This window comes from Trifolium pratense, linkage group LG1, assembly GCF_020283565.1.
Source record: "Trifolium pratense cultivar HEN17-A07 linkage group LG1, ARS_RC_1.1, whole genome shotgun sequence".
Classification (NCBI taxonomy): domain Eukaryota; kingdom Viridiplantae; phylum Streptophyta; class Magnoliopsida; order Fabales; family Fabaceae; genus Trifolium; species Trifolium pratense.
The window spans coordinates 21,605,220-21,667,598 of record NC_060059.1 but is presented as its reverse complement, the minus strand read 5'-3'; the positions used below and the strand labels follow the sequence as shown (position 1 = coordinate 21,667,598).

Here is a 62,379-nt window from a genome sequence, read left to right as displayed (position 1 = left end):
AACTCTTCACAATTTTGTTGTTTCTTCTTGTTTCATTCCAATTCGAATCAACTTTTGGGTCATGGGTCGGGTTTAACTTTTCCTCTATTTTGGGGATTTTCGGTTTCTTCATTATTTGCTTTTTTATTTGACTTGGGTTGCTTTTAAGTAGGATTTTTCCAAAGGATCTAAGATTAAAGTTTCTATTTCTCCACGAATTTCTTTTCTGGGTATGTAAAAAATACTTGAGCTTCAATTCAATATATTCATTCATCACAGATGAAGTTTTTTGTTGCTATTATTTTAATAGAAAGAAGAAAAAAAATATTTACTTTAGGGTTAAATATATATATTTGTGTGGCTGGAAATTTTTTTTTGGACTGAATTGGTTTGGTGGTGTTGTGTTTCACTGATAGTTTGATTTGTGCAACCAATTATTTGATCTTAATTGCTTGATTGACTTCCTTTTGAAGAAGGAAGATGTGATATTGATGATTGAGTTCTTGTTATTTATTTTAAGAATTTTGTTTGAAGAATTTTGATTGAGGTCTTGTGATAATTTTGTTTAAAGTTATGAGTTTTATTGATGAAATGTATGAAAAAGATGAAGAAGAATGAGAGGAAGAAGATGAAGAAATAAAAAAATAAATTGTCATTTTGGTCCCTGGACATATCATCATGCCACTTATCCAACTAAAGCCTACTCAGCGTGTCACGTGTCCCCAAAAACTGCCACATCAATTTTTTTGTAAAGTTAACGGCTATTTTTAACGTTAGGGACCAAAGTGAATAACAGATTGCAGAATCAGAGACTATTTTGTAGTTTTTCTTCAATCAGGGACTAGAATGACAGCAAGTTGCACAGTCAGGGACTAAAATGACTGTTTCCCATAATTTTAATTACAATTGGTATACTTATCATAGTGGTCGAAAGTATTGTCATACACTGAAGGGTTGTGGGTTCGAATCCTAATCAAGATAAAACAGTATTATTTTTTAATAAAAATAAAGAGAAAACAAATTAGGTTCATATAGAAGCTTATAATATAAGAGATTTGAGATTCCATATTTTGTTAGTTTTATAATTTGGTCCATGCTCTTAATTTATCAATACTCTTCTCTTGTTGAGTCTACTTTGGTACTTTGCCAACTAATCATTGCCTCATTCCTCACTTTTCTTCAATCAGTTGACAAATGGCACATGCTAATGGCATCACTTTATCAGGGCAAGATCTCCTTCTAAACAGTATCAATATTGGAAATTTGGAATGCAAACTGTTGACATATAATTTTTTTTTTTTTTTTTTTTTTTTTTTTTTTGGTTTTTGACATAGTAGTTGTTTTACTAGTGAGTAATGACTAAATAGCAAATTCCTCATCAAATTTATATTTATCGATCAATTTTGTCTTCCAATTTATTAAAGGAAAATATTAAGGCTATGTTTGCATGAAATAATTTGATCGATTTTGAACTGGGGCATTCAAAATATGTTATAACGTTGTGCAACAACTATTTTTGCTTTTTTCCCCTAATTTAAACACTAATTTTCACAATTTCTAATATCTATTCACCCATATTTGAAATTGCTAATTTTTATTCCCCAAATTTCTTCAAGCTCAAATCAAATAGAGATGATTGATGGTGATTATGTGTATAATAATTGCTGAGAAAAAACTCAAACACGAAGTTCATCTTCAACCTCTATTATTAATGGCGGTGACAATGGCAAAGGGAATTGTTGAACGCTAAAGTGTTGGTGTTCGAGAAGATGTGTTATACGAAAGGCCAACACATGTCTAATATTTGCCCTTTTCCAAAGGTATGTGAAACAGGTTTGTGATTTGTGGTTATGTGAAATTGGTTTCATTTTTCCCATTTGTGATTTGTTGTAATTTCTATATTAACAGGTAGAAGATGAAGTTTAATTTTGCAAAATAGTCCCTGCATTGACACAAACTTTAATTATATTATAAAGTAGTATATTCTTTTGGAGAAATATACTTCCTCCAAATTATAAGTCGTTTTGACCATTTCACATAACTAGATTAAAGAGTGTAATTAATTTTATGATGAGTTCTTCTTATTGGTCTTTTTCTCTTTGGTTTTTGAGTTACCTTTTTCTCTAAGGTTTAGACAAATATCCACTTGTATTTATCAATTTCCACACAAAGAAAAAATCTACAAACATCTAACCTTTTGAACTGAAATTTAGAATCATAATTTAATCGATTTATAAAAAGGGGATAGAGAAAGCCAAAAAATGATAGGGAAATTAATAAGAACTAGTAATGGAGTAAAGCTAACATAATATTACACAAAAAATATTGTTCCAAACTGAATTAATGCCCATAATGCTAAGCATGCCCAATACGTTCTATGGACCACGAAAGCTCACCTATATTCACATTAAGGCATACTGTACTCTATGCTACACTACTGATAGTTGATCAATGATCCCATGCATGAAATACGCGTCTCATATATGCATATGCACTCACTCTTAAGGTACACATTTCACCTAATTCATACACACTCATCTTAAGTTGTTATTGACTTGAATGTTGGAGTGCTAACATTTTTGTATGTACCCTTCCTCACCGTGGCTGAAGCTCATACATAACCACCATTAGATTACACCTATTCTCACTAGAGGAACAATATAGTTTTTATATGAGTAGATATACATCAAATAAAGTGATAAGAAATTCATATATAAAATTGCGGTCTTCCAAATTCGAACAGAGTAAAATATCCAATCTAACAATATTAATATTTGAAAGTTGAAATAAGTCTTACATACTACATTAAATAGAGTTATTAATTCTTATTTTAAATTTAAGAAATTAAAACAACTTTCCGTGTTGTCTAAAAATTCCTCATCCGTAAATATAAAAAAAAAAAAAAAAATGTTAGATTACAGACATTGTTTATTGGGTATGTTTTTCTTGTTCCATTTGTAGATATGGAAGAGAACATATCTATCCATGACAGATTTTATAATCATGTCAAGCTGCAAAATTGGAGATCCCTGTACCCTGCAATGCATGACACAGGAAGTTGGATGAAACTCAAAGTCTTGAAATGAAGGATTTAGAAGCTGAATTTTGCTTCCATTTAGAGGCCAAAAAGACTGCGATTCCACATATACCACACTTTGTTCCACTAGCGCATTGTACAAAGTGTATTCCACTGTCCTATTCTTAAACTTTGTTAATTTTTAATATAAATTAATTGTATATAAAAATTTATATTATAACAAGTACAAAGTTGATTGTCAGATAATTAAACTACATAGCTTGCAGTAAAAAAAAAAACTACATAGCTTAGAATGATATTCCTACTATGGATAAAGCCCAAGACAATCGTGCGCCTTAGGCCTCCAAAATTAACAAAATCTTATCTAAAATTAATATTGTCTCAATAATTATTAGATTAATTGATTTTAAGGTTAAATATATTTGTAATCCCTACAAAATCATGAGCTTTTAAGTTTAATCCGTCATTTGCATTTTATAGGAACTATTTTGAGGGATTAAAAATATCTCTTTTTATAAAATGTTTGTAAAATAGAAACTAAAAAATATTTAACACTTGCTTTTATTATCAATTAATATTTTAATAAGCAATTTTATATCATAAAATGTATTTAACGTAAAATTTAAACCAAAATTTAGTAATTTTTATTAAAATATTTGTATGGACATTAAAAAGGTCCGATCACAAAATTCATCTTATGCCTTCTAATGTGTTGGAGACCGAACTAGCTTGATGCCATCATATTGAAACTTATAATTATAAACAAAAATATCTATTCCGACACTATTTTTATATAGAAATTCGTTTATCAAATAACACAAAATAATAAAATAATGAGAATAACAAAATAAACAAAGAGTAAGAAAAAAAACTCAATTATTCACAAGAAAAAAAGAACAAAATACTCAAAGGAGGAGAAAACAAAATATACAAAGATAAAAAACAAAACTAGAACGATTAATCACTTACAAGAAAAAATGGGGGTCGAGGTAGGCTGTGACCCACCTGAGTCATCCCCTAGTACCACTATTATTTTTCTCTTTTTTATTAGTTGGGTTCGGATTCGACACTTATGAGTTTACAACACTCACATATTTTGCATACCATTCAGTTGATTTTGATAACAAAAAATTTAGGCGAGTTGGATTTGAAAAGTTTACATTCATAACTTGAAAACTAGAAATTTTTTATTATTTTATTCACATCCCATGAATAGAGAAAAATTGACAACATAAAGAAGTTAAAAAAAGAGAGAAAAATGAAAGACAAAGACGCTACAAAACTCTTTAGAATCAATTAAGATGAAATTGAACATATAAAATCCAAAAGAGAACTTTACTCTAAAAAGTACAGCGATGAAAGATTTAAATCTTTTATACTTCACCATGTGTTGAACTGACATAAACATTTTTACCTTTATTAAGCACATTGGCATGCTTGTGTTATTCCCTTACTTGATTGTTCAACATCATCCATAGTTGGAACAGCATATTCTCAAATTTTTTCTTTCTTTCATTATTTGTGGCCAAAAGAAGCATATTCATAATCAACATTGTTTTCAAACAAACAATGACCAAGACCAACATCATTTATTTCATTTATATCCCTTCAACTAAATCATAATTAGCTACTCACAAACACATACTGTACTACCCTTGGGAGTAATCCTAAAAGATGGTAGTATTTAGGATGCATTGATTGCATTTTTGTTGTAGGATCAAGAAACTAACTTGTGCACTCACAACCAAGCCTTGAAATATGATGTCATAAAAGTGAAAGTTTCACGAAGCACACTCCTTATTCAATAGGAAAAAGAATTCCTTGCCGTAAAAAAACAATTCCAATTCCCTACCGTCATGAGATCCTACATTCACACATTAAAGACAGCAAACATTCAATCAAAATCGTACAATTCTAAAAAATGCATATCTTAATTTTTATTTTATGATTTGAAATAGCGAATTGAAATATGAACTATTCAATCTTAATTGAACAACCGCCAATCATTATTAATAATAATATGACATTGATATTATCTTAAACTAGAGCACTATCTCCTCACGCTAAATTTACATAAAAAGAAGTGGTGAATTGTTCGAATACGTGACTGTGTTGGATTGTGAGGGCAAACAGCATGGGAGAGACGTTGTTTGATACTAAATTAGTAGTACTGGTTAGAGTACCCTTGGTCCTGGAGATGAGGCCCCCCACTGATCTTGGAACAGATCACAATAAAATTAAAGCAAATAAAAGCAATATTGCACTTTGTCGTGGCACATTACCCACCCAAAAAAACATTCTTGCCCGTTTGATTTCCTTTATTTGATTGAAGAATATTTTCCAAATTGCCTTTGTATCTTTACAATCTTTCATGGGAGGGAGAAAAGGATACGAATTAACAAGCTTTTTTCAAGGCACATGGATTAAATGCTTTAACTTTTTAATGGGCCAACAAAGCAGATAAAAGCAAATACTAGTAGTAACATTGGGATCTGGTTAAACAGATTAAGGACTATTCACAAGTACGACCATGATTGGAATTGGAACATGAAATTGTGGTAATATACTTATACAAGTGTGATCACATCACCCACAAATTTATCAATTTGATTGCAAGTTGTGCTATTTGATTCACCAAAAACTGCAATCTTTGATCAATTGTTGATAAACTAGGGGAAAATTCTTGGTCTAAGATTTGGTATTGCCTTCGCTGCCTCGCCATCCCTCTCCAGGAGGGATACACAGCACACATGCAATTTTCATAAGGTAGAAAACCCCATCATACTTAATCTAACCACCAAAGTCATTGAACCATAGTAAAACCAATTCAAGGTTCAATCAATCAAACCGTTTGATTCAATTTGGTTAATAAAAAAGTCTATAGTAACAACAGGCAATTTTATGAAGAAGCAAAGCTCGTATCGAATCCAATGAAAAGGTGGGTGAAATCAGAAAGAAAAGAGGAGCCTGTTTAATAAAAAAAAGTACATTAAAAATAAAAACAGAGGCAATTGCAATGCTAAGTCCCTTGACCCTGAGTTACTCCTATCTGATTGAAAAATCTATCAAAATCATCACATATTTCCTAAGATTCATGGTCTATTTTTAATATACATCAGTTATTGCTTCCTTCCTCTTCCTTTTTTCACCGGCTGTGCATCCGTTTGTTCTTTCCCGGTGACTTCAGAAAGATCCACTGCAGAATTAGAGGAGTAATTGTGATTATCGTTATCAACAAAATAAGAGTCAGAAATCAGAACATAAAAAAAAAAAAAGGAAAACAACTTAAATGTATCATTCATGTATGCCATGGAACTGATGCAACTTTTAAGCATGGTAACAAGAAGCACTAGTTTACAGTTGAAAAAGTTTGATGTTTAACATGGTATTAACTTAAAGCAACAATGGCCTTTTAAGGAAAAAATTATGCACATATTAAGCTGATTATTGACATTAACATGCGCCAATCAATAGAGTTCTACTTATTATTCTTACTCGTGATTTCAGTATTTACTAGTATATTACAGGAAAACAATTTCAAAATCATTTCCCATACATAATATATTGCTCTGCAAATAAATGCCAAAATGTATGCTGATCAACAAAGAATAACAAATGACATACCTTCTGGTCCCCGAGCCATCAACGTAAAGAATATGTTGTTAAGCTTTTCCATCTTCTTAGCTTCTTGTGCTTGGTCTGTCTTATACTTAAGACACTGGTCAAAAACAACAACAATCAACTTTACGAACATTTATATGTGAGATGTGACTTAGACAGCAATAAGGAGAGGGGAATAAAATATTTTGTTAAAGTGCAATTAATATGCTTATGCACAACACTTCATTCACAGGGTCACACAAGTAACAAAACATATATTCTAAGCAAGATAAATTACTCAGCAGAAAGTCTAATCATGACCACATTTTTTGAAATGTGTAACTTTTAACAGCCACCTATGAGGATTCTTAATTTGGCAAAGATAACTTCATCTAGTACGTCAACAGAAAAAGGAACATGTAAAACTGACCAATGATGTTCAACTTGTCATCCATCACCCCTTTCCGAAGGCAAAAGGAATTTAACTATTTATAGTGCATCAGTAAACCAGGGCCACTGAATTAATTCCTTCAACAATGGAGATTCCAAGGGAGACCATCGTGCTGTCATAGTATAAGGCATAAGATTCCATACAAATATTTAGTTTGTTGGGGGTAATGGGGTAATCTAGAACCTAATCCATCTTCAGTTTATGAAGCAAAATACATCTAATCACAATATTTTTCTGCTTGTCATAAACTAATATTCAATCGTTATCATCTGGAGGCATTGGAGTAGGCGGGGAATTCTTATGCACATAAGTCATAATTATATTAAATAAAGCAAAATAAAGATTCCTACAAATAGAAGCTACTTAGCACTTAGCAGATTCATAATCATAACCATGATTATTGAAGTTGTTATTTTATGAAGAGTTACACTTACATATATACATGCTTAAAAGAAGCTAAATGATGCAACTCAAAATTATCAATGGTAATGAATGAAGAAAAACTGTAAATAAATGTCCCAATTTTTTTAGCAGTTGACCGCTTCAGAGAGGTTTTTTTTTTTGAAGAAGGACCGCTTCAGAGAGTTAAGGAAGAAGATGGATTGGTTTAATTCTTGCTGGTTTATTTACTGCAGCCACTAAGTGAATAGAGAGTGGTCATACACTCCCTATCTCTTGACACTTTATGGTGCAGTAACAAGAACAATTTGACGATAATAACTGAAAAGGAAACTGATATTCCGCCACTAAAGAAAGGAAAATAACTACCTAGTGATGGAGTTTATGAATAAGATCTCATGGGCTTCAAATATAGTTACGCATCCAATTCGGCTTCTTAGCTGCCCTTCTGGGTCTCACAGCAATTGACCCAGTTGGCCCAGAGATATCACTTTTTGTCCAAGTGGGTCTGTGTCTAGGTTTGGGTTGAGAAATGTTGTAGATACCTGTAAGACCTGCTGTAGATGGAAGAGGTGAGAAGCCCAATCCTTACTATAAACAAGAATGCCATCGAAGAAAACAAGCGCAAATTTGCAGAGATAAGTTAGAAAATATAATACATGGTGGCTTGAAAAATGGAGGGGGCATTGGAGAGGCCAAAAGGCATTAAAAAAAAAATCAAAATAGCCCTCAATAGTACGTGACAAAGTAGGCGAAATGGGAGAGGATCCAGTTCACATCATAATTTTGTTGTGGGAGAATTGAATCAAAGGGACAGTATAATCAGACATAAAGAACCCAAAGTTTGTAGCCACTGATCACCTGAAACAACATCAGCACCACATATAGGGAGAACATAGAAAGGAATATGAAAACGCTCACTAGGCGTGTTAGGGGAACGTTAGGGAAGCTGCCCTCACATTGGATATAATAACCATTTCCTAACAATACTGAAAATGGAGTAATAGCTACAAAGGGTAAACCCAGAAATACAGCAATGTGTGGTTGAATAATGTTATGGAAGCTACCCAATTCAGCGGGAATGGTGATGTTTAGCTCTCAAATTAACCCTTGTAAGCGTAGGGTGCAAGGTGAAAGGGAGCTTCCCAAAGCTGTATTCGAGAGATGGAAATGCGAAGCATCTATAAGGCAGTCTGCAGTTACTTAAGAGGGTGTGTTAGGAGGACCGGGAACTGCCGATTCAGAATCTGAGTGGAGTGTGACAACATCCTCACGGCATAGTCATTAGTCATAAGAATCATAAATCGTTTCATCTAACAATGGTGATCAGAGCCAGACTTATATTATCACAATTAAAACAAAGCCTACGAGCATGAAACTCTTGCATATCCGTGGGGGATAATTTGCATATGGGTAGTGTATACCACTATACTGTATAGGGTGTGGATGGCAGTCCTAACACTGGAGAAGAGGGTGCAAGGGAACGGGTTGGCCGTGGAAAACAGTTTAAAGGTGGTTTAGCTGCACTCAATTTCACCTCAACCAACGCCAACCCAATAGCGTCAGCCAGGTGATAATGTCTGAACACCGTGTGTTTAACTGTTTATTACTAAATATCACTCCTTAAAATGGCAATGAAAGAGTTGAGGAGGGACTCTGGTAGAAGGCTAAGCACATAGTTATAAATGTTTTCAAATTGGCCTGATAATCTGTGACCTGTGCCCGCCTAGCGCAGCTTGAAAAGAGTGCCATGGTGATTTTCATAGGGTTTTTGTTTTTTGAAGACTTGGTATCCAGTGTGATTTTCATAGGTTGAGGATGCAAACCACATTTCTAAGCGCATGATTAAAAGCATCCCAAGTGGAGAGTCGGTATTATAGCGTGTCCATTTGTACCAACTACCAAGCAAGGGCAGGGCCTTGCATGAAAAAAATAATGTAGGTGAGGCATTAGTGGGTTGGATTTGAGATAATTCAGAGTATGCTCAATCAGGAAAATCTGATCAAGAGAAAATTCAAACACCGAATGATGCAGCTCACAATTATCAATGGCAATGAATGAAGGAAAAAATTTAAACACATGTCCCAATTTTGAGCAATGGGTCACTCCAGAGTGTTAGGGAATAAGGAGGATTGCTTTAATTCTTGCTTGTTTATTTACTGTAGCCTCTATGTGAATAAATAGTGGCCATACACTCTCTAGTAATAATAAGGATCTGCTGACACCTTTATGGTTCACTAACAAGAACAACTAAAAGGAGATTAATATTTAACCAAAAAAAGAGGAAAATAACTTCCTAGTGCCAGTCACCATTGTGGCCGGAGTTTATGCATAAGATCATTTGGGCTTCAAATATAGTCACCCATCCAATTGGGAATCTTAGCTGTACTTAGGGGTCTCACAGAAGTTCCAGTTGCCCAGAAGTATACATATTTGTCCGTGTAGGTTTGTGTCTAGGTTTGGCCATTTGGGTTGAGGAATGTATATGATATCACTAAACCCATGCAAAATACTTAACCTGTTTAACAACTGTCGAACGACTTCATGACCCTACGCAACATAAATTTAAATAATACGGAGTTTTAATTTGTATGCCATCTAAAAGGCTAAGTGGCTAACTATACTTCCACGTTTTATTTTCCACATATTGCATGGAATGATGTGATATCATTGACAAGTCCGAGGTTTGAAAAATAAATAAATAAATCAGCCACGCTTGTGGCCAAACTTAGCATCTTACAAATGCTTCAATTTCCATGCATCCATATTAAGGATTACTTCACCAGAAAGAAAATCAAAGCATCCCATAATGTACATGGATGTTATTTTTTATTTTCTGCAACTGGATATTATCTCTTTGTATTTTAACACAATACAATTTACCCAAGGACACAGGGAATGCCATCAATCAACAACTGCTTTATAGCAATCACTATGCTAAATTTAAAAAATATGGATGGTAAAAACAGATGACGAAATTCCTCAACTGTAGTATATGCAAGTGTAAATTGAAAATTAACGAAGATAAAGTTATTTGATATCATACACGGACTATTCATTATTTGGAAAATGAAAAGGAATTTATATATAGCGTTATTAAGAATTACTGAATGTATAAAGGGTAACAAATGATATATAATTTATTTTTAAAAGTCAAACCTTCAATTCATTGTATTATTGAAGAAAGAAAACTTCAAATCATCCATGAACAGTATGAAATTCATCTATTTGAAATACTATACATTGAAGTCAAAAGTAACAAGGTGTTTACACAGGGGATAGAGAAGGAAATACTGGCCAACAAACATATTGATGAATAACGTTACAGGTTTGTTTGGTTCAAACAAGGGGAAGGAAATAAGCTCTTGTTGTTGGGCTTACAAGGGAGAGATTTTAATAAGGGAAAGTATTAAAACGCTTTTTATACTCCTATAATTTTCTACATTGCATTTTAGTGAATACATTTAAAATTGTAAAGTTCATTCCCTCCCCCTCCAAATCTCCCCAAAATTCATTCAAGGGAAGCCAAAATCAAATTGGGTGGGTTGTTGCTCCCCTCCCCTTTCATTTACCCCCAAGCAAACATTGTATAACACAATTAAATTCGTAAAAACAAGTGGCAAGTTAGTGCTCTATTAAACAACATCACAAAGAGCACACACAATTTGGAATAATCAAACCACTTCAGCATCTGTTTATGGAAAGCTATATATCATTAGAATACACTTGTCTTAATCTGTAGACTTAAGTTCCAAAATTTGAACGCATACTACTAGCATTTGTCCAATCATTAAGCAAAACATTAACCGGCCTTTAAAGCACATACATAGACACGGACACTTACATGTCAACACCAATAATAATTTGGGGAAATAACATAATTCTATTTAATCATAAGTCTCAGGTGTCGTGTCGGTGTCCGAGACATGCTTAATCGGAGGAGTGTGTGCATGTTCTTCATAAAACACTGTATTTACAGGTAAGAAATAGAATCAGTACCTGTCGATTATCGGTGACCTTAAGCACCAGCTTTCCATCACAGTGTCTGTACTTCATAACATACCGCGTCTAGATTTCAAATTAAACCCCAAAATATTTAGGGGAAAAATAAACAAACAATTAGGGCGTGTGAATAATAGTAATAATAATAATAACGTATAACATGAGAAAAAACGCAATTGAATTGGAATTAGAGTGTGTGATTGTGTTGATTTTGTTTTAGAAAGATGTTATCGAAAACCAAATTGAAGAATTAACATGATGAAAAGTAATCAGAAACGTAGAAGAAGAAGAAGAAGAAGAAGAAGAAGAAGAAGAAGAAGAAGAAGAAGAAGAAGAAGAAGAAGAAGAAAGTAACATACAGAATCGGGATCGGCGCGGAATAGCTGAACGGATCGATCCAAAAACTCGTCCCATGAAGTAATGTAAACCATGATTGCTCGCTCGCTCGCACCTTATGCTTCTTCACTCACAATGAATTCAGGATTTCGTCGCGATTGGGGTTGTTCAGTGGAGCTGTGGAGTAGACGAGTAGTAGATTAGATGTGAAAGTGTGAAATAATATATTGTTTTTTTCAATTAATTGGTTGTGCACAGCTTCTCTAAATTTGTTTTACACGTACATCCAATAACGCTTTGTCACATTATTTAATGAATGTGATATACATCATGTTTCTTTAATTACCATATATGATGTGTCGGTATATTATTAGACGCATGTGTAAAATAACTTTGAACCAACAGTGCATATAAATTATTTTTTTCAGAGGACCACCGAGTCCAAAATCCATCAATGTAAAACTATTTTACACCATTAGTGCATATCAATTAAACTCATTTTTTTAATCCATTTATATTAAACTCACATATAATTGTGAAATCCTGAATTCGAATCCGAGTCGTGACATCCGACCTAATAATTTCGATGTTTTTGCCAATTGAGCTATGACTTATGGGACAAATAATATATTGTTTTTATTTCCAAAAATAATTAAAATAAAAATAAGGGACATGATCAAATGACACCAACTAGTCTGACACAAAATGTTACACCTCTCAATAACGTTTTAACCGATATAAATTTTATAAAACCCACCGTTGAATTGAAAGTTTATATCATATAGATCATTTGTGTAAAATTTCAGACAAATCCAAAATCATTTGATATGCTATTGAGATACATCAAAATTAACGGTTTGCGTATTTTTTTATATGTTGTTAATCTTTATGTGTCGCAATAGCATATCAAATGATTTTAGATTTGTCTGAAGTTTTACACAAATGATCTATATGATATAAACTTTTAATCCAACAATGGATTTTATAAAATTATATCCGGTTAAAACATTATTGAGAGGTGTAACATTTAATGTCAAACTAGTTTGTGTCATTTGATTCTGACCCGAAAAATAATATTGTGATGAATACTACAAATTAAATAAAAATGTGTTAAAAACTATAAAAATAACCAACAATGTGTTAATAAATATACTATAAAATAAGGACAACAATAATGTAATAATAGACATGTTTGTTTTAGTTTTTTTTTTAAAATAATTACAATATATTTTTAAAAATAATTTTTATGATAATTTAATAAAAAATAGTAAAAGTTATTTCGAACTCAATTTTTATAAATTACAAGTCTATGTTAGATATTTTAATTTAATAAAAATCAATTTTTTTTTTAAAAAAAATAATCTATCTCTCAAAAATAATATTTATGAAAAACTATTCAAAATAGTTTCTTATTTTTAGAGATTTTTAAAAAATTTGCTATCTAAAAAATGTTGTAACAAAATGATGAAATAGTTAAAATGACTTTTTATGAGAAGCTAATTAAACCAAATTTTCATTAGTTTTTTTTTTAAAAAAAATTATTTGTTAAAACAATTATACACTATAAACATTATTTTTAAAAACAATTAAAACACACAGGCCCAATATACTATATGTAATAAGTCATATTTTGCAACTTGATTGTATTTCTAGTTCATTTCTAGTTCAACACTGAAGAATTTTTCGAATCATCATAACATGAATCAGAACCACAAAATCATCTCCAAATAATAAATAAATAAAGGCTTAAATGCAGTTTTGATCCCCCTATTTTCAATATTTTGAAGTTTTAGTCCCCCTATTTTAAAAACCAACTTTTTGGTCCCCCTATTTCAATTTTTTAAAATTTTTGATCCTCCACCCTACTTTTGAGTCAATTTTGATGGTGTGAGCAACTCTCTTGTGACGTGGCAAATGCCACTTGGACACAACAATTACATGTTATTATTTTTTATTTTAATTTCAATAAAATATATTACAATATCTTTTTATTGATAAAATAATAAATTAAATTATAATATTTGTTAAAAAAAAATAATCCTTATACCGTAAGAAAAAAAACCCTAAATCCCAGGGGCATATCTTGTGCCCCTAGCTAAATTAATTTTTATACGTAACATATAGTTTAATTAATTATTTTTTCAATAAAAATATTTTATACGTATATATTACAATATATAGCTAATTAAATTAATTATTTTATCCATAAAAATATTTTTTAACGTGTTTTATTAAATTAAAATAAAGAATAATTACATATATAATTGTTGTGTCCATGTGGCATCTGCCATGTCATAAGTGATTTGACCACGTCATCAAAATTGACTCAAAAGTAGGGTGGGGGATCAAAAGTAATAAAAAATTGAAATAGGGGGACTAAAACTTCAAAATATTGAAAATAGGGGGACCAAAACTGCATTTAAGCCATAAATAAATATAGACTGATATATTTTTAGAAACTCGCGGGTCAGCTTGCCCTGACTCCATTTTTCAGTGGGCTAAGCAGAGCGAGCCAACTAGAGGGGTCAAGTTTAAAACTTTTGCTTAGTTTCCAAAAAATAACAAATTAAACATATCAGTTTGATGAGATAGACTAATCTGACGAGTTAAAATGACAAGTGGAAGAAGTATGTCATAAAAACAAGGTCTCCTAATTTATTGCCAAATTCATTAGATTGAATTATCAAAATCATGAATTAGTAGTTATAAAGAAAAAATCATGATTTAGTAGAAATAAATAAATTGAGAGATCAAAATTGCGCAGTTAAAATTGAAACCAAAATTGTAGTTTGGCTAAAATAAGGAGTTAAAACTACATTTTAAAGGAAATAAAGGAAGCTCAAACTATGAGCCCACTTTTTAGATTGAATATTTTACTCTACCCAATGTTTTAAGAACCGGACCGGAGGTCGAACCGTTGTGACCTCCGGTTCAAGGTTCAACCGGTCGGATCGGTTCAACCGTTATTAAACCGTTTACATTAAACCGTTCATATAATTTTGAAGTTTGAACTTATTTTACCATAAAAAAATAAAAATAAAAAATCTTGTACTTGTTTTATATATGGAAATCTAAAGATTTTTTTCTTAAAAAAAATAAATCACATTGGGTTTTTTTAAAAATTAAACTTCTAACTTTCTATGGCCCAAATTTACTTCTATAAATATATATATTATAATAACACACTAGTAACACAAACCCTAAAAAACTAAAATAGATGCACAGGCACAGCACAGCCGCCTCCCCCCTTTTCTCTCTTCACGTGTTTTTTTTTTCCAAGGAGAATGGATTACTAGTTTTTGATTTATTCATGTTATGCCATTGTTATTGTTTTGTTGTTTCTTGTGTACCTCTCATTTCTTCTTCTTCTTCTTCTTGTGTTCCATAAATAAACTTCCCTCTTTGTTCATGAAAAATTTGGAAGAAAATGGAAAAATTAAGGGTACATTTTTTTTACACAGGAAAAGTTAATACTTACTAACGATGAAAAAAATAAAAAAAAGTGAGCATTTGTTTGAAACTGAAATTAAAAAAAAAAAATAGAAAATGTTTCAATTCCATGTTTAGCGTTTCCGGTAAAAAGAAAAATGAAAACAGAAAGGAAAAAAATTGAAAAATTCGTTTTTTTAAAATTGAGTGAGAACCGGCCGGTTTTCTAGAACCGTGACCGGTTCACCGGTTTGGACGGTTCCCACCGGTTCACTCCGGTTCATAACGGTTTTTTACCGATTTCACTGACTACCGGTTTTGGCCTTTCTTCCGGACCGGTGCTGTGTCCGGTTCACGGTCGAACCGGCCGGTCCAGTCCGGTTCTTAAAACATTGACTCTACCTTAAAAATAAATATAAATGTGTCAAAAAGAAATCGAACTAGGCCAAGACTTAATCTAGCGCCTAACACACATAATGACACGCGAAAGACTACTTATGTGTGTCTTATAGCCCGCGAGACAAAGAAAGACTTTTGTCCCGATATACCAGAATAGTCTTAGATTGCTTGAGAATTGAGACTAAGGTAGTTTATAAACAACACCACACTCATCCAACGGACAAGACATCTTTTACAAACACGTAAAAGATCACGAGGCACAAAACGGACAATATCTTTAAGATGCAGTGTCGTAAATTTGAGGTCGGCAAAAAGATGTACATATAAGTTACGTTAATTTTAGCCCATTAGCCTTGACCGGGGGCTAATGCTTCAATACACCATAATAGTCCCATATTTTTTAAAAATCGAGACTAAATGTTGTTTATAAAAAAACGCGTACTACTCATCAACCAAAAAATCTTTACAAAAAAAGATAAAATCCGGAGATTCTCTTAAACATTCATTGACTTTAAAAGTTGTAGTCTTTACTGATTATCTCCGTCATATCTCAACAACTCCCACTCTGGATCATTATATAAAGTGAACAAAATTTTTATATTATTCATGTACGATAAATACTTTTCTCAAAAATGTACAATAAATACTTTCTTTTAATATATTCAACTTTTAAGGTTTGCCCCGGAATCATTTTTTCAACAGGACTTCACTTTCCTTACGTCCAAGTTTTGGGCTCCTAGTAAGGAGGAGTCAACACACATGACGTGGAGAATAAACAAACATGTATTTGGATTTACTCTTAAGACCAGCTTAGTCAGGACAAATTGATTGCAAAGTCCAACTAGAAGAATAATTAAGAAAAGGAAGATAATAATAATAATTACTAGTACTAATTAGTAGTTTATAATGTTCAGAGGGAAAGCAAAAAGTATAGTAACTAATAGGAGCTGAAACCAAATGAGTACACTAGAGCATAGTTCAACGGTGGAGGTAGGTAAAGAAGTAGAGGAAAAAGATAGAGAAGAAGAAGGAGTGAGTGATAAAGGAACATGGAAGCATGCTGCTTTCCATGTTGCTACCACAATTGCTACTCCTGCAGCTTATGCCCCCTTGCCTTTTGCTCTTGCTTCTCTCGGTTGGCCACTTGGTTAGTTATAGTCCTTTCATTTCACACAAATATGCAATTATAAACATGTTTTTTCATCGAAGGAAGTTGGCCTCATAAAATTGTTGCTGATTTAATTAATTTTATATTAACCATATACTAGCTTTTTTAGGATGAGATACAAGAAATATACTTGTATTGTTCATTGTAGTCCTAAGGGTGAAAGAAGTTAAAGGTACATGGTTCAAATCTTGGCGAGGAAAAAAAATTAACACTAATGATTAATTACTAACTTTGGCCGTTTCAAAAAATAAAATAAAATAAAAATGAAGATTGATTCAGTTGATAAAGAGTTGACTCATATCTTATAAAGATGTGAGTTCAAATTCCGCTGCTGATGTGAGGACCTCGGTGGTGGAAGAACTATAAATATATTTATGGGTGCTTTTTGAACTTTGATGACTAACCAGACCATAATTAACGAGCCTGTTTTTTTTTTTTTTTCCTTTTTTATTCCCTCCCTCTCTTCCTTTTAGAGAAATAAAAGGGATATCTCAGTGATTTAGTGGATGTCACGCAATATGCGTCATGCCATTGTATCGGTACATTTGTTAATTCGAGTGTATAAGTATATTCCATATCTTAAATGTCATTGTATTCCCGTAAAATGTCATTGGATATACAAATTTTAGTGGTGTTGGCATTTTTTCAGTCAATACTTATAATTTGTGCATGATGTTAAGAAATAATAATTGATTCATAATTTTCATTCATCTCCACATGTAGCAGTCTTGGTGAAATGCTTCTTATTAATTTCAGGTGTGAGTAGTCTAGTGAGTGCAACACTAGCTACCTGGTACTCTAGCATTTTGATCGCTTCTCTGTGGAAATGGAATGGGGAGAAGCACCTTACCTATAGACATCTTGCACACAATATTTTTGGTCGGTAATTTGAAAAAAAAAAATTCCAAATTTATCAGAGCCTGGTTTCGATCCAGGGACCTGTGGGTTATGGGCCCACCACGCTTCCGCTGCGCCACTCTGATTTACATTAAATATATAATTAACACATAATACATAGTTTCTTTTTCATATGGAATTCAATAATCAAGTGTTAATTTACTGTCATTGTTAAAGGATTTTGGGGATACTGGTCTATTGCTTTATTCCAGCAGATAGCTTCTCTAGGAAACAACATTGCTATCCAGATTGCAGCTGGCAGCAGCCTTAAGGTTATGCATCAAACCATATTTTATGGAATTATAAGTATTAGATACAATATTAGTCGTACTAATTCATTAGACTAATTAACTACCAAACTAACTGATTTGTACGACTAATATAATATATCTAATAATAAGACACATATTATACATGTCCCATGGTTACTTCTTTTTCATTTCTTCCCATTTATTTATAGGCAGTTTACAAGCATTATCATGCAGATGGAAAATTGACCTTACAACATTTTATTATCTTCTTTGGGATCTTTGAACTATTGCTTTCTCAACTTCCTGATATTCATTCACTGAGATGGGTTAATGCATTGTGCACTTTTAGCACAATTGGATTTGCTGGTACCACCATTGGTGTTACCATTTACAATGGTAAGCTTCTGAGGGATCGTAACACCTAATTGATTCATCATCTGATTGATCAAATGTTTTAGTACTTGATCGATTCATTTCATGTCGATGACATATTAAATTTTTTTGTTTAACATCTTTTAGGGAAGAAGATTGATAGAACATCAGTAAGCTATAGTTTACAAGGCAGTTCTGCATCTAAGTCCTTCAAAGCCTTCAATGCCCTTGGAACCATTGCCTTTTCATTTGGTGATGCAATGCTTCCAGAAATACAGGTATCTAATTATTCTTTTGATACAACAATATCTCAATTGTATGTGTCAATGCTTTATAAGCTCAATATGAAATGGCAATTTATGACACCCTAATCCTTTGTAGAATACAGTGAACGAACCTGCAAGGAAGAATATGTACAAAAGCATATCAGCAGCATACACTGTCATTGTTTTGAGTTACTGGCAATTAGCTTTCTGTGGATACTGGGCTTTCGGATCACAAGTCCAACCTTATATTTTAGCTTCTTTGTCCATTCCAGAATGGACTGTTGTTATGGCAAATTTATTTGCAGCTATTCAAATATGTGGATGCTTTCAGGTAGAGTCTCTTTCACTTCAATATTTTTGAAAACTGTAATTGATATGCCATGAACGAAGTGATGAAGCTTGTTCAAGAGAGAAAAGGAACTTAGGCTCGGTTTGAGCTCAAAATGCAGGAAAATATTATTACACACTCAAGTATTACAATATGACTTAGAAAGCTATATATACACATATGAAAGGTCATAGTAACTAACTAACAATCAGTTACAACTGAAACTAACAGAAAAGCAAGCTAAGCATAACAAAGAGGCAGTTAACTTGTTACACAAGTTACTGTGTGAATACTTGAATTTCACTACTGTCAACAATATTAATCTATATATGTTTATGTATTGAACTTCTTGTGGCCATTATTGTTCATCCTTTTTATGGAATGTAAGAGATATGCATAGTTTTATGGTTTATTTTCTATTCACTATTTCCAATGTCCTTAATTATTTCTGTTTGGAATGACCTATATAGTTTTTACCGATAAGAGGGCATGTCGCTTGTGGTATGGTTTAGGGTTAATCTAATATATTGGACCGTGTGTAGTATTTAAATACAAGTAGTATTCTTCATAAATCCTAAGCTTAATCAATAGAAAGGTAATTCAGCCGCTCTGCAGTCGGAAACACAGACCTATGAAGCACGGACACAAGACATAAACACCGAACACGAAACCAACACTGACACGTCAACATCGATAATAATTTGAGAAAATGAAATCATTCAGTGTAATCATAAGTGTCGATGTCCGATACCGAGACAAGCCTAATTTGAGTATTGTCCGTGCTTCATTGACACAGACACAATTGGTCGAACTCCATGATCAAATCTCGTGTGTTATCTGTTTGCGTTTTTTGTATCGTCTTACTTTTGAATCAAAGTTGTTGTCATAACAATTTCTCATACCAAACTATTATGGTTCACATAGGCATTTACTAATGAGCGCCTTGTTTCATTTATCAGATTTATTGCAGGCCAACATATGCCTTTTTTGAAGGAAGAAAGGAGTCCAACAAATCAACAAGCCATTTTCCTCTAAGAAGTCAACTGATACGACTGTTTTTTACTTCCATATACATGATTCTTGTTACTCTTATTGCTGCAGCAATGCCATTTTTTGGGGATTTTGTGTCCATTTGTGGAGCAATAGGGTTTACTCCTTTGGACTTTGTGTTTCCTGCTTTAGCATACCTTAAAGCTGGAAACATAGCCAAGAACTCAAAACTTGGCATTTTGATGAAGCCATTAAATGTTTTAATAGCTACTTGGTTCTCAGTTGTTGCTATCTTGGGTTGTATTGGTGCAGTAAGGTCAATAGTGGAAGATATCAAGAGCTACAAGTTCTTCCATGATATGTAAAAGATTTGTATTCCAACATCATAGTTTGATATATAGAAATTTTGTTGTTTTCTTTTCTCATATTTGCCTACTGAATTAACATAGTACTTATTATTTCCTATTATTTTCTGTTTCTTTAAGTTTAACTATAGTCTTTATTTAGGGTGTATTCAATTGGGATTTTGATGGATTTTGAAAGACTTTTTTATGATTAAAATATCATGTGGTATTCAATCAAGACTTTTATGAAATCTAAATAAATCTTGTGGTATTCAATTAAGACATTCAAGATTTTTTTTCAAGGCAACCAAATCATTTGGTATTCAATTGAGATTTCTCTGGATTTATAAAATGTCTCTTGGTATTAAAAAATCTATGGATTTTAACGGATTCTTTCATGAAAATGATTTTGTGAGACTTTTTAGTTGAAAATACAAAGAAAACCTTCATTCAACAATCTCACCAAAATTCATGAGATTTCATGAGACTTTTTTTTTTTGTTTCAAAACACACACTGATTGCACATGTCAATATTTTTTTTCTCAACAACATCGTTATAATCCATGGCTTCTTTCACTATTATATATATTTTCGATCGTCTGTATGCACAATCTCATGCAACAGCATGACACTTGCAATTGAAGAAACATTACATAGTGTGAATGATATTCACCATTTCTATAATTGAGTTCTCTATAGATATACTCCATATGAGTGGAGAAACATTACTCAATATATTCAAATAGAAACATCACAAACTGGAAAAAAACACTTTACTCAATTGAGATTCTAATGATTCCGTCATTTGCCCTTCTTAAAATTGATATTTCTCGATCATTAGTTCTTGAATTCTAGTACTTTTTTACTATTCATTGTATGTTATTGTAAAAAAAAAACTATTCATTGTATTCTATTTTCTTGACATTTGATTCATGGTTATATTGATTTTTTTTTCATTCACTGTTGGGATTTTTAGTTTTGTTCATATATTGTATATTTGAATTCAATTTTTTTTTATTTTTAAAATTGATTCATTGATTTTATTTGTTTATATTGATCCCTTGATTTTTTTAAGGAATTATTGATTGATTTATTATATTTTTAGAAGAAATTTGTATCGAATTTATTGAGCCATTTAAATCTTAAAAATCCATAAAGTACTTTGAAATATAAAAAATTTGTGTTATAAAATCTCAAAGATTCTTGTATTAAGAATCTTGATTGTAAAAAATCTTTCAAAATCTCACAAAATCAATATGATCTCACAAAGTCTTCCAAAATCTTCAAGATCTTTTTCTCCAAAATAGTCTATGATATACTCACACTTCGTGTCTGAACTTCATAGTTTTTTTTTTTAAAGAAAATAAAAATTAACGATTTTTATCAAAGCCTGGTGGTTTCGATCTATATGGGTTATGGGCCAACCACACTTCCGTTGCGCCACTGTGATTTAGATGAAATTTATAATATAAATATAATTTATATAGTTTCTTTTTCATATAGAATTTAATAATCAAGTGTTTTATGTACCAATATATATAATCAAGTGTTTTACTATTATTTGCAACATTGTGCTAGCTGCAGTGCATATCTTATCCATGATCCCTAACATTAATTCAATTTTTTGACAAACATTCTTAAAGGATTCTGGGGACACAGGTCTATTGCATTGTTCCAACAAGTTATGCAATAAACCACATTTTATGGAATGATAAAAAACAACTATTATACAAAATTTGCAGAAAAAAAAATCATTACACAAATGATTATACATGCATTATCATTTTTTATTTTCATGTTTTCATTTTGTCTTATGGAAATGTTCTATTTTCATGTTTTAATTACAGGCAGTTTTAATTTCAGATGGAAAATTGACCCTACAACATTATATTATTTTCTTTGGAATTTTTGAAATGTTGGTCTCTCAACTTCCTGATATTCATTCACAGAGATGGGTAAATGCATTAGCATAATTGGATTTGGATGTATTGGCACAATTAATTATTGGTGTTACCATTTACAATGGTGAGTTACATTTGACTGGACTCCATGATCAAATCTCGCGCGTTCTTTGTTTGTAGAATACAGCGAAAGAACCTGCAAAAAAGAATATGTACATAAGCATATCAATAGCATATATTGTCGTTGTTTTGAGTTATTGACAGTTGGTTTTCTGTGAATATTGGGTTTTCGGATCAGAACTCCAACCCTACATTTTAGCTTCTCTGTCCATTCCAAAATAGATTGTTGTTATGGAAAATTTATTTGCAGCTATATTTCAAATTTTAGACTATGGTTGTGTTTTGAACTTGTTGTAGGCTTGTAGCCATTTTAAGCAATGTAAGATTGTTTGCATTAGTTTATATTTTTAATAAAGTCGCTCGTAGTAGAAGATACATTGTGTTAAAGTGGTTAATGAGCCGAAAAAAATTTGAATTTAAATTTTAGCCGAAACAATTCTTGATCATACCTTACTAACCTCTTGGTTAAACTTCATTGAATTAGAGACGAATTTAACATTTTTCCTATCTCTAAATTTTTGTCGCTATGTCACATTTTTCTGGTACCAAATTATTATGGTTCAAATGCATTTAGTAATTGAACTCCTTGCCTAAGAAGTCAATTGATATGTCTATTTTTTACTTCACTATACATGATTCTTGTTACTCTTATTGCTGCAGCTATGCCATTTTTTGGGGATTTTGTGTCCATTTGTGGGGCAATTGGATTTCCTCCGTTGTAATTTGTGGTTCCTGCTTTAGCATAACTTAAAGCTAGAGACATTGCCAAGAATTTCAAACTTGGCCTTTTGATGAAGCCACTAAATATTCAAATAGCTACTTGGTTCTCAATTATTGCTATCTGGCATTGGATTAGTGGATGATATCAAGAACTACATGTTCTTCCTTTTTCTTTTTTAATTTCATCAATCAATCATATAAATGTTTATGTATCATACATTACTCATTAGCAACCTAAGTAACATGCCTTATGTTATGATGAGTACTAGTTAATAAATTTTCTGCTGCTCAAAAAAAAACCTAAGCAATAATAATTAATCATGCAGATTCTTGTTTTATGAAGCAATACAACATGAATTGCAACAGTCCACCGCCTAATAGAAATGTATGTACCAACATGACACAGTAGATTGATTTGTGGCATTTTTGCATATATAGAATTCACGTGTTTCCTATTTCTTCTTGTCCTTAGGTTTGACCAGTCTCAACTCTCAACCACACTAACATGACTTTGTCTAACATGCATTACTATGGTACATAAGTTATGAATTATACGATAACGAATACGAATTTTATAAAATCTATAATTGAATCGAAAGTTTATATATATAAATTGTCCATGTAAATTTTGAAAAAAATTAAAAATCATTTAATGTGTTATTTAGATTCATGAATTTAACGTATTAAAAACTCATATAGAACAATGACAATGAAAGCAAAGCATGAGATCACCACTCACATGCTCAAATACCCGCCAACTTCCAACTTCAATTATTCATTCATTCATTCCCAAATTGGGGTTAAGAAGTTAGGTTAACAATCAATTTTTCAATCTCTACAAATAGTAATCGAAATAGAGTTTGTTTTTTTAACTGTTATCCAATGTCTTCCATTAATCCCACTCCAACTTCACCCCATTACAACAACTCCTTCCCTTCAACTTCTCCACGCGCCGTCACACTTTCTAACTACCCCACGCGCCGCCCATGGGAAAACTTCTTCGCTTTCCAATCCTTCACCCTCCCTTCCTCCATCCACGAATCTACCCTCCGAATCAAACGCAACCTCAACCACTTCCGCATTAACTACGCCACCATCATCCTCTTAATCCTCTTCCTCAGCCTTCTCTGGCACCCTTTATCCCTCATCGTCTTCCTCGCCGTCTTCGCCGCCTGGTTCTTCCTCTTCTTCTTCCGTGACCGCCCCGTCGTTTTCCTCACCTACTCCATCGACGACCGCTTCCTTCTCGCGGTACTCTCCGCCCTCACCGTCGTCGCTCTTGTCTTCACTGGCGTCTGGCTCAATGTCTTGGTTTCGATTCTCGTTGGTGCTGCGGTGGTTGTTTTGCATGCGGCTTTTCGGAGTATTGATGATTTGTATTTAGATGAAGAAGGAATCTTTGATGGAGATTTGATTTCGGTTGTTGGTGGTAGCTTCAACACCAAGCGAACTGGGTACACTACAATATAGTTTACATTGTTTTGTTTTTGTTTATTGCTCTCAAATTCTCAATTTTGCATATATGTTAGTAGAAAAATTGAACCTTTTCTGCATTTGCTTACACGAAAATATGAAATGCCGGTATAATAGTTAGTGTTACTAACTTACTATGCTGTTAGTTTGTAAATTCTTGATTAGATTGAATGGAAGCAGCATTCATTTTGTTTATGTTGAGTTAATGAGTTCCTATTTTCAGTGTATCACTATTGCCTCTTTCGATGAGTTTTATCCCTTTGATTTGCGGTAGATTTGTTTGTTGTTTTGATTTTGGTTTTGATTCTTTGAGGAGTTAGCCGATTTGGTGTGTGTCATCTGTTGTGACTAGCTCATAGATTAGTTTTTGGTTGTAGTGACTATATGACCTTTGATTGGATTGACTTATTTGAGTTTATCTACCGGTGTTTCTACTCACGAGACTGTTTGGGAAAGCTTATGGAAATAGCTTATGACATTCCGATAAGCTATTTTCAGCTTATTGTCATAAGCTTGCCAATACATCTTATGAGGATAACTTATGACTTGTGTGAAAATTGTCTGACTTTAATTTATAATTTGTTAAATAGCTTATACATAAGTACTTATACGATAAGTGTTTATGATTAACTTATTTATCTTTATCCAAACATGGTTCATAACCCTACTGCTTCCTTCATTGCTTTTTCCCTTCTTATTGATCAATTTAAGAGCACATGTTCCATAATGGCATGCTCGATGATGTTTATAGGGGGTTTGCCAAAGAGAATTATGATGTTTTTTAGGGGTAGCTCGAATTTCTTAGATTTGATTATTTTGAATTAGTCTTGCATGTGTTGTGCTTTGAAGGTGCATAGTGCACTGCAGACCCATGTTTAGACCCCATGCAAGTGAAGTATTGAAACTTGAATCGTAGAACTTAACAGAGAATGCTAATTTGTCTGAATCCTAAATTCCGAAATATATCTTGGATATTTAGATATAAAGCAGTTGGTATCTCTCTGTTTAATGCAAAATCTTATGATATAGTTTGTTCCAGACTTGCATGCACTTTAGACTGTTGTTCTGTTTGGAAAACTTGATTATTTCACTTGAACACTGCCTGCACAGTCTGAAAAAATGATCCGCCATATTTGAGACTGGAGAGACATAAAACTAACTATCATATGCCTCCTCCTACAAGATACCACCTTTCTTCTAATTAAAAGTTAAACTCGCCTGAAGATGAAGCAGGGGCTTCAACCAGTGTTGTTAAATAGTGGCTATAGCATAGCGGAATATAAACAAATTGCTATTGTTATTCAATACGCTATTTAGCAGTGCTATAACAATAACACTGTAGGAACTGGAACTTGAACAAACTGCTATTTTCTGGTGATCTGTGATTGACTAGACTAACTTCAACATCGTCCAAGCTTCAACCTTGGCTTTCAGATAGTTTTGTCAAAAGGAGGCCGAGGCAGTGCTGCTGGCGTGACAGAAATCCTACAAATGCTACCAAGAAGTCTGTAGTGTCGCCCGTCTAACATGGTAGAAAATGGTAGCCACAATATCCGTGGAAATTTGGCACTGGCAGTCACAGTGACTGAAATAGCAGTTTGTGGTGAGGGGTGGATTTTAGAGCTTAGAGATGAATGGGTATATTATTGTTGTGCTACTCATGTCAGTTAACAACCAAACTTTGCACCCGCTGTCGACGCATAAAAAAAGGATTATTTTTCTCTTGCAATTATCCTATCCTTATATACCTTTGAGAAAATAGATATGTGAGTTTAATGGTACCTGCACCTCGCGGATATCCGTACCCGTTACTTAAAATAGATATCCGTGGATAAAATAGATATTTTAACTACTCGTTACTTAAAGGATACATATGTGAGTTTAATGGTATCTGCACCCGCGGATATCTGTACCCGTTAATAAAATAAGAAAATTACTTAAATATTATTAATTATTAAATATATAAGAGTCTTATAAATTCAATAGAATTTTGTGATGAGCTTTGTTTTATCTTAGCTAGAAATAAAATATATGACTATTAATTTTTTTTAAGAGAAATGAATAGATATTATTTATGTTTTGGCAAAAAGTAGGAAAACAAATGTGATAACAGTTTGTCAAAAAAAAAAAGTGATAACCGTTGTTGTTGTCAAATGTTTGAATATATCATTAGGCGTTAATATTTTTTTTGGCTACTTTAATAAATTTTAGGTAATTAAAAAAGAAAAGTAAAAATTCAATATATTTTAATTTTTGTTTTACTATCCATGGATATATGCAAATATTCGGGAATAACTCAAAACTCATCGACTTTTAGTGATACTCGCACGAATATTGAGCGGATACGAATATCATATTTATTCAACGAAGCATACATGGATATCAAATTATCCGGATTCCGGGACTCATGGATACTCATTTAAATCTCAATATATGAGTTATTGTACATTGTGACAATACATGTGACACGTGAGCCGGTGCGTTTGATTTGTAAAATAACAAGGATCGGACAAAACAATACAGGACATAACAAGATAATACAAGATAAAACAATATCAGAGAGATATAGGACGATGATATTTTTATAGTCAAAAATAAAATTGATATTTTTATATTTTTTATATGTAGACAAAAAATTGTATTCAATGAGGGACAAAAAATCTTTTTTCTTTGCTTGTTGCTTGCAAAGAGGGTTGTTTTTCCCGTGGTTCAGTGAGGAACAGAAAAAATCTTGTTCCAATTCGGTCACTTATTTTTTTAGCGGCATAAAAAATTAGCGATGAAAATGCAATTTAGCCGAATATTCCGCGTCACAATCTACCTATCTTCATCTTGAACGCGAAAGATAAAACAAGACACAAGACAAACAAACTCTGGTCTTCGCCTAGTCTTGCCTACCTCTCCAAATCTGTACTACAGTGTTTTTGTGAGAGTACACTCAAAAAGTCAAAATTGTTGAACTACAAATATCGTTCATATTGAAGAAGCATTGAATCCACTTTGGGATCTGAATCTTCCAAATGCACTTGCTTCCCACACTTCTTCCATTGCAATATCCTTCCTTCACCCGATGAAGCTAATTCGTCAGAGGATCTTAATTATCTCTCTCCTCTTTATCTCCCTTGTTGCTCCTCTCATTTTCCTCGGTATTCTTCTTCTCTTTACTTCCTGCAATTCCTATTTTCTATTGCTTATTTATCACTTACAGTAATTTCTTGTGTTTTAGGGAGAAGAGAGTTCCTTGAAGATTTGTATCGTGTTGTAAGAATCCCTTTTTCTCAACCTAATTTTGCAATGCTTATGAGTTGAAAATGCATCTCCACTTTAACTTTCTAGAACCACCATTCTCATATAACTAATAATGGCATTTTGTAATGTTGATCCAAATGCATAGGTTTTTATTGTGCCCAACTAGGGAAATTGAATTTATTTAATTATGTTTTGATTGCAGACATATAGGACGGATACTTTGAACTTAAAACAACAGGTAGTGGGAGATATTATAAATAAATTCCTTGAGTTTTTAAGTTAAATTCTCTTACTAATGATGAAAGATGAATAATATTTTAGAGGACAAAACTTAGGTGCATTTTGTTTGGTGTTTTTCTTTGGTTCTTCACTTAAAATATTCATAACTACATGTGATTTCCTTAAATCCATAATTTTCTCAAAATTTGTTATAATTTCTAATATGGTATCAGAGCCTCTCCAAGATCCATTGGGCCACTTGCTAGTAGGTTTCTGCTATCAGAGGCCGCCTACCATTTATATCCACACACCAAGTCTAATAGTGTTAGGTGTGAGGTGGTATGTTAAGAGTCCCACATTGGATTTGAGATGACCTGAATATATGTTTATAAGTGGGGGCAATCCTCACCATACAAGCCGGTTTTGTAAGGTTGAGTTAGACTCAACCCAAAATTCTAAGAATCACCAAAACTGTAGTTTAGGTGAAGAACATTATGAAAAACACTTAAAGAAGTGCAGCTAAGTTTGTCCTATTTTAAATTTATGATTGTGATTTGGGCCCTTTTCATTTTAGATTCAAGACGGTTCTGAAGAATTAGAAGAGCCAAATCAAGTTGTTCATAAAGAAAAAGATGTTTCAACAATTAGTTACAGTTCAAACGAGAATAACGATGCCGATGAACCTAGAATTCAAGTGTTTGAAAGAAATGGTTGGTATATGTAGCCGTGTAGGTTTATTTTGATTTGTTAAATTTTGAGCTTTCATAGTTACACTCAACTCAAGTAATTAACTACAAGGGATTGTGAAATTTGCATCTTTTATCGACTTTCAGGATTCGGCCATGATGGCAGACAAGACGAGGATGCTCGGAAAAAATATTCATCCTCCACGGACGAAGATACAAATGTACATGCTATTCCACATAGAACGTCGAAGGAGAATATTAGTGTGACAAATAGGCCATCAGATCGAATAGAAGACCGTCATCATCTTTTAAATCCACACTCTCAAGAAGTGAAAAATCAAAAGGTTCGAGAGATTAAGGATCAAATTTTAATGGCTAAAGTATACTTGAAGTTTGCGCCACCAGGCAGCAACTCCCGCTTGAAGGAACTGGAGCTGCAAATGAAAGAGATGGAACGAGCAGTAGAAGGAGCCACCCGGGATTTAGATTTGTCTAGGAGGTAAAGTTTCTCATGTAATTCTGTGTTTGCATTTAGTTCAGAATAGTGTAATTAACACACGATATTGACATTTTAAAAGAAAACAAATACTTTTCCTTAAAGGATGTATCTGTGACACAACTTCTAGTTTTCTCAGTTGAATCCCTGTATTTCTTTATTTTGCTTAAGTTTGGTGCTTTTGTATGCACATCACTGATTGGAGCATTTAGGTTGTACAGAGGGCTCAGTAGAAGCAAATGAAAACACAAGCAAGATTTAAATTTAGTTGAAAGTTATTAATGGAGAGTACATTAAGAAACCTTGTATCCTGCAGGGACCGAAACATCATTTGTTCCCCTCAAAAGTTCAAATTATAATTAGTAAGAAACTAAATGAGTAGCATCACTTGTCTTACAGTGAAGAAGTATCCATGCAGAAAGCATTTATGTAGAAATTTGATGTGATATGAATTCTGAAATTAACAATATTTTTCAATATGAAAACAAGCGAAGTTTCACAGTGTTTTGCAGGCAATGAGACACATGGAGGCCTCACTGTCTAGTGTCGGCCGTGCTTTCTCAGACTGTTCTTTGGTTTCTAAGCTTCAAGCAGTGAAGCGCAAAACTGAAGAGCAAGTTCGTTCTCAGAGAAGCCAAGCAACATATCTTGTTCATCTTGCTGTAAGGACTGCCCAAAAAAGCTTTCACTGTCTTTCTATGCGGCTGACTGCTGAATATTTTGCCCTGAGGCCTGAGGAGAGAAAGCTTCCAAATGAGAATAAGATTCATCATCCAGATCTTTATCATTATGCTGTCTTCTCTGACAATGTTCTGGCATGTGCAGTCGTTGTTAACTCTACTGTCTCTACAGCCAAGGTAAATACCTTTTTCACATTCCCATTCTTTACTTTTACTTTTCAGCTAATGTATTAGTTGTGACTCCTAATTCAACTGCTGAAGAGAAAAGGGTATACCAACAAATGCCAATAGGTTTAGTTATCAAGTTATTTCAATGTGGAGAAGCTTAAACTTAGCCCCCAGTGGTTATTTGGACTGTACTCACATAATTCGTTACAATGACTAGGGAACTGCAAATTGGTTTGTGAGTACCAATTCATGGTACTTTTATGAATTAGTTTGTCTAAATTCGTATATAATTCACAGAAAGAGAGGTACTAGAAAAAAGCCGGTCATAAACCCGGTAAACTGAGTGAAGGGAGCAGCGCTCACCTTTATAAAGCGATGCAACATTTTCCCTGTGATATATCATGTTCTGCACATTTTCATGTAGGATCACTCTCTCTTTTGTTTGAAAGCTTAAACTAAAGGGTGCTACTACCAATACTGGATAAGGGACTCACCTATTCTGGTTTTTTTTTACGATACATATCCTAATATTGTTAGATGTTGGCTTTGTTTATTTTTTATGTTATAATTGTTAATTATTGATCAAATTAGTAATTCCTATAAAAATATTTTAAGGCTTATTTTTATCTTTAAATTTTTTAAGTTATTTTTTTTTTATATTTTATATTTCTTTTAGCATGTGCTTTATTGTATTGTATTTAATTAGACTAGATTAAAAAATTATTGATAGTGTACCAATTAAAATATTAGAAAGTACCTCAAACCCAAAGCAAATTGCAAAGTAGGTGACTATGATTTGGACTGTTGATTGATGTTCGTCCAGTCTCTTCCATACTGATCAAAATTACTTGTTTTTCTTCACTGTATTCTTCTCATTTGAATTGGTGAACAAAGGAGCAAGTGGCAAGAACATGATCCGTCATTATAATGCTTCCTTAAACCTTGGCAGTACATTACTTGGTTTTTCAATTTTTTTTATTTTAAGTGCAAAACCTTGTAGTGTAAACAGTAAATACTTTATCTATGATCTTCATAATAGAACATGTTGCTAAAGCCTAAAATCAACACTCCTTCAAAATGCCTCCCTTTAACTTTTACATTCAATACATCTTCACTACTCTTATAACTGGATTGACTTCTTAAAATAATTAATGAAGAGGCAATTTCTTTCAAGTCAGGAGGAGTTCTTTTAACCTCACCACCAGCTGTTGCAGCATATACAAGATGAGAGAGAGAGAGAGAGAGAGAGAGATACTAGACCTGATTATGTGTCAGTATAAAATATAAGTATACATTAAGGTATTATAACAAAATTATATTCTTCTCATCAATAGTATACTCAATGTTATTATTTCCTGTCTTTCTCATTATTCACTAATCCTAAACATATATCAGTTCTCATTTTTGACTCTATGTTAATTATTAAGTTAGAATATAATGGCAAGAAAGCTTGATAGTGAATTTTTAACTGCAGGAACCAGAGAAACTTGTTTTCCATATAGTGACTGATTCACTCAACTTGCCAGCGATCTCAATGTGGTTCTTGATAAACTCTCCCGGCAATGTCACAGTCCATATACAGAGCATAGACAACTTTGAATGGTTGTCGAAATACAATACCTTCTTTAAAAATGGTAACGGCGATCCAAGATATACTTCTGAATTGATCTACTTGCTTTTCTACCTGCCAGAAATTTTCCCTGCCCTAAATAAGATTGTGGTCTTTGATCATGATGTGGTGGTTCAACAAGATCTCGGTGGGCTATGGAATACCAATTTGAAGGGAAATGTTATCGGAGCAGTTGGAACTTGTCAGGAAGGCAAAGCCCCATTTCATAGGATTGATGCGTTCATAAACTTCTCAGATCCACTAATTGGCCGGAGTTTTGACGTCAATTCTTGCACATGGGCGTTTGGGGTGAATTTGTTTGATTTGCAACAATGGAGAACACTTAATTTAACGGCTGTTTATCACAAATATTCACAAATGGTATGGTTAAAAAAATGTCTTTACTTTTAGTACTCTAGCATGATTCTACTTTTTACTGCCCAATCAAATTTCTCACGTCTAAAAAATCTCACCAACTCTTCGGTTAGGCTCTTAGCATTGGTTAGGTTATAGAGAGTTGAAGAAGAATTGTCGCTATGGCATTCAAACTCATTATTTCAAATGGGTGTCTTCTTTTTTTTTTATTTTTTATTTAAAATTTTGATGTTTTAATAATCAGATTAAATTAAGGAATATGTCTTATCACCCCAGAGCAAGAAATTTTCTCCCCAATACTTTCTTTCAGATATAAATTATAATGAATTGATAATCTAAGGTATTTGTTGGGGTGAATGGTTGCAGGGTTCTAAGAAGCCATTATGGAATTGGAACGTTGCACGTATGCCTTTAGGTTGGCTCACCTTCTATAACAAGACAGAGTTGTTGGACAGACGATGGCACATTCTTGGCCTCGGTCATAACTCGGGAGTCGATCGAAATGAGATTGATCAGGCTGCCGTTATACACTATGATGGGATTAGGAAGCCATGGTTAGATATTGCAATGGGCAGATATAGAGGTTATTGGACCAAATTTTTGGATTTTGACCACCCTTTTCTGCAACAGTGCAATCTCCAGGTTTAGTTCAAAATCCAAAACTGTCCTTCTGACCTCGGCTTCTATTGTTGACAAATCTGGTAGAACATTAATCGCTTGATTCACTTTATTCTTTCTGAGATTCTTGTTGTATAGCTCTCCATGCCTCCCAAAAATGTCTCTCTAATTTACTCTTACAGTCAAGATAAGTGTCAGTGAGGAGTGTTTTAGTGGACACTGATGCTACTGCTTCTTCTGAGTCTACACGTTACATAGGTGCTCTCTTAATTCATGCCAATGTTCTTTGTTATTTTGTTCCACGTGGCACTGTACTATAGTTTACATGGAAGAAAAATTTAAGAATTAGAGATGATGGTTGCATTTTGAATTTTTTGTGAGGGTGATTTGATCTTTTATCTTTACATAGTGGAAAGGAAAGACCACTGTGGTCTTTCCAATAGCCAAGACTAATTGAACGTAGCTCTGTTTCATTCTCTGGTGGTTATGGAACGACCGAAAATCAGAAGCGAAACTGGATAGCAACCAAGGTTAGAAAGGTCTGGATTCTGTTGTGGCTGAAGAGGGCTGTTATATCTCTCAACATTGTTAGATTAGTTCAAAATTGTCATTCATTTTGATTAATTTTTTCACTTGGTTGTGCTATGGCCCCTCAAATATTTTGATGATATTGCTATCTGTTTTGAATGGAATCAGTTGTTTGTGTGGTTGCTGATATTTTATTTGTTTCACATGCCCTCCAAAAAAAGTTATAGTAAAAGGGGTTACTTGGTTTAAGAAGCGTTATATTTCCAGTTTTTATTTTAATTAGTATTACAAAATTGTTATTTACTTATTTTCTGTTTTCATTTTCATTACAGAATTGTCATTATTTATCCACAGGAAGTTGGATGATACAGTCCAAATGTTTTTCAGTTTAATAAGTAGTCTCAAGTTGAAATTTGAGTCCAAGGTTGGTAGGAATAGATCAGCTTTAGAAAATTTGAAGGAGAATTTTGTTGTTCGCATAATCAAATTTGACTCGAGAGATTAGTAAACGTAGTTGAGCCTTTATTAAAAACTGTAACTTATTTTCACCTTGTCAAATAAAAAGTATATCATCAAACCAATCTTTTACACTCAAAAGTGTTCATTTTGGTCCATTGATCTAATTAGTATTAATTATGTTAAGGAAGTTATTCAAAAGAAAATTATGTTGAGGAAGGGAGAAGAAGCTTATGTGTGGGGGAGTATTGACCATGAAAAGATTTCTTGACACGTGGAAAAATGTTATTGGAGTGATACAGATAAGAAAATCCAACAAAGAGCTTAGAAGCTATCCATGTTTTGTGGTGCATAGACAACCTTTGCACTGATATTATTAATTTTGACTACTTCACCTTAACAGAACAGAAGTTAGCTTGGTCATACTCTATTACTTTGTTTCCTTCCCACTCCATAATCATCCACACTTACTAAAACAAAAAATAAAAATGGCAACCATCTCAGCTACTACTGCAACTGCATCGATCACTCGTGCATGTCTTGTACAAAAGAGACCTCTTGCAGTTTCATCCTCTCCTGTTCTTGGTATGTTGCATGATATCTTTCAATGTTTGATTTATTTTACATACAATCCAACAATGGTTTTCTAGAGAATTTTATGTGTGCTGCTGTGGTTAGAGAGATATGTTTTTAGAATTAAGTCCTATTTTATGTGAGAAAAAAAATGTGGCACCATATAGTCTCTCATTTATCAATTTAGAATGCTATGGTGGATGTTTGGTATCACAGTGAATTTGTCTCGATTTTTTCCAAGATCCAAAGTGTAGCTTTTGCACCATGATTTTTGTAGTCTCACTGATTTTGTAGTGATGAAAGACTATACTAGGGACTAAACTAGATTTCATTTTTTTTTTATTAGGGATAGAATAGTTTTTAAAAAATTCAATCGAACGATTCAACGTTTGAACCTTTGAACCAATCTCTACTACGTTTGGTTATTTTGGCAATTCGATCACGGATTTGTCCTAATTGAGCAATTTAAGCTGCTTGAACCATGATCCAGATGTCTCGCCGGTTCAATATCATGTTCAGTTTCTTAAACATTGGACTAAAATGATTGTTTACTCCATGTTCTATTTGATTGTCAAGTTTTGAGTGATTTTGGTTATTGATAAACAAACTTTCAATGATGTTATTTAGGATTGCCAACAATGGCTAAGGTTGGAAGAGTGAGGTGTTCAATGGAGGGAAAGCCTTCTTCTGTGCAAGAAAGCAACTCAAAGGTAGGAATGGGAGCATCTATGTTAGCAGCTGCATGTGCTGCAGCCATGTCAAGCCCAGCAGCTATGGCATTGGTGGATGAAAGAATGAGTACTGAAGGAACAGGACTTCCCTTTGGACTAAGTAACAACCTTCTTGGTTGGATCCTTTTTGGTGTGTTTGGTCTTATTTGGGCTCTCTATTTTATTTACGCTTCGAGTCTTGAGGAGGATGAAGAATCTGGATTGTCCCTTTAAATTGCTTAAAATGAATCATGGATTGTAGAAAAGTACTTCTGTTATCTTCTGTGATGATATGTATCAAAATAACTTCTGTTGTTGATTATTACTTCTTCTTTCTTTCCTGAAACTAATTCTCAAACTTCATTTTACTTGTTTCGGTTGTTTTTTCAATTCACTCGGTAAGTGTGTGTTTGGATGAGAGGTAAGTTTGATTTTGACACTCTCACCGCTGATCCAAACATGCACTAATGCACATGCACAATCACATACCTTATTTTACTATTTAAGCATCAACAAAGAGGAGCCATTTACGATTCACTCAAAAGCTCAATCTACCAAAAGAAACAAAAACTATGAAGGATGTAATACGGGTTTGTCGTCCAAGTCTACCTGCAATTGATTAGGTCTATGAATCTATGATCACCGACGATTATTTGTAACATATCAAGGAGCATGCGAAAGAAACTTCCAATTTTTTATAAGAGTACAACCTATAATTTCACTAATCTATAACTTACAATGAATTCTGTTCTCCAAATCTTACATGAACTCAATTCACACACATTACGTGAATTTTGTTCATATACCGCCTGTAAATCCAGAATTTAGGTTGTTCATAAACTCAATTTATGTACACTTATGTGAATCGAGTTCGTGCAAGTCTTGCAAATTTTGAAATGAGTCATGCTATATATATAGCGAATTATTTCCTCGCGAATTTTCACAACACAGTTATTTTATATTTCTTTCCTCTATAACTATTATTAATACCAAATAGAAAAAGTATAGGAATTAGGAACACGTGTTGACGGTGTTGTATCAAAATGAGAAAAGGAAAATGAGCTCATCCTCAAAAGGAAAATCCACCGCCATCACGTTCAGACACTATTATTTGAAGCATATCTAAACACAGTCATAGCTTAATTACTCCAATGGCTAGTATATGAAGCAATGAAGTTGTATCACCAGTTTAAAGTTTAATTAACCCACCTTTTATTGGCATTTCAAATTTTGGTGCCAACAAAATCACACTTGCTAAAATGTTTGTTAAATTATGCACATTCCAATTCCAAAAACATTGATACATTCGGCGGAGTCAGTGCACACTAGTTTTAATGGCAGCTGTCACGAAATCATAGTGATCCAGCAAACGGAGATGGTGGATAATAATAATAATATGTGGAGTAAAACTATTGAAGAGAGAAGCTGTATTATGTTCAAATTACAAGTCGGTGCTTATAGGTAGCATATTCGTAAAATATCCAAACAACCCAAATAGACCCTGTTTCACACCACTCTATTCCGCTCTGCTTCATTTCATCAATTCAATTAGAGCTGGATGTATTTTACCATAATTTTTCTATTTTTAGTTACCTTAATTGATCAGCCCACCCGATTAGCATTTTCCTATACTTTTTACAAGAGGTAAAGCATGACGAATATGAATCTAGTGCCAAGTTGGCAACTTCCAAAGTCCAATCCAACTTGTACACACCCACCCCACAAAGATATTTAAAAATTAAAAATTAAAATTTGGACACATAAATATCAAAATTAAAGCTTCATTCAGAAATTGTTAAGCAGAGAGAAAAGTAAATGAAGCAAGCCATGGCTACTTCGCTTTCCCTCTCCTGCTGTTCTCCATCTCTAACTCGAAACACTCTCTTCTTCACCAAAACCTTCCCATTTTCTCGTTCCTTCTCTCTCCCTCAATCCCTCTCCACCAAAACCCTAATTTCTCTCTCCCCTCCCCGCCGCACCTTCGCCGTTCGCGCCGAATCCCAAAACGGCGCCGAACCCGCTGGCCACTACGACTTCGACCTTTTCACCATCGGCGCTGGAAGTGGCGGTGTCCGTGCTTCCCGCTTCGCCTCCAATTTTGGCGCTAACGCTGCTATCTGCGAGCTTCCTTTCTCTACTATTTCATCTGATACCACCGGAGGTGTTGGTGGCACGTAAGTTCCATTTTCACTATCTTAGGGTTTCTTATTCTGTTCTTAATTCCGCATAATGTTCTAGTTATATATAATCATCATAACATGATAAGAACAATGTAACTAATGATTGGGTTCAAGTGACTAATGAGCTGCCCCTAGGACGAATTGTTGGTTAGGGAGAACCCGAGTTTGATTACTGAGAGGAACAATTCTTGGCCATACTTTACTTACCTCGCGGTTGAAATTCGTAGGGCCCATTCCCCTACGAACCGGAGGGTTAACACAAAAATAAATAAATTTATATCCTAGTTGAACACCTGAACATTATGGTTAACCATGTCCAAATACGCTGCTGTTAATGAAGTTACGTTGGTGGTTAATGAGTTTTGACATCTGATATACTAGATACATTAACTATTTATGGAACATAATTAACTAGCTATTTAAATTGTGTCAACCACCGAAAAAATTGTTGTGGAAGTTGTCTGAATTTGGTTGTACGAAAAATTATTTATCTTTTGAAACCATCTAAATGCTTATCTTTGTGCAGCTGTGTAATACGTGGATGTGTGCCAAAGAAATTGCTCGTCTATGCCTCAAAGTTTTCTCATGAATTTGAAGAAAGCAATGGTTTTGGATGGAGATATGACAGTGAACCTAAGCATGATTGGAGTAGTTTGATTGCTAATAAAAATGCTGAGTTACAGAGGCTTACTGGTATCTATAAGAATATTTTGAAAAATAATAATGTCAAGTTGATTGAAGGCCGTGGAAAGGTGGGGTGATTCTTTGGATCCATTTCCTAGTAGTACATAAATAGCTTTGTAATTGAAAAAAAGGATCTAGTGTTTATTTTTATCTTGCGGTGATATTTCTTTTATAATCCACAGATTGTAGATCCTCACACGGTTGACGTTGATGGGAAGTTATATACCGCCAAAAACATTTTAGTTTCAGTTGGAGGTCGGCCCTTCATTCCTGATATTCCTGGAAAGGAATATGCAATAGATTCAGATGCTGCCCTTGATTTACCATCAAAACCTGAGAAGATAGCCATTGTTGGTGGGGGATACATTGCCTTGGAGTTTGCTGGTATATTTAATGGTTTGAAAAGCGAAGTTCATGTATTTATACGACAAAAGAAGGTTTTGCGTGGATTTGATGAAGAGGTAGGCAATCACGGACAATACAAAGTGTTGCATCGTTACTTCGTGTTAATTCTTTCTTTACATTCAAACTGTGAACTATGTCTGCAGATTAGAGATTTTGTTGAAGAACATATGGCTCTAAGAGGTATTGAATTCCATACTGAGGAGTCTCCTGTAGCTATCACTAAGGCCGCTGATGGTTCACTCTCTTTAAAGACCAGCAAAGGTACCGTGGAAGGTTTCTCTCATGTCATGTTTGCTACAGGACGGAAACCTAATATTAAGGTATGAAGTTTTGATTATGTATTTTTACTTCTTCTTGTGGTTGGCAACTGTTTGATTTGAATACTAATGACGTGCCAAAAAATAATATTGTTAGTATAAAAAATGATTTAGATGGCCGACGTTTATCCGTGCCTATCAATAATTTCATTTGATCAAAAAGTCATTGAACAATCCATGGTTAAGAGAATATAGATTACCAAATAACAATAGTTCAAGCATAGCCTTATTTATTCACTTAAATGTCAATATTTTCGGGTCCTTGCTTAATATTACATGAATATTTATGTGCTAAAGCTGAACATTGATGTCCATATTTATGAAGGATTGGTTGGGATCTCTTGAACTCCAGTGTGATTCCACATGGCTCTTAGTTGGCTCAATTCCCTTAAGGGTTGAATACTCCTGCAGTTTTTTAGCTAAATTTTGCCCTTTCAATTGTCTTCTTATCTTATACATGTAACAGAAAGTCAGAAAGAGATGATAACATGGAGGATTTATTTCTGACTACAATTTCACTGCAGAATTTAGGGCTGGAGTCTGTTGGTGTGAAAATTGCTAAAGATGGATCAATAGAGGTAGTGTAAACTTAACATTGGTTTCTTTATGATAAATATTCATATGATCAAGTATTGTTATTCGTATTTCACACAGGTTGATGAATACTCTCAAACATCGGTTCCTTCAATTTGGGCAATTGGAGATGTTACAAACAGAATAAATCTCACTCCAGTTGCTTTGATGGAGGGAGTGGCATTAACAAAAACATTATTTCTGAATGAGCCAACAAAGCCTGATTATAGGTAATATACATTGTTCATCATGCTAAACTAGAATACAAGTGGTAACAAAGCTTGATTATAGGTAGTATATTTTTTCCCTATTAGTAATATATTATTACTAGTATTATTATTATTATTAATAATATTACTACTATTATTATTATTATTATTATTATTATTATTATTATTATTATTATTCACTGATATATTATATTTATTTGAAATACATGTCACTAAAAGTGCCTTCAATGGTGACTTTAGCGACCAGTGTGTGGCTCACAAATTTATATAATCAAATGGCTCCTTAGTCGTTATCACAATCCTGCTTGTAATGTTGAATGGTAATGTATAGTTTGGTCTGTTAGTATTTCATAGCCTCCTAACCAATTGTGTTATGTTCTTCCTTTTATAGAGCTGTTCCTGCTGCTGTGTTCTCCCAACCACCAATTGGAGGAGTTGGTCTTACAGAGGATCAGGTGAATGACCTACGGCATGCTGAATCCATTGAGATCAACGATCTTCTCAATATTTTAATGAATTATTTAGATCATGATTTTACTAACATTTTGATTATTTGTACAGGCTGTAGAACAACATGGTGATATTGACGTCTACACAGCAAATTTTAGGCCGCTGAAGGCCACCCTCTCTGGGCTTCCAGACCGGGTTTTTATGAAACTAATAGTCTCTGCAAAAACAAATCAAGTTCTGGGTTTGCACATGTGTGGAGATGATGCTCCTGAAATTGTGCAGGTTTTTGTTATTGCTGCAGGCTGCAGCTGTTTTTTTTATATTTCTCTGATAGTGATACACAAGTGTTATATTTTGTTATTTATAAAGTTGCTTGATAAACAGGGGTTTGCAGTTGCTATTAAAGCTGGATTGACAAAGGCGGACTTTGATTCTACTGTAGGCATTCATCCAACTGCAGCTGAGGAATTTGTCACCATGAGGACTCCCACTAGGAAGGTTCGAAAAAGCCATGCTTCACAGGTAAATCAAGGATTCTCAGCCTGTGTCTTCCATTTATCTTGTACTGAAATAGTTCGGCATTCTTTTTTTTTTTTGTCCAGTAACCTAATAGCTAGACTCACACTATAAGTGTGGAGAATCCGGGGTTTGAACCCTGGCTCCTCCAATAATGTCCCTAGTAGCTACCAACTAACCCCCTTACTGGACAGTTCGGCATTCTATTCAAATTCAACAAGCTAAATCATGATTTATTAACCATTAATGAATATGTCAACTGCTGTTACTCTGTACTTGGGGAATTGAAGACTTCAGATTTCTCAAAAACAAAACCAAACACAACATCCCTGTGCAGGCCATGATTGCTTCGCTCTGTTGATTGAATTAATAGCCTGCTCACCCCCATTCTCTCACAGGGAAGTCTAGCAATATGACTCTTGATTCATTTAGGATGAAAAACCATTTCACAATTCATAGGGAAATGCTATATGGTACAAAAACTGATACACAAAAGATAGCGTGAAAGGTGTGACTTGCTAGTAGTATTTCTCTTTTCATTTCTAACCATCTTTGTATTGGTTATCAAAGCATCATATTGATTCAATTGCTTTTGTTGAAGTTTTTGTCCCACACATTTTCGTAACAAATAGTAGAACTCTTATGCATATTGTTTGAACTTATCCTCTCTGCTATTTTTGTGAATCTGCTTAGTAAACTGTATTTGTTTGTTTTGTTTTGATATATTCTAGGATAAGTCAGATTCTGAAGCAAAAGCTGCGGCTGGGTCTTAAGAATATTAATTTGCTTCAATTTTATACCCAAAGAATCTTGCTGACGCCTTCAGGTAAGGATGATCTACTTTTCTTGAGAAATACATTTTTTGCTTAGATGCTGCATTTTTTTTTGGTGGTAATTAAGGACTTTTATTTATATGATACTATGGCAGTAGACTAGGGCCTAGGTTTAGGTGCTCTTTTGGCTCCTCTATTATGATCATCTTGTGATTTTGGGCATTGAATTTGGCCGAATTCAGTTCCCCAATTTTCCAATTGCCAGGGCTTTTCAATTTTGATCAATTTCCTATTACCTAAAAATATGATTCAATTTTTCCTCGTGATGAATGTGGGTCAGAAATTGTTGAAGGTATAAAACTCAGAATTTGGTGGCTATTTTACAAAATCTGATGTATCTTGTGGGAAACAAGTTTAGGGTTTTTAAAGGAGAAATTTCGGGTTTCCTTATTTTAGATATAACTTCGTATTTAAAATAATGGATTTTGAGTGGAATGAAGTTTAAAATGATTTATTCACACAAAAGAAATTTGTGGGTGGTAGATAAAGGGTAACTAATAGGACTGGTTATAGTGATTCAATAATTGGGGGATTGTAATGAAGTAAATATTTTATTGGACAATTCAAATTGTATGTTAGTCATAATAGAAGAACCGAAAAATGTTGCCAGGTCTTTAAATTATCTTATCCTTGTGCTATAGCGGTAAATGGTAATACTACTTTACACCAAAAAATGATACAAAATTAAATACATATATAGTCTTTTTATTTTTATAATACAGTTATAGTCGTTGAAGATACTGCATTCGTATTTGTGTTTTTTTTTTTTTGGTTTAGTATTTATGTTATTTATTGTCATTATTAAAGATCTAGAACCACAGCCCGTCACCATTTGCATGAGCTATAGTTGTTGTTGTGTTTCACTTGTTTTGTTTTATCATTTATTAGCAGCATAATCATGTTTTTCTTCCTAGGAATCTTTTACTACTACTTCGAACCCTGTGTTGTGCTTGCTGGTGTGGAAGATGTTGGGTTTTTGTATGTTGGCTACATTTTGCAAAAAACATCTTTTAGTCAAGTGTTGAGACATATATGCATACATCATGTGTTGAGACAGATGTGCGTACACATTGGAACAACACCTGCGTGTCTGATTGCGCGCCAGCTGGTTTTTTATTTTCTACTCAATTTTTCGAAGATTTGATTGAAGAATTGTTTCGTGGTTTCTTACACAACAAGGCGCACGTGATCAATGTGTTTCTGAAGGCAGCTAAACCCTAGTTATATTTTCTTAAAGAATTATAACTTTAGAAAATATATTTATATGATTCAAAAATATAACTATTAATTTCAAAAATATGTCTGCTGCTGCCGCAATTCTAGAAGCCCTAATTTCTTCTTGAAGCCCAAGCTACTCTACTACTATAAATACGAATGCAAGCATATGGTTTCAAGCATCAAAAACCGTAAACTTACAAAGCGTGTGTTCTTAGGGTTTTAGAGTGTTAATTGTGAGCCTTTCTTGTATCCCATTGATGCAAGCTTAGGACCTGTGTTTTATTGAGTTGTAATTGTGAACTTCTCCTAAGCTTTGAAGTACGGAGATTGTTCTAGTGTTATGTGTGATTTGCTCGTAAGCTTTTAAGCAAGAGTGAATCTTAGTTTCATAGGAGTGTGTCTCCACCATTCGTGTTCATTGAGTTGATAACAACGCTGAGTGTGTTGTTAAGGTGGGAATTGGGACGGGGTCTCATATCTAGGAGTTCCTAGGTAGAAGTTGCATTGGGTAGTGATTAAGCGAGGAGTTGTAAACGGGTGAGTTTAGCTTCGAAGTAATACTGTTGATAGTGAACTTCATTCCTGGATTGGTATCCCCCAGAGTAGGCTGTTAGGCTGAACTGGGTTAACAACTCTTGTGTGTTATTTACATTACTGTTTTTATTATTTGTGTTCTGTATATAGACAAGTGTTGGCGCACCTTGGTCAACATCTGTCTACTACGTGACGGTCAAATGTTGACACTTTGATCAACACCTGTCTACTGTGTGCCAGGAATTTCAATTGGTATCAGAGCAGACACCCTGTTCTGACTTTTAGGGTGAGCTCCAGGGAGACTTTTCTGGCAGATATGGACAAAGAAGGAGGACTTGTCAACAGACCACCTCTTCTGGTTGGTGCTTCAAACTATGATTATTGGAAGTCTCGTATGATGGCCTTTCTAAAATAAATAGATAGCAAGACATGGAAAGCAGTTCTAAGAGGTTGGGACCACCCTGTGAAAATGGACAAAGAGGGCAAACCAACCCTTGAGTTAAAACCTGAGGAGGAGTGGTCCAAAGAGGAGGATGAGCTTGCTCTTGCAAACTCAAAAGCACTATACACATTGTATAATGGTGTTGACAAGCACATATTCAGACTCATAAAAAAATGTGCCTCTCCTAAGGAAGCTTGGAACATTCTCCAAACTGTTCATGAAGGTACCTCTAAGGTGAAAATGTTAAGGCTGCAACTTTTAACCACTAAGTTTGAAAATCTTAGATTGAATGATGATGAAACCATTCAGGAGTTTCACATGACCTTACTTGACTATGATAATCAGTTTGATGCCTTGGGAGAAAAGGTTCCTAAAGAGAAATGGGTAAGGAAGATGCTTAGGTCCTTTCCTAAGAAGTTTGATATGAAGGTCACCGCTATAGAAGAAGTCAAAGATATCACAGAAATGAAGTTGGATGAACTGGTTGGTTCATTACAAACTTACGAGGTGGCTACAAATGAAAGGATGGATAAGAAAACCAAGAGCATTGCCTTTGTCTCGAATGCTGAGGAAGAAGATTAACAGAGTGACACGGAGTCTGAGAATGGCATCTCTGATGCAATGGTTCTTCTAGGAAAACAATTTAATAAGGTGCTAAAAAGAATGGACAAACGTCCAACGACAAGTGTACCTGACACTGGTCGCAACACCAACAGAAATTTCAGAAAACCTATGTCAGATGAGAAGACAGCTCTAAATAAAAGTGTCCAATGTCATGAACGTGAAGGGTATGGACACATTAGAACTGAATGTGCAACCTTCTTGAAGAAACAGAAAAAGGGGTTAACTGTTTCATGGTCAGATGATGACTCTGAAGGAGAAGCTGACATTGCAAAATCTATCCATGCACTGACAGGTGTATGTACATCTGACACTGAATCATGCGATGAGGTGTTAACATATGATGAACTTGCTGAGTCATACAAGGAGTTGTGTCTAAGGAGTGAAGAAGTTTGCAGAGTCTCAGAAAAACAAAAGGAGACAATCTCAAAGTTGCAAACTGAAAGGATTGTCAATCTAACAAAAATCTCTGAGATTGGTGTCAAATGTGAAGAAGGGTTGAGAACAATTGAGGAGCAGAAGACAATCATCGCCAATCTGGAAACAGATAAGCTTGAGCAACTAGCAGAAATATCTAAGTTGAATGAAGAGGTAACCGAATTGAACTCTCATCTTGAGAATCTAAAAAAGCATGTTATTTTATTTAAAGGAACTGATCTGCTAGATGAAATCCTAGAAAAACTACCTACCCCTAGTAGAGCCAAAACAAGCATTGGGTATAAGTATAAAAGTGTTAATAGAATTAAGGATTACAACAAAGATGGAAAATATATGCCTGAGATAAGTAAGCAACCCTCTCCAACAATGTATGGAAAAATGTCACCACACTTGTCCACGGACATCATACTACACACAGACAAGTGTTACCACATAAGGCTCCACATCGTCAAAGAAGGCAGAATCCTAGATTTATACCAAGGCATAATAAAAGCAAATATCGTTCATGGAGATGTCATCACTGTGGAAAGAAAGGGGCACATAAGACCTTGCTGCTATAAGTTATATGGGTATCCAAATAAAACTATTCAAGAACTTGACCTATCCATAACTAATGCAAAGAAGGAGTGGAAACAAAAGGATGATGCAACCAACACCAAGGGTTGTGTAGCTGAAAGTTGTGAGAAAAGCTTAATTGCTCACACTTCTCTTAGAGCCTCATCAAAAGAAGATTGGTACTTTGATAGTGGTTGCTCTAGACACATGACCGGTGTTGAAAAATATTTGATGGATATAAAATCCTATGCAACAAGCTTTGTAATATTCGGAGATGGAGCTAAAGGAGAAATTAAAGGTATAGGAAGGCTGATTGACAATGGTTTACCTAAACTTGAAAATGTTCTTCTTGTAAAAAGGCTAACTGCTAATCTAATTAGTATAAGCCAACTATGTGATCAAGGCATGCAAGTCAACTTTACAAAAAATGAATGTCTTGTTAGCAATGATGAAGGTGACATCCTGATGAAGGGTGTTAGATCGAAGGATAATTGTTATTTGTGAATTCCTCTAGAAGAAGCTAATGTATCTACATGTCTCTTAACAAAAGAAGATGAGGTTAATTTGTGGCACCAAAAACTAGGACATTTTAACCTAAAGAGTATGAAGAGAGCTATATCTGAGGAAGCTATCAGAGGCTTACCAAACTTACAGATAGAGGAAGGCAACATCTGTGGCGAATGTCAGATTGGCAAGCAAACCAAAGTGTCGCACCAAAAGCTGCAACACTTGTCCACTTCTAGAGTTCTTGACCTACTACACATGGACTTGATGGGTCCTATGCAAGTTGAAAGCCTTGGAGGTAAGAAATATGCTTTTGTTGTTGTTGATGATTTCTCTAGATACACTTGGGTGAATTTAATTAGAGAAAAATCTGAAACCTTTGATGAATTCAAAGATCTTTGCCTACAACTTCAAAAGGAAAAAGATTGTGGTATTGTAAGAATTAGAAGCGACCATGGAAAGGAGTTTGAAAACTCTAAATTTGCTGAGTTTTGTGCTGCTGAAGGAATAGCTCATGAATTCTCTTCACCTATTACACCTCAACAAAATGGTGTGGTTGAGAGAAAGAACAGAACTTTACAAGAATCTGCTAGAGTTATGTTACATGCCAAAAACCTTCCTTATAAATTTTGGGCTGAAGCTATGAATATTGCATGTTACATCCATAATAGAGTAACATTAAGAACATGTACTCCAACAACACTGTATGAACCATGGAAGAACAGAAAGCCTACTGTAAAATATTTCCATGTGTTCGGATCAAAATGTTACATCTTGGCAGATAGAGAACCTAGGAGGAAATTGGATCCCAAAAGTGATGAGGGAATATTTCTAGGTGATTCAACCAACAGCAGAGCCTACAGAGTTTTCAATTCTAGAACGAGAACCATGATGGAATCAATCAATGTTGTAATTGATGATACTAATTTTACTAATTTGACAAGTGTAGATCTAGCTGAAGAGACAGATGTAGTCACACATGTCCCAACATCAGGTGATGATCATGCTGAACCTGATTCTGTTCAAGACTCTGAGCTTAATACAGAGAATATGAGACCAAACAAAGGACCATCTACTAGAACACAGAAGAATCATCCTCTGGATCTAGTTATTGGAAATCCAAACCAAGGGATTACAACAAGGAGATCAAAAGATGCGATCTCAAACTCATGCTTCATATCTAAGATTGAGCCAAAAAATGTTAAAGAAGCTTTAATTGATGAGTATTGGATCAATGCTATGCAGGAGGAACTAACTCAGTTCAAGAGAAGTGAAGTGTGGGATTTGGTACCTAGACCAAATGGTATAAATGTTATTGGTACAAAGTGGGTGTACAAAAACAAGACTGATGAGAATGGTGATATTACTAGAAATAAAGCCAGACTTGTGGCATAAGGGTACACTTAGATAGAGGGAGTAGACTTTGATGAAACTTTTGCTCTATTTGCTCGTTTGGAGTCCATAAGATTGCTTTTGACAGTTGCATGCATCTTAAAATTCAAGCTATATCAGATGGATGTAAAAAATGCTTTTCTTAATGAATATTTGAATGAAGAAGTATATGTTGAGCAACCAAAAGGGTTCATAGATCCAAGTTTTCCTAACCATGTCTACAAATTAAAGATAGCTCTCTATGGTTTAAAACAAGCCCCTAGGGCATGGTACGAGAGATTGACTGAATTCCTTGTTAGTCATGGATAGAAGAAGGGAGGCAATGATAAAACCCTATTTGTGAGAGAAGAAAAAGGCAAGCTCATGATAGCTCAAATATATGTAGATGATGTTGTATTTGGAGGGATGTCGAGACAGATGGTGGAACACTTCGTCCAACAAATGCAATCTGAATTTGAAATGAGTCTTGTAGGTGAGCTAACTTATTGTTTAGGTCTTCAGGTAAAACAAATGGAAGACACTATTTATTTCTCAAGAAAAATATGCTAGAAACATTGTAAAGAAGTTTGGCATGGAAGGTGGGAGTCACAAAAGGACACCTGCATCTACACATTTGTAACTTACCAAAGATGAGAAGGGAGTTGATGTGGATCAAAGTCTCTACAGAAGTATGATTGGAAGCTTGTTATATCTTACAGCTAGCAGACCTGATATCATGTTTGCAGTAGGAGTTTGTGCTAGATATCAATCTGAATCAAAGATGAGTCATCTGACTCAAGTGAAGAGAATCTTTAAATATGTGAATGGAACTTGTGGCTATGGGATATTATACTCTCATGGTAATAATTCTACCTTAGTTGGTTATTATGATGCAGATTGGGCAGGAAGTGGTGATGATAGAAAAAGTACTTCAGGAGCATGTTTCTTCTTAGGAAGTAATCTCGTATCTTGGTTTAGTAAGAAGCAGAATAGTGTGTCTCTATCCACAGCTAAGGCTGAATATATAGCAGCTGGTAACAGTTGCTCACAATTATTATGGATGAGACAAATGTTGAAGGAGTACAGTGTAGAGCAAGATGTAATGACACTTTACTGTGATAATTTGAGTGCTATAAATATTTTTAAAAATCCTATTCAGCACAGTAGGACCAAGCACATTGATATTCGACATCATTTTATTAGAGAGCTTGTGGAAGAAAGAATTGTCACACTTGAACATATTTCATCTGAAGAACAATTAGCAGATATTTTTACGAAAGCATTAGATGCAAATCAATTTGAGAAGTTAAGAGGCAAACTTGGAATTTGCCTTTTTGAAGACAAATAGCAGTTACTGCATGTTATGCGTGTAACCACCTTACACTCAATGGTACACGCTAATCAAGGAAGTTTTAATGTAACTTCCCACAACTTCTATCAACCACAAACATTTGAACTTCTCCACTTTCCCTCTCTCACAACCAAAATCTCACCAACTTCATCATCAACAACTCTCAAACTTCCATTTTCACCAAAATTGTTGCTTTTCTTTTCTCTAAAAACATGTCGACATCAGCACATGTGAAGAACGATGACGTTCCCTCTTCACCTCAACAAATAATCGACGCAATCCCACTCACAATCGTGCATCCTCAACATTCTCCAATGGAGGAACAACGCACCAAGAAGAAGGGTGATTCATCGCAAGTAAGTAAGAAATCTTCTCCTTTTGCTAAGAAATCGATTGTTAAGGGCAAGAAATCTAAATTGAGCAAGTCTCATACGATGTCTGAACTTTATCTTGATGATACTACCACTGAGAATGTTACTTCTAAAGGTGCTACTCCTGTAATTGAAACTACTAGTAAGGGTGTAGAGACACCTATTCAGGTTTCAGAGATTCTAGGAAAGGATAATCCCAATTATGTTGAAACCCTAGGAGTAGAGAACCCTATGTTTTCTGAAAATTTGGGGAAAAATGTTTTAAACGCTACTACTGTTGTTGATTCTTATGTTGATGACCCTACCAAAGGCTCAAAAGATTGTGTTGATAAAAATCTCAAGGAAACTATCCCTGAGACAATTGTAGTACCAAGTGTAGGTACATTTGTGGCACCTGCAACTGCCACGAGTGTTGGTACATCTGGGATACCTGAAACTGTTCATTATACTGCTACTGAAAAGGTTGGAACTCCTCTGGTAGCAAAATCTGGTAATAACCTTGTGGATTACTCTGAGTCAGATGAAAGTAATAAGACTCTAACTGAAGAAAAAGAAGCAAGTAATCCTGAAGTGGTCATCATGAGTGACAATGTTACTGGTGACAAACATGTCACAAAGGTGTCTGATGCTGGTATTGCAAGAAGGACCAGAAGTAGGGCAGGTAAAGATGGGACAACTGCAAGTACACTTGTCCATAAGTCTAAACCAGACAAACCTGCGAAATTGTTTGGGAAAAAGGTTGTGACTGGTCCCCCTAGAGCGAAGTGATTCCAACTTCTGAGGTCAAGAAGAACTTAAAAAGAAAAGCACCCCCTTCTAGTGATTCAGACTTTGAAAGGGAGACAAGTGTAGCTACATCTGGTGGCACCCGTAGAAGAAGTGTGAAGGGAAGGAAGGTACCTGTGGCTGTTCCTTATGTCCCTCTAGACAATGTCTCTTTTCATCTGGAAAATGGGCCAACAAGGTGGAAGTATGTGTATCACAGAAGATTAGCCCTTGAAAAGAATCTTAAGGATGATGTCTTGAAATGCAAAAATATTGCTGATGTACTTACACATGCAGGTTTGATGAGAACATTGTCTGATCTAGGAGACTATTATGATAAGCTGGTAAGGGAATTTATGGTAAATGTTGCTGACAATTGTGATGATCCTCAAAACCCTGAGTACAGGCAGGTGTTTGTGAGAGGCAAGTGTGTCCATTTCTCTCCATCCATCATTAACAAATTTTTGGGAAGAAGTGATGAGGAAGTAGCTGAGTTGGAAGTCACAGATAATGACATCTGTAGGAGAATCACTAGGAATAGGCTGAAGCAGTGGCCCAGTCAATAGAAGCTTTCTGCATTGCAATTATCTCCCTTATATGCAGTTCTGAATAAGATTGCTGCTGTTAATTGGGTTCCTACCACCCATTCCAGTAATATAGCCAAAGAATTGGCTAGGTTCATTTATGTTGTGGGAACAAAGGCCAGGTTTGATTATGGCTCTTATGTTTTTGATGCCATGCCACTTTGGAACATGCTGTTTCTTTTGCTCTATAACTGCCCATAGCATTTCCAACCCTGCTGTGTGGTATTATACTTGACCAACATCCAACTATTCTTGTGGATGTTGATGTTCCCTGTAGAAGGGCTAGTGAGCTGACTGTTAGTAAAAAGTTGATGTCTAGGAGACATGTAGATCCTGGTGTAGGTACATCTGCTCGGCGAATGACTGGCACTCTCTCTAGGAAGCAGATGATATCTGAATTGACTGAGACTAGCAAATCCCTTGCAGAAAGGAAACTCCAAGTTGATCTTGTCATTACTGCTCTCAAGGCTGAGGAAGAGGCTGATCAGGCTAAGGATGAGCATGATGGACAAGAAGAGGACGAGACTAGTGGCTCTGATGGTGACACTGAGGAGATGGTGGAGGACTCTGATGAAAGTTCTTTTATCTGATAGTTTCATATATTTTCTGATGTACTTTTGGTATTTCTCTTTTGTTACTTTTGTGGGCTAAGCCTTGGATTTCTAGCACATGTGCGTTCCTATGGTCTGTAATATGTGCACTCTGATATTTTCTTTGTCTGCTACTCTATGTTCTGATATGCATGATGTTTGTCTAAATTATGGCTTAAAAGTGGGAGTAGTGTGTATGGACAAATGTGTGGACAGATGTTCTTACATCTGGTGAAAGTAGTTTTGTGCTTATGCTTCTATGCTCGTATTGAGGGGGAGTGAGAGTTAAATGCATATGTTGAGGGAAGTAGTAAATTATTCTTTCTCTATCTAATGTTAGTATGCATGAATTCAGGGGGAGTGTGAGTGATAGTATCTCTTGATCGCCTGAATATGTTTGATGACAAGTTCCATGCCAAGTGTGATGGCATCTGGCTTATGAATCCACTGTTCACTGTGACTGAGAATTTATTTTTCTCAGATATATTTATGGGAATTTAGTTTTCCATGATAATCTTATGATGAATGAAGTTTATTTCTCCTATCCTTGCATCCACTATGGGAGTTTATTTCTCCCTTGTGTTGTTCCATGAGACTAGTTGTGTTTTTATTCCGCTGTTGCATTGCCTCTGATGCTACTTACCTCTCTTGGAAGTAGTCTTACTATGTGTTACCTTCTTTCCTAGTTGTGTGATCATGTTGACTCGAAGGAAAGGTGATACTATATCTCTCTATATACTGGTCTAATATTGTTTTAGCCAAAATTTGCCAAAGGGGGAGATTGTTGGTTTTTTGTATGTTGGCTACATTTTGCAAAAAACATCTTTTAGCCAAGTGTTGAGACATATGTGCATACATCGTGTGTTGAGACAGGTGTGCGTACACATTGGAAAACACCCGCGTGTCTGATTGCGCGCCAACTGGTTTTTTATTTTCTACTCAATCTTTCGAAGATTTGATTGAAGAATTGTTTCGTGGTTTCTTACACAACAAGGCGCACGTGATCAATGTGTTTCTGAAGGCAGCTGAACCATAGTTCTATTTTTTAAAGGAATTATAACTTTAGAAAATATATTTATATGATTCAAAAATATAACTATTAATTTCAAAAATATGTCTGTTGCTGCCGCAATTCTAGAAGCCCTAATTTCGTCTTGAAACCCAAGCTACTCTACTACTATAAATACGATGGCAAACATATGGTTTCAAACATCAAAAACCGTGTTCTTACAAAGCGTGTGTTCTTAGGGTTTTAGAGTGTTAATTGTGAGCCTTTCTTGTATCTCATTGATGCAAGCTTAGGACCTGTGTTTTATTGAGTTGTAATTGTGAACTTCTCCTAAGCTTTGAAGTACGGAGATTGTTCTAGTGTTATGTGTGATTTGTTCATAAACTTTTAAGCAAGAGTGTATCTTAGTTTCATAGGAGTGTGTCTCCATCATTCGCGTTCATTGAGTTGATAACAACGCTGAGTGTGTTGTTAAGGTGGGAATTGGGACGGGGTCTCATATCTAGGAGTTCCTAGGTAGAAGTTGCATTGGGTAGTGATTAAGTGAGGAGTTGTAAACGGGTGAGTTTAGCTTCGAAGTAATACTGCTGATAGTGGACTTCATTCCTGGATTGGTATCCCCCAGAGTAGGCTGTTAGGCTGAACTGGGTTAACAACTCTTGTGTGTTATTTACATTACTGTTTTTATTATTTGTGTTCTGTATATAGACAAGTGTTGGCGCACCTTGGTCAACATCTGTCGACTACGTGACGGACAAGTGTTGACACACTTTGATCAACACATGTCTACTGTGTGCCAGAAATTTCAGAAGAGACTCTCAATCCAAAATGGCAGAAATAGATATTTTTGAGGACCTATAGTCTCTTATACTTACTAATACAACATGTTTCTGTTCTGCATAACATAAGCTTGTTATTATGTTCTAATATACTCATTATGAGAAATTGGACAAAGTTAATAAATGATAGTATATAATTTTAGTAACTCTGACAGACTAGTGCTTACCCAGGCAGGTTATTGCTTTTTTCGAGTGATCTCCGGCGGCAACTGAGCTTTCAAGACAATGCCTAGCTCGCTGATCTCATTTGGAAAAGGGAGGATGGAATTTTGGGAGCTATTATGTGCCATTTGTAATTTATTTTATGCGTTCACCTCATGCCTTTGTCTTTGTACATACATATCAAGAGAAAATTTCTTGAGGGGTCTTAATGTTAAATAAAATAATCTATCTTATGTATTGTGAAGCAGTTTGAATTGAGACGAGGATCATGGTTAGAATTAGATTTAAGTATAATATTGACTTTTCAAATCTTTGGCATGGTAAAGTTGATTATTTCTTCCTGCACAAAATGGTGAAATATAATTGAAGTTATATACAATTTATTTGGACAGACAATACATACCCTTTAAGCTCATAAAAGACCATCTACACTTGTATAATCAAGCAAATTCCTCTTATTCAAGAACCTATGGAGGATCAACTTATGTAGCCTTACACTAAGGATGGCCTATACTCAGTCAAATCAGGTTACAATCTCATTAAACATTGGCAGAATTCCTCCTCTCCCAGCTCTGCCAGTTCTAATTCCCTCACTCAGGTTTGGAAGAAGTTATGGAGCTTACAAACTATCCCTAGACACAGGGTACTCCTCTGGAGGATTATTAATAAAGCCCTTCCTGTTAGAAGCGAGCTTAGCAAGAGGTATTCCTTGCACCATTCTCTGCCCAAGATGTTTACAGAAGGAGGAGACTATTGATCGTGTTTTTATGGAATGTCACCAAGCTACTATAATCTGGTTTGGATCAAAGCTGGGCATTAGATTTAACACTAATCATGGAAATTTCATAGACTGGCTTATCAATGCTATTACTACTCTTAATAATGAGGATCTCTCAGTTACATAGCAGCTATTATCTATAGCATTTGTTTTGCTCGAAACCAACAGGTCTTTGAAAACAAAATCATTCAGTTCAACACTGTCATAGATCAAGTTACTTCTAGCATCAAGGAATTTCAACTGGCAAATAGCCTTAATAACAACACAGACAAAGAAATGTGAAGGCGAGCGCTTTATACCATGCTGTTCGTTTTGCCTTAGATTGTTGTTTTAGGGAAGTAATTTTTGAATGTGATAACAGTAGAGTGATTTCTCTTCTCAAAGAGCCGATCGAAATCCCTAGGTCTTATTTGGGGAATTTGACTTGGGGCATCCATTGTAGAAGAGTCTCATCCTCAACTTGTACCCCTTTTGATCAAAGATTTGATCTTTAATAATATTCAGTTTCTTTAAAACAAATATATATATATATATTTGAACGGAATGTAATATAGTACAAAAACTCTACATTGTTTTATTTTCATTACGTGATCAATCATGGTGAAGGAATATGTGATTTTATTTTTAGGTGAGATTTGACCAATATAAAGAGAATAGGGGGTAGTCAATAATGGTTGGTTCATGTGATAAGAAATTTGAACCCCTTGAGTGGTTAATTAAGGATCTCTTTCTCTTATGAAAAAAAAATCGATTGAAATGAAAGAATCTACCCTTTATGTTTTATAGGTTTTTTGCCAGAGATTAAATATATTTAAACGGCGGTTAAAATTTAATATTGATAACATGGTAGTCAAAAAAAAAAAAAAAAAGAGAGAGAGAGAGATTAGCAAGTGAATAAAAAAAAATCAAGTCTTAACAATAGTTTCTTAAAAAGAAAAATAGTAATGATATTTGAACAATCAAAAGTTGATAATTTTTGGACAATCCCCTTTCACTCTCATACATGAGAGAAAAAATTGATGAGAATCCGAATTTCATTATATTCTTACTCTATCTCTCCTTGTCTCACTTTATTGTTTTTGTTACGAAAGAGAAAAAAAAGAAAAGAGGGTTGATAAGAATAAAAGTTGTTCAAGTATTATTATTAAAAATAAAATAATAACCGTCAATCATACTCTTGAGATTTTGAGTATTCTATGCTCAAGACCGTTCTTAAGATATTGGTTACAAATTTTAAATTTAAGTCTCCATATTATCTTTTGCAAACTTTTGCTAATTACATTAACAACTAAAAACAAATAGAACTACATAAACATAGCTATTAAAACAAAGCTTTCAAGATTCACCAAAAAAACACAGCTTTCAAGACAATGATTTGTTTAAAGATTCAGGTTCGATTAAATTTTTAGAAATTATTCACCACATGACCGAAATATAATTTTTTTAGTCACATTTACGACTTTTTATTCTTTTAATTATCTCATAATAAAAAATCATATGAAATCTATATGATCACGTGACCATAAAAGTCTGGTTCAATTTTTAGATCGTTATCTTATTCGACTGATTGAAGTAGAAACTTCTCTTAATTTTTGAAGTCTGAGTTTTAATAGCATTCACACTATTCATATGACTTTTTCTACATGTTTGTTACAAGAGTTTAATAGTTGAACCACTTACATTACCTCTTAAAATTTTCCAATACACTCGAATAAGAAAATATAGTGTAAATACATTGTAGCACCCAAAAAGCATAATAATAACTTGGCCTAATAACTTTAGTAGAAGAAAATTTTCAATATATATCACATAAGGGTCAAGTTGGCGTGCATAATGCTCTTGGAATATTTATATCTATTTTATTTTCTTTGTACTCCTTGGTGTTTTACTTTTATGTTTTATCTATTATCATATTCTAGCCCTCTCATGTTATTAAAATCAAGACCCAAAGAATTTCTAAAATATTTTGTAATTCTTCAAACAGTGTTTTGTTTAATTTGCATTAAAAGCTTTTAAAAATTCTACAAAATGCTCTCTTGTTTTTATTGGTGAGTCATTTGTTCTTGATGATTTACACAAGCCAACTCCTTTTCAGATCAACTTATTATTATTATTATTTTTTTTTTTGAGATAAGGATAATGATGAAGAATTGTAGGCAATCTTATGATAAATAATCACGATTAACTTTCCTTGTTCTTCTTCACAAACTTGAGAATGATTATAGACGTTAGACATGCTTATGCCACTCTCTCGGTGTCGAGTCTCGAACCAAATACCTAAAGAATTAATTCTCAATCAAGTGATCTCTCAGAAGATAGACATATGTTCATGCCACTCCACTCCTGCCAATAATGGTCAACTATTTTCTTGTCAACTTTCCCAACCTTGTCTTTGTCAAGAGCGTAATTTCTTTCAACATTGTATGTGGACATTAACATCGTTTTAATGATAAACCTAACAATCTGCCTATATCACTCACATGAGATCAATATGATATAATTGAGATAAACTTGCCCAGTATTTTTTGGAGTAGGATGCTGTATATTTTACAAAAAAAAAAAATATAAAATAAAAAAAAAAATTGGGGACATAACTTGTTGAAATTTTTTACGGGGATAAAAAAAAGAAATTTTAGATGTATATAGAGAACGTTTAAATTTAAATTAGTAAAATTTGTGGGAACATTTTTAAAATTATTAAAAATTGGTGAATTTTTTTATGGTCTAAAAACGAAGTTTGAGATATTTATAAGGATAAAAAACTTATTCAGCACTTAAAAAAATTTCCCTTTTGTAAGAGAGGTTTCTATAATGCACTAAACATTATTGTGAAAAAAATTCAAAATTTCGAGTTATACAAATCAGTAGATTTAAAATTAGAGACCAAAATTTGTGACTAAAAACTTTTGGGGACCTAACTTATTGAAATTTTTTATAAGGACTGAAAAATAAATTTGAGATATTTATAGGAAACATTAAAATTTAAATTAGTAAAACTTGTGGGAGTATTTTTAAAATCTTGAAAAATAGCAGGGACTAAAATTACATGTATAAAAATTTAGTAACAGTAGGAACTAAAATTACATGCATAAAAATTTAGTATGGACCAAAATATGCCAATATTTTTATATGGACCAAAACTAAAAATTTGGTAATTTTATGGAGACTACAGACATACTCTATGGTTTATATAATATAAGAGATAAACTAAAATTTAAAAATTAAAACATATAAAAATTGATGGGAATAAATAAAATTAAATTAAAACATAGATAAATTGAGGTGGCACAATATATGGTGTAAGGAGGGATAAATTTGGAATTTCAACGGCATCTTAATAATTGTTATACTTTATTATTATTGTTTTTTTAAGCCTAATAGTTAGAAATTTCGCATTTAATAAGACGAACAAGTTGTGTTTGGGGTTCGAATTCCGATCCCTTCATACATAATATAATGTCATTTACCAACTGAGTTAAGCTTGAGGGAACATAATCACTTCTAAAATAACACATATGAGTGATTTGTTTTACAATGCCATTGTATGAAACTTAATAATTAACGTCTAACGATAATACGACGTATCTTCTATGCTTTGCTCTCTTTCTTATTTTATTTGATAAAGTTGAGTGAAGAAACTTACACATACAAAATACAGAAAAGTGGCGTATTGTGGATTCTAACTCAACTCATCAATATAATATTATAGCCGTTATTTTTATAATTTAAACGGTATTTTTAATGACGTTCCTTTTTCTCTTTATTAAAAGAGAAAGATAAATCTGTAAAAAAAAAAAAAAAGAGTAAGATAATTTTTTTTTCTTTGATAGCAAGATAATTTTGTTTGGCCTGTCAAAGAGAGGAAGTTTTTAATATTTTTATGGAAAGCAGTTAATCACCAAAACCCTTTTTTGACAAAATTAATTATCAAAATCTTAAAACACCAACCATTTTAATCACATTCATGGTATTGGTCATAAAATCCGTCAAATAGAAAATAAATGATACGTTGAATTTATACCGTTGCAAAAATAATAAAGTATTATTTTTTTTCTATTAACTTGAAAAAAAAAAAAAAAAAAAAAAAAAATTGTTCTAAATCAGAACAACACCCGTATCATGAGGCACGTGTTTTTCTGCCCTATAAAAAACAAACACAAAATTCATATTTTCAAAAAATCTAAAATCTCAATAAATTAAATTAAAAAGCGTTAAAAACAATACCAAAAGCGCGCGAACTCTCCCGCGCTCTGGTTCTTATATTTTTATTATACCATTGCACTCTCATTTCTCTTCTCCGTTCCAACAATGCAACATTCAACCATCGCCGCCGCATCACAATCTTCTCGCGGCGGCGATTCCGCCGAGAGTTCCGATATTAAACCAGCAAAAAAACGTGGTAGTTATAACTGTGGTCGTTGTGGTCTTCCTAAGAAAGGTCATAACTGCAACGTCAAAACCCCTGTCTCCGCCACCCCCGCCACCACTACACCTGCCGATTCATCTCTATCTGTCGTTTCTGTACCTTCGTCCGCTGTATCTGTGATTCGTCAGCCGTCCACGAATCTCCGTCGTGCTCTTTCGTTCGAAGGTCTTGACGATCGAGCAAGCGGACTTGATTTGGTGGCGGTTGACGATAAAGAAGATGGAGATTCGTTTCCGGAGCCAGATCTTGAACCAGATCTGGAGGTTCTGGAGGTTTCAGATCTGGATATGGATTTTGACTCGTGCGGTTTACCGTCGAGTCTCCGGTGGGAAGTGTTGAGGAGGCTTCCACCGGCGGGGCTGTTATCGGCTGCTAAGGTGTGTAAGGGATGGAGAGAGACGGCGAGGAAGCTGTGGAGAGCGACTGAGGAGTTGAAGCTTAGGGTTCCGGCGAAGGTTCATGTTGGATTCGTTGCGTCGATGCTGCAGAAATGTCCTGGGATAGTGAGGCTTTCGCTTAGGTTGGAAAGGTGTGTGGAGATTTGTGTTGTTCGTTGAAATCTTTCAGATCCGCGTTAAGAATAAGATTAAGAAATGAATTATATAACGTTGAATAATTTAATCGGAAATTAATGGTTAAATACTGTAAAATAATATGATGCATGCGTAATTGAAGTATGTGGGTTGATTTATGAAGATCGATGCAAAAAGAACATATAGCTATAATCTGGATCTCAATTTATTAAATAATTGGTTTGATGTTAATGGATGAAAAAATTGGATGTTAATTAATGGATTTATTGCTGATCTATTAACCAGAAGTGTTTTTCTTATATCGTATTATTTATCTTACTAATCTGGTTTGTTTGATTTGCAGTGATTTTGACTCTACAATGCTGGCTTGTATTGCATTTTCATGCCCTAATTTGGAGTCTATGGAGATCTCGATATTCAACACCGCAACCAATCGGATCAATGGGTATTACTCATGGTCTTATCTTTTTAATTTTCGTAGACCCTCTTTTTTGCTGCTTCTATGTGAAATGAGTTTTTTGGTTTTTGAACATCTAAGTACTCAATTATTGCTGCATATAATTTTATACAATGTGAAAGTGAGGCATGGAAATTCATCATTTAAGGCTTAAGACACAACGACTCAATTGTTTCTTGTATGAATTGTAGATTTTAGATCTGTGTTTGACATTTTATATATTGGTTAAATGCAGTTTATTGTCTCAAATTGTACATGGATGGAATCCTGATTGTGTATTGCTGATTTCTATTTAGTCTCTTACACTTCTATCGTTATAGGTGCCTATTTGTTTGAGTCATCATGTGCAGCTTAAAGCTTACATTATTAGCATAGATGCAAGGTTAACCAAAGAATGATGCTTTCCACTGATTAGCTTTATCTTTTGTTCAACTATGAAATGCAGGGATGAATTGGGCCGATTTGTTGCTGACAAAAGAAACCTCAAAAGCCTCAAGATGGAAGGTTGTTCTAATCTAGGGGGTTTTGTCCTTTGTTCATCTAGTTTGTCTACACTTTGGCTATCAGATCTGCACTCTTTATCTAAGATGGTGATTGTTACCTTTCTTTGTTCTTTAATGTGATGTGATTAATATTGACATTGATTATACCCATACCCTGAGGTTGCATTTTGAGTGAATCGTAGTTGCTAACCATTGCTTTGAAATTGTAGGTATTTAACTGTCCCCAGCTGAGAGAGATTTCACTTGAATTTTCTTGCCAAGAAAATGAAGGCACTGATCTCATAACTATGATTGAAGGGTTGGGAAGAATTTGCTTGAAACTACAGAACATTCATATAGCTTCAATGCGGCTTTCTCATGCTGCTGTGCTTGCTCTCACAGCTGCTCAACTGAGGTTTGCCTTTCTTTGGCCATTTGTTCTCAGTTTTCATGTAGTTATCGGCATTAGTCATCAGTGTTGAAAGTCCTTTCATATAAAAGTTTGTAATCTATGATGTTTTGAACTTTCTGTCTATGAATTTGCACCATCTTATAAATGAACCAACCTTTGTAAAAGACCAAATATAGGATCTTGTCAATTTTATACTACATGCCAAACGTGGTGCGTGTGAAATACCATGAAACCAATTATCATAACTACAATACTCAACATATATACACACTAATGGTAATTAGGCATTGGTCAAGATTCATACTTGATTTTATTCCCAAAGTTAATATAAATATCCAAAATCCCAATCCATAACTGTAAGACTAGAGGTTATGTATATCACGGGGATCTCATCTCATGTTGCATAATCAGTGAAAATGTCTTAATTGTACTTTCTCCTGTTTTAAAAAGTGAATTAATGCTACTAATATCCACTAAATTCTGTCTAAATTTACAATTAATCAGGGGGCTGCGAATGCTTTCTCTTGTTCTTGGATCTGAATTAACTGATGCATCTGTTGCTGCAATTGCTTCAAGCTATCCAAATCTAGAATTGCTTGACCTCAGTGGGTATGAATCTGTACCGATTCTTATTGACTTCAAAGTTTCCGTTGGAATTTGGAAAATGTATTTACCTCAGAGACAAAAGAAAGTGTGATTGAACTCAATACTTTATAGATAAATTATAAAGAATTTCTATTTCATCTATGCATTTCTTTTTAATTTCCATGTCTTTGCTTAAGAAATCATGTGTTGATCGGTTGCTGTTATAACAGATCTGGCATAAGTGACAGTGGCATTGGAATGATTTGCAACGTATTCCCTGAAACACTTAGAAGACTTCTCCTTGCTCTTTGCCCTAATGTGACTTCAAGTAATCGTCTTTACATCCTCAATTATTTCAGAAATCTTACACATTAGATTATGTTTGTTCATACTAATCTGCTGGCACATGTTCCAGGTGGCATTCAATTTGCTACAGCTCAATTGCCCCTTCTTGAACTTATGGACTGTGGCATGGCCATATGTGATCCAAATTTTCCTGATCCAACTGCTGATGAAAATGACTGCAAATCACTGAAAACATCCAGCGCAAATCTACAGCATATAAACCAAAAACTAATCATCAAACATAGCCGTTTAAAGAAACTCAGTTTGTGGGGTTGCACTGGATTGGATGTGAGTTTCAATATTCATGGGACTGATAACATTTATTGCATATTCATTTTTAGCCTTGTAATCTTTATATTTTTTTTCAAATTTATATGCAGGCCCTGTACTTAAACTGCCCAGAACTCATTGATCTGAACCTAAATTCTTGTAGAAATCTGCATTCAGGTTTGTCCTTTCATATTCCTGTTTTATAACTATCAAATAATTTGTTGCAACTTATCAGGATTTCCTTTAAAATAGTATGATTGATTATTTTCATTTTACTAATTGGTTCAGAGAGGCTGTTGCTTCAATGCCCCACTTTGCAAAATGTTCATGCATCAGGTTGTCAGGATATGTTAATTGAGGCTATCCAAAGTCAGGTGACAACAGATTTCTGATATTTTGTTCCATAAGTTTTATGATATTTTGTTCCATAATTGATAAATCAATGTTCTCTTTGAGATGTGAGCTTCATAGCTTGATTTTAGATATTAAGAACAAGATCCCTTAAACCAATTTTCTCTTCATGAATTAGCATATTTATTATGACCTAGTTTGTTTGATATTCCAAGCTTTCCAGGTTCTAAAGTTTAAAATGTACTTACAATTTGTTTGCAGGTCCGCAATGCTTTTCCTGCTATAGATAACCATTCGCCTTCTAAACGTCTACCTGATGGCTCCAAAAGGGTTCGGGTTCCTTATTTACTTAGTGGAGAGGTAAAACTAAAAGAAATAAATCATGCATGTTTTAAAAACATATTGTATTTAGGATGGAAAAGTTTGAAAACATTTACTACAAAGCTATCTCTAAATCTGACCTAAAGTTTGTGCATCAATGGTATCAAACCGTTGTGTTTTTACTGCGTGAAATGGATTTGTTTCAAGCCCACACAGAAGAAAAGTTGGATTTTCTATTCTAGGGTAGATTTTTCAAGTCATTATATACACAGTTATAGTCTTGCTTGCACAAACCCTGTTTTATTGAGTGTGAAAATTTAACTTACAATCTAATTTCTCCTTTTCTCTCGCAGTCCCCTGAACCTGAAAAAAAACGAAGGAGGATCGAGAGAATTCCATGCAATGTGCTTGTGGACTGATTTCCCTTGAAGCTTATTCTCATTTTTCTTTATGGTGATGAAGGTGGGCTGGAACTTATTCTATTGTATACTATATGTGCAATATCTTGTGATGTTATATAATATGCATTATCCCTTAGCTACCAAACAGGTCATAAATTTTCAATTTAGGCTCTCAAATTGGTGCCCTAGTTGAAACTGTATCTCATCGCAAACAAATGTTTATGTTTAAAATACTCTTGTATGAATTATATGGATGAATGCCTCATTTTTATTGAAATAATGTATTGAATTATATGGATGAATGCCTCATTTTTTAATGAAAAGTATTTTATGAAAATTCCTCTAGACTCCCAAATCATTAATTGGGTACTGATATAGGGTGATTGCCCATAGAAATGTTAAGAATTCAAATATGTGCTATTCTTCAATCATTAGGAGTTTCGAGACACTTAGGCAGAGGTGCTTAAGAGAAGTTTGGAGTTTCCTGGCTTACATTAGGAGATTTCATTATGTGTGGATCCTTATGAAGGAATGACTAGATTAATGGCGCTGGGAAACAACCATTGGCAGATTGGGTTTCAGAATGTTTGGTTGATCATCTGTCCATACATTTGAACCATATATCTATGAACCATAATCAAGGGTAG

The 62,379-nt window shown here is 34.1% G+C and overlaps 6 protein-coding genes and 1 non-coding gene across 11 annotated transcripts; 5 read left to right on the top strand and 2 right to left on the bottom strand.

Annotated features, from left to right (window-relative positions):
* Window positions 1-5,959: 5,959 nt before the first annotated feature.
* LOC123896924 (signal recognition particle 9 kDa protein) lies at window positions 5,960-12,015 on the bottom strand. Its single transcript, XM_045947359.1, has 4 exons — window positions 11,828-12,015; window positions 11,466-11,534; window positions 6,641-6,734; window positions 5,960-6,212 (listed from the first exon to the last, which is right to left on the bottom strand). Exons 1-4 carry the CDS (start codon window positions 11,897-11,899, stop codon window positions 6,136-6,138), a joined length of 312 nt encoding a protein of 103 aa, XP_045803315.1. The 5' UTR covers window positions 11,900-12,015; the 3' UTR covers window positions 5,960-6,135.
* Window positions 12,016-16,522: 4,507 nt separating this feature from the next.
* On the top strand, window positions 16,523-20,331 carry LOC123884824 (GABA transporter 1-like). The gene is made up of 7 exons (XM_045934059.1): window positions 16,523-16,779; window positions 17,557-17,679; window positions 17,875-17,969; window positions 18,158-18,344; window positions 18,468-18,598; window positions 18,702-18,917; window positions 19,874-20,331. Exons 1-7 carry the CDS (start codon window positions 16,590-16,592, stop codon window positions 20,267-20,269), a joined length of 1,338 nt encoding a protein of 445 aa, XP_045790015.1. The 5' UTR covers window positions 16,523-16,589; the 3' UTR covers window positions 20,270-20,331.
* Window positions 17,712-17,783, bottom strand: TRNAM-CAU. The gene has a single exon. It is a non-coding gene; the product is annotated as a tRNA-Met (tRNA).
* Window positions 20,332-27,111: 6,780 nt separating the features above from the next.
* Window positions 27,112-33,723, top strand: LOC123885717 (probable galacturonosyltransferase 6). Of its 4 annotated transcripts, none has more exons than XR_006801230.1 (9): window positions 27,255-27,608; window positions 27,689-27,723; window positions 27,914-27,949; window positions 28,505-28,640; window positions 28,764-29,115; window positions 29,615-29,969; window positions 31,435-31,950; window positions 32,311-33,092; window positions 33,423-33,723. XR_006801230.1 is itself a non-coding variant. In XM_045935035.1 (8 exons), the coding sequence occupies exons 1-8, from the start codon at window positions 27,533-27,535 to the stop codon at window positions 32,590-32,592; spliced, it is 1,788 nt and encodes a 595-aa protein (XP_045790991.1). In that variant the 5' UTR covers window positions 27,112-27,532; the 3' UTR covers window positions 32,593-33,342. The 4 variants fall into 4 exon arrangements, 2 of the variants coding, with proteins under 2 accessions (XP_045790991.1, XP_045791002.1); XR_006801226.1 differs by having other exon boundaries at window positions 32,311-33,101; XM_045935035.1 differs by lacking the exon at window positions 33,423-33,723 and having other exon boundaries at window positions 27,112-27,608; window positions 32,311-33,342.
* Window positions 33,724-33,995: 272 nt separating this feature from the next.
* On the top strand, window positions 33,996-35,175 carry LOC123885737 (photosystem II reaction center W protein, chloroplastic-like). Its single transcript, XM_045935054.1, has 2 exons — window positions 33,996-34,131; window positions 34,747-35,175. The coding sequence occupies exons 1-2, from the start codon at window positions 34,035-34,037 to the stop codon at window positions 35,061-35,063; spliced, it is 414 nt and encodes a 137-aa protein (XP_045791010.1). The 5' UTR covers window positions 33,996-34,034; the 3' UTR covers window positions 35,064-35,175.
* Window positions 35,176-36,552: 1,377 nt separating this feature from the next.
* LOC123885704 (glutathione reductase, chloroplastic/mitochondrial) lies at window positions 36,553-52,680 on the top strand. Of its 2 annotated transcripts, none has more exons than XM_045935016.1 (11): window positions 36,553-37,003; window positions 37,536-37,761; window positions 37,876-38,154; window positions 38,242-38,418; window positions 38,940-38,993; window positions 39,070-39,218; window positions 39,610-39,673; window positions 39,780-39,950; window positions 40,053-40,190; window positions 40,916-41,010; window positions 52,381-52,680. In XM_045935016.1, the coding sequence occupies exons 1-10, from the start codon at window positions 36,645-36,647 to the stop codon at window positions 40,955-40,957; spliced, it is 1,659 nt and encodes a 552-aa protein (XP_045790972.1). In that variant the 5' UTR covers window positions 36,553-36,644; the 3' UTR covers window positions 40,958-41,010; window positions 52,381-52,680. The 2 variants fall into 2 exon arrangements, with proteins under 2 accessions (XP_045790972.1, XP_045790980.1); XM_045935024.1 differs by having other exon boundaries at window positions 36,590-37,003; window positions 52,385-52,680.
* A 4,696-nt stretch (window positions 52,681-57,376) lies between these two features.
* Window positions 57,377-62,069, top strand: LOC123885696 (F-box/LRR-repeat protein 17). The gene is made up of 11 exons (XM_045935003.1): window positions 57,377-58,104; window positions 58,452-58,553; window positions 59,011-59,155; window positions 59,278-59,462; window positions 59,964-60,068; window positions 60,275-60,372; window positions 60,460-60,677; window positions 60,770-60,836; window positions 60,948-61,033; window positions 61,272-61,370; window positions 61,685-62,069. The coding sequence occupies exons 1-11, from the start codon at window positions 57,458-57,460 to the stop codon at window positions 61,748-61,750; spliced, it is 1,818 nt and encodes a 605-aa protein (XP_045790959.1). The 5' UTR covers window positions 57,377-57,457; the 3' UTR covers window positions 61,751-62,069.
* The last annotated feature ends 310 nt before the right edge of the window (window positions 62,070-62,379 follow it).

Excerpts from the sequence above, each read along its gene's own strand:
- LOC123884824 (XM_045934059.1), top strand. The coding sequence starts at position 16,590 with ATGAGTACACTAGAGCATAGTTCAACGGTGGAGGTAGGTAAAGAAGTA. Across the intron at positions 18,345-18,467 it reads TGGTGTTACCATTTACAATG|GGAAGAAGATTGATAGAACA; the intron begins GTAAGCTTCTGA and ends AACATCTTTTAG. Across the intron at positions 18,918-19,873 it reads AAATATGTGGATGCTTTCAG|ATTTATTGCAGGCCAACATA; the intron begins GTAGAGTCTCTT and ends TTCATTTATCAG.
- LOC123885696 (XM_045935003.1), top strand. The coding sequence starts at position 57,458 with ATGCAACATTCAACCATCGCCGCCGCATCACAATCTTCTCGCGGCGGC. Across the intron at positions 58,554-59,010 it reads GCAACCAATCGGATCAATGG|GGATGAATTGGGCCGATTTG; the intron begins GTATTACTCATG and ends TATGAAATGCAG. Across the intron at positions 60,373-60,459 it reads TTGCCCTAATGTGACTTCAA|GTGGCATTCAATTTGCTACA; the intron begins GTAATCGTCTTT and ends CACATGTTCCAG.
- LOC123885704 (XM_045935016.1), top strand. The coding sequence starts at position 36,645 with ATGAAGCAAGCCATGGCTACTTCGCTTTCCCTCTCCTGCTGTTCTCCA. Across the intron at positions 37,004-37,535 it reads ACCGGAGGTGTTGGTGGCAC|CTGTGTAATACGTGGATGTG; the intron begins GTAAGTTCCATT and ends ATCTTTGTGCAG. Across the intron at positions 38,419-38,939 it reads GACGGAAACCTAATATTAAG|AATTTAGGGCTGGAGTCTGT; the intron begins GTATGAAGTTTT and ends ATTTCACTGCAG.
- LOC123885717 (XM_045935035.1), top strand. The coding sequence starts at position 27,533 with ATGAAGCTAATTCGTCAGAGGATCTTAATTATCTCTCTCCTCTTTATC. Across the intron at positions 27,950-28,504 it reads CTTTGAACTTAAAACAACAG|ATTCAAGACGGTTCTGAAGA; the intron begins GTAGTGGGAGAT and ends TTTTCATTTTAG. Across the intron at positions 28,641-28,763 it reads TCAAGTGTTTGAAAGAAATG|GATTCGGCCATGATGGCAGA; the intron begins GTTGGTATATGT and ends ATCGACTTTCAG.
- LOC123885737 (XM_045935054.1), top strand. The coding sequence starts at position 34,035 with ATGGCAACCATCTCAGCTACTACTGCAACTGCATCGATCACTCGTGCA. Across the intron at positions 34,132-34,746 it reads TTCATCCTCTCCTGTTCTTG|GATTGCCAACAATGGCTAAG; the intron begins GTATGTTGCATG and ends GATGTTATTTAG.
- LOC123896924 (XM_045947359.1), bottom strand. The coding sequence starts at position 11,899 with ATGGTTTACATTACTTCATGGGACGAGTTTTTGGATCGATCCGTTCAG. Across the intron at positions 11,535-11,827 it reads TCCGCGCCGATCCCGATTCT|ACGCGGTATGTTATGAAGTA; the intron begins GTATGTTACTTT and ends TTTGAAATCTAG. Across the intron at positions 6,213-6,640 it reads GATGGCTCGGGGACCAGAAG|TGGATCTTTCTGAAGTCACC; the intron begins GTATGTCATTTG and ends CTAATTCTGCAG.